The sequence below is a fragment of the Salvia splendens genome, chromosome 20, assembly GCF_004379255.2.
Source record: "Salvia splendens isolate huo1 chromosome 20, SspV2, whole genome shotgun sequence".
Taxonomy (NCBI): domain Eukaryota; kingdom Viridiplantae; phylum Streptophyta; class Magnoliopsida; order Lamiales; family Lamiaceae; genus Salvia; species Salvia splendens.
Genome location: NC_056051.1, coordinates 18990363 through 19047008, shown reverse-complemented (window position 1 = coordinate 19047008; position 56646 = coordinate 18990363). Strand labels below are relative to the sequence as shown.

The 56646-nt window shown below is 39.8% G+C and overlaps 3 protein-coding genes across 4 annotated transcripts; 2 read left to right on the top strand and 1 right to left on the bottom strand.

Annotated features, from left to right (window-relative positions):
* Positions 1 to 5622: 5622 nt before the first annotated feature.
* On the bottom strand, positions 5623 to 8756 carry LOC121781087 (uncharacterized protein At2g39795, mitochondrial-like). Of its 2 annotated transcripts, none has more exons than XM_042178781.1 (4): positions 8489 to 8756; positions 7563 to 7891; positions 7260 to 7423; positions 5623 to 6953 (listed from the first exon to the last, which is right to left on the bottom strand). In XM_042178781.1, the coding sequence occupies exons 1-3, from the start codon at positions 8708 to 8710 to the stop codon at positions 7264 to 7266; spliced, it is 711 nt and encodes a 236-aa protein (XP_042034715.1). In that variant the 5' UTR covers positions 8711 to 8756; the 3' UTR covers positions 5623 to 6953; positions 7260 to 7263. The 2 variants fall into 2 exon arrangements, with proteins under 2 accessions (XP_042034715.1, XP_042034716.1); XM_042178782.1 differs by having other exon boundaries at positions 7264 to 7423.
* A 12078-nt stretch (positions 8757 to 20834) lies between these two features.
* Positions 20835 to 21671, top strand: LOC121781606 (RING-H2 finger protein ATL38-like). Its single transcript, XM_042179333.1, has one exon. The coding sequence runs from the start codon at positions 20835 to 20837 to the stop codon at positions 21669 to 21671; it is 837 nt and encodes a 278-aa protein (XP_042035267.1).
* A 6653-nt stretch (positions 21672 to 28324) lies between these two features.
* Positions 28325 to 29362, top strand: LOC121781605 (RING-H2 finger protein ATL38-like). The gene has a single exon (XM_042179332.1). It carries the CDS (start codon positions 28325 to 28327, stop codon positions 29360 to 29362), a length of 1038 nt encoding a protein of 345 aa, XP_042035266.1.
* The last annotated feature ends 27284 nt before the right edge of the window (positions 29363 to 56646 follow it).

The following is a 56646-nucleotide window of genomic DNA, read 5'->3' as shown; positions in this document are numbered from 1 at the left end:
AAAAAACGAGTTTTGAGGGCATTTTAGGTAGATCAGATATGTTTTTTAGGGATATTTGGGTAGCTAAAAAATGTTAATGCCATTAAGAAAATAGTGTTAACATTCATGCAAATCTCATAATCCTCATAATAGCTAGAGATGTTAATGCCATTAAAAAAAATATAACAGTAGTATTACAAAAACCGAAACAAACCTCATATAATTGAAATTATTCTCCACTAATTAAATACTCCCTTCGTCCCTAAAAAATATACACTTTGGATTCAGCATGTGTTTTAATACAAAATGGGTAAAATAAGAGAGGTAGAGAGAAAAAGTAATAAAAATATTGTTAGTGGAAAATGAGTCTCGCCTCATTTGAGAAAAAAAAGAGTTTCCAAAATTAGAAAATGCATATTCTTGTGGGATGGACTAAAAAGGAAAGAGTGCATATTCTTGTGGGGCGGAGAGAGTATTAAACTACAATATTTAAAGTTAATCAAAATGCCATTGAACATTTTTAACAAAAAAAACGTTACATGATGATGGATCAAAAGTAACAATTGGGCAAAATGAAACTCATAAGGTGGTTCACGTTCTACAAATTTAAGTCAATTTACATTGATATTTATTGATATTTATGGAGTGCAATAAATTGGTATACAATATAACAGCTACAATCTTCTATAAATATCACACTACTTTGTGAAGGTTATGAAAAAACCAACTCTCGACATAAAAAAAAATATTATTCAGGCATTGATATTGCTCATCGAGAAGCGAGGGACGAGAAGGTCAAGAGGGTCAGAGCGAATATAGTTAGCACCGTTCTAACTAGGCGCCTCCACACCGTCAAGAAGAAAAAGATGCACTATTAGTGAAGAACCGACATGTGATGGCTCAGAACGAGTGTGGTTGATTGGTTGTTTAGCCCATAAATTTTGACTACCGAAAAAAAATTAGAGAAAGAGACCGTAAGTGATGAAATTAAGGTACATACTGTTAAAAATATAGTATTATGTTTGTTATTTCTTTTTGCATGTAGTAGTATTATTGAGTTAAAGTCTAAAGTTGAAAGCCCACCTAAACGTTTTGATGCCAAATTAATTTGTTGTAATAGTAATATGTTTTGCATTATTATTATTATTATTATTATTATTATTATTATTATTATTATTATTATTATTATTATTATTATTATTTTTAAATTATTTGTCTACATTTATTGTATATCCATATCATTATTTACGTAATTATATTATTATCAATATTAATATAGTATAATTAACTACTTGCAAACTATAGCCGCATATAAGATTCGTGCATTGTACGGGTACTAGTTAAATTAAAATGCAAAAATAATATAATGTACAAATCTTCGTTGTATTACAATATTGAAAAAAAAAGATACAATGAGATGTGGTATCTATAGGAGAAAATATGGAAAAAAAGAAATTTTAAAAAAATAAAAAAGTAAGGGTCGATGATCAACCCTATCCCTGCAATGAAGGGCCTATCATAGGCCAAGGCCATGATATCGGGCATATGGCGTGAGGAGGGAGGGGCTGCTCATCGGCCCTTCTCTTGCAATGGTAAGCCGATGAGGGCCGATTCCATTGTGAGTGCTCTTAATGGATGAAATCCATCAGAAATTTGATAAACTTCATCCTTCTATCTATCTCCCCAAACCATGAATCCTATTTATTTATTGTTATTGAAAATGTCAAATATTTTATAAAAAATATTAATATTTTAACTTAAATGGTGGTTATATATATGCATATTAGATTTCCAACACTGTTCGAATATTAGATGTTGTTAAAGTGTGATTGCTCTATGTTAAAGATCCAAAACTGTTCTAACTTATTTCATTTTAAGTTTTTAGTTGTCTAATAAGATGTTTATATGTTATAGAATATGAGTACCCCACATCGGTTGTGTTACATCTAGCATAGTCTCTTGTACTATATGTATGTGACCTATGTTGAGTAATGACATACACCTTCCACTATTTTCTACTATGTATATATACTTTTCCACATATATCTATATTTTATTGTTCTACAATATATATATTTTAATTTTTAAAGTCCACATAATAATATTATTTCTCATTTCTATGTGAAAATTATCTGGCCGTGCGATGCACAAATGGTGACACTAGTTATTCTTAATTTCAGGGAAGTTGAACATGGGAAAGAATATCTTGTGAAGTGGAAGGACATAGACTTAAAAAATAGGAGTCCAAATTGTTTTCTTCATTGAAGCAATACTCTACAAGACATTGTGTCCTGCTCACCGGTGCTCCTCTTCCGGGAGGGTGATAACATCATGACAGAGGTATTACGAACCTAATGTGATTTTTTAAAGAAACAGAAGTTTTTCTATTGTTTCACACACCTCCATCTAATCTAAAATACTCTACAACTCCGAGTAATGCTATAGTTGTGCTGGTGCAATAATGTAAAGAAAGTGAGTGTTGCTAAATCTGATTATGCTGTTATATACCTTTTTAGTGCTTGGTCAAATAAGCAGATACACAACTAGAGATAACAATGGAGTGTCTGAAAAGTTTTTTAGAACCTAACTGATTTAGTCCTAGGTTTTTCTGAAAAAAGAACCTGGTGTGTGTATATATATGATGCGTGCGCGTACTTTGAATTCTTTTGTGCAACAAGGGTGAAAAAAGATAGATTCAAAATTTCTTGAAAACCAAAACTTTCAAAACCTTAGATTCAAAAGAAGTTTATCCAATACCAACAATTTTAGCTTCAAAATTATGTAATTAAACAATTTGGGATATGTCTTGCACAAATGAGTAAGAACTTACTTCAAAATATGATTACATGTTGGAAAGAAATTGCCAATAAACTCGTCATTCAAGCTCAATTGTGATGTGAGCTATGTTTCTGTCCTGCTCTGTTATACAGATACGACTACAGAATGGAATGTATACAAACGAGGGCCTCGGGCAGTGTTCGGAAGAAATCAACTGCATGATATTTTCTTTTGTTTGAGTATATCTAGAAGATTTTGTTTGAGTATATCTCTTTTGTTTGAGCTTGATAAGGATTAAGGATATAAATACCCAACCCAATAAGGTCAATCTCTAACCCACCTTGAAATCATCAGGTTTTTATCAGGTCCCAATCAATTAACTTCTTGCCCGTTCGTGCGGTTATTGTGTCGTGCAAGAAAATATCAGTCATACCGTTAATGATAGTAAGTTACTAATATTTTATTTGACACGATATGATAACGATCAGAATATGATATTACATTATTAATTAACTTCGGCCCTTACCAACTACATTCGCCGTCTTCTCAACAATGGCCGTTTTTTGGGCCCAGCCAAGGCCTGGGTGGTAGCCGAAGCTTCGGCTCTCAAGCTGTCCCTATCGGAGGCGGCGGTACTGGCGGCTACGGCCCTCCCGGTGGGGGCCTTCGTATTGTAGCAGCCCCTCGGCGAGGAAGAGGGTGTATTTCATTAGCATAGACCACATATATTGTACAAGAGACTAAGCTAGACGTAACACAGCGATGTGGGATACTCATATTCTATATAACATATAAACATCTTATTGGACAACTAAAAAAAGATTATCCATGTACTGAAATTGCTCATCGAGAAGCGAGGGACAAGGAGTTTCAGAGCAAATATAGTTAGCACCGTTCCAACTAGGCGCCTCCACACTGTCAAGAAGAAAAAGATACACCATTGGTGAAAAACCGACGAGTGATGGCTCAGAACGAGTGTGGTTGATTGGTTGTTTAGCCCAGAAATTTTGACTACGTATATATTTTTAAAAATATACTCCCTTCGTTTCGGCTAAGATGACACATATAGAATATGAGTATCCCACATCGGCTGTGTTACATCTAGCTTAGTCTCTTGTACTATATATATGCGCCATATGTTGAGTAATGAAATACACCCTCTTCCTCGCCACGGGGCTGCCGCCAATACGGAGGGCCCCCACCGGGGGGCCGTAGCTACTAGCCGTCGCCTCTGACGGGGATAGCTTGAGAGCCGAAGCCTCGGCTCCCACCGAGGCCGTGGCTGGGCCCAAAAACGGCTATTGTTGAGGCGGCGGCGGCGGCTGGTAAGGGCCGAAAGCGGTGTGGCCGGTTGGCTGCGGCGAGGAAGAGGGTGCGTGATGGCGTCGCTGGAAGAAGCTCCGGCGCCGGCACTAGAAACCAAGACGGTGGATGAAATCAATCGGGCAGGGGATGGCTATCACTATTGTAGCGTGTGTCAGAAGGGAGTTAGTTCTATCAAACCCTAGTTCAGCCACATGCGGTCGCACCCGGACCTTCGGGTGGAAGGGCATGCATCCGCCGCTGGCGTGTAAGGCTTTTTTGAGGATAGGGGGAGTAAATAATATCCCGAACTTAAAGATTACTCGCTCCGTTCCATTTAAGATGACACGTTTTCCTATTAGTTTTTCTTAGATAAGATGACACATTTCTATTTTTGGAAATAATAAAGCAACTTTCTCTCTTCAATTAATTAACAAAACCATTTTGTTCTCTCCAATTGAACACACTAACTAATAACTCCTAAAATCTCGCACCGACCAAGAAATGTGTCATCATTGCTGAGATGGAGGGAGTATTTATTTGAACCCCAAACTATTGCTTTTGTACGGAAAATGTCATGCATCCATTTTTCCAGACCCCTAAGTCTTAATATAACTCGCCGGAAATGACTTCATTATTTGAGTAAGCACAAGTCGATGCCGATTTTATTATCTGCAAAAATGTTCGTTGTATCCCGCCAGCTATATGGTGTGCGTGTGTGTGCACGTGCATGTAGGGGAGGTATCCGCTACTGTACATTATTTTTTACCTATCATCATGTGGATTGGGCAACATCTTCCTTGGACTTGCATAAGTGAAGAGAGATGTCATGAAGGAGATTGCCCCCTAAAAGGAACTAATGCTTCATGTCGAATTGAGCAACATGCAAAAGAGTACTACTACAGATCAATCCTGACACGTATATACCAGATGCTAACTCGCAAAGGAGGTGCCCCGGTAAGATAAATCAATTCACTTATTAGTACTTCTTCATGTAAGTGATAACTTAACATGGTTAACACTTTTGCTTGCTACTCCATATAATGATATAATGGAGGCATTGATCTCTTTGTGGTTCCACTTCAATTGATGCTTGAAAGAAGTTATTTTATCATCACACGTTAATGACATGATATTTATTCTAGGCACAATTACCTATCTTGTTCATAAAAAATAAACTAGTTTTACTATTTTGGACCGTCAACCAAAATTAGACCTGTTAAGAATATTAGTATTTTGTCCCACATCGGTGATGTGACATAGCCTAGCTTAGTCTCTTGTACTATATATATGTGGCCTGTGTTGAGTAATAAAATACACCAAATACACTACTACTTTCTCTACTATGTCTATATACTTTTCGGCTTATATCTATATTTTACTGTTCTACAAGACCAATTCTAAATATGGAAAGTTTTGCTCTATATGGTCTGTTGTGTCATGTTTTCATGGTGGGAAATTCTGGCTACTATATTAAAAAGGTGGAGATTCCGTACATCATCCGGATTACTGATGACAATATCCTGGATATAATATTTTCTGATATGCTGATAATAGAATAGCTGTCGACTTCAAAGTTCTAATGAAGGGAAATGTTTAAATAGTCATGAGCTGCTGCCGAAAAACATGAAGATAGAGCCTGTAGAGTTTTCTTTGAGGGATATCAATTGTTTGCCACATGACAAGATGTAGAGAGCTATAAATATCTCATGCTATGTTGCTAGGCATGTCGTATGGGTAAATTATGGGTGGTCCTATGTACACCAAAGAATATAAGATGTAATCACACATCATATCTGGCAGCAAAAAAATAAGGAGAAGTCAGGTTTGGCATAGATGTTGAGGCATTGACAGAAGGGGTCTATCTAGGTTAGAAGTTAACTATTATCTACATGATAAGTACTTGCTAATGGAGAACTCTGTAGGTACTGAGAAGTGAGAGTATCATCTGATAGTGCATATGTTATTATGTCTTACAAACTCACTGCTTTGACTTACAATATTACTATAGTTGGGAATGACTTATTTTGTCAGGATCACCTAATAGCAGGGATCATCATGGTTGGCATGAGTAAAAATAACTTGATCAGTTGGCGGAACGAAAACTGGGCGTACATAATTCTCAAATTGCATTATTCTGATTCCAAATAGAGATTAGACATATGGTGTTAAATTATGTAAAAGATGCTCACCATCCAAATTCTGAAGCTGTAAGTTACACTATGGCCTTATCATATTCAAGAAGTTGTGAAAATTGTGTGTGTGTGAGAGAGAGAGAGAGATGTGTGACTTACATGGATTTGTGGAGTTCTGTATTCGTTTTCCTCAGGGTTAACTCTATGTTTTCCTGTAGGTGGACTCTGTGAAATCTCAAGCACAAGAAACATTGAAGTCCCTGGTCTTCCAGCGTTCCACATTTGGGGCATCGAGTCGAAGCTAAGTAATGTTGGCAGCCTCCTTCCAACGGTAGGTAATAAACAACTGAAAGCGTATAGCTAGCAAAAATCACCATGCACACTTGAAATGATCTAAACCCCAAGCTTGCTTGATATTGTGCAGGTGAATTACATTCTCTCAGTAATAAAGAAGAAAAAGTTCATGGACACAATCATACTCTCCTTAGTAGGTTTCGGCATTGACTTTGAGCGATTTTGGGATGATCTGGAGCTGTGAGTATTGTTTGTACATACCTTCTTGGCATGCTCTGGATCTGTTGTTGTTTGGTGAGATGCATTTTGTTCAAGAATCTTGATAAGATTTGTAACTCTGTTAAAAACTAGTTCACATCTGAAGATTATATAGCCTCATCCTCAAGGATTTGCCATTGCTTGGTAAATCAAAATTCTATCTTCTCTTGTTTAGCTCGTGATTCATTGTGGAGGTACTGGATCTATCTGAAAAGCGTGTACAATCAAAGCAAGCTCAGTAAAAGCACAGCTTTTTCAATAACTAATGTACTTGCAGAAGTTGAATGTTAATATAAATCTAATGGGAACGAGAATAAGATTAAGTATAGCTATCCAAAATGATATTCCACTGAAGTCTTGATATATTCCAAATTTCCCCATTATCTATTATTTTCCATAATGAAAGGAAACACATTCCACAAACCACTAAAGCAAACAGATGCCATAAACCCAAAAGAATCCAATTCCATATCCTAATTATTTTGGATGACCAACAGTAAGGATCAACAAGACCTTCCTATTTTTCGATATATGATTGGACTTTCCCCAACCAATGTAAAAGCTCAATTCTGTCTTTGTTCATCATATATTGATGCAGGAATCTTGAAAGATCACTGTTTATCCCTCTATAATTCAGGAACTCGTAGAATCCAGTTCGTAGCTTATTGCTCAAATTCCTGCAAATAACAGGTGAACAGTGAGAATTTGGTTACATAAATCCAACCAATTATGTATTAATAACGAGCAGTAACTAATTGGAAGGAAATTTGAGGAAAACTAATCCTTTAACATAGATGAAAAGAGCAAATCCCATACTTCATATCAGGACCCATGTAAGGTTGAGCTGGAGAGTTATCTTGCTTGAACATGTAAACCTTCTGAATCTCCAGAGAATAAGGCCATGCTGAGCAGACAAATTCCATGGAATCAGTTTCTTTTCCTTTCCATATATCAACTAGCATGCTAATGTGAAGCCGCACGACTTCCTCAGTGTCCTCATCGTCAGATTTTGGTTCAAGGATGGAACCATCGAACATGGTTGCTTCAATCTTAATATTCTCATCCTCAGCTGATTTGGCCCTCAGTGTAATCCACTGCTGACCAGGCTGATCTTCCACTGAAAATCTCTCGAACTCTGTAACAGGCTGCAATGGAGCATGAACGATAAATACAAGTCAGGAAGCAAATTCGAGAGCCTGGGATGGTGAACGTTAGCAAATTTAGTTGGTTTGAATTTGAAAATTATCCTTCATCCATCCCTGGAGTGCAGGGACGGAAAGAAGTCTGCCATAAACAAGAAAAATCCTTTTACTTTGAGTTCATAGGCAATCAATACATCTGATTAATAGGGAATTCAAACACATAGATGCAAACAATATGGAAGAGAAATGTCATAGTGTACATCCATCTTCGAAAGGTGCAGCCTTAGAGATTGAATCAACTTATCTTTGCGTATATCAGCTTAAATTCAATAAGATAATGCATCATGTTGCTATGTCTCACGGATAGAGCAATTCTGCTGAAGAGCTATCAGAACCTTAAGTGAGAGAAACACAACACCACCGGATCACAAATATACATGAATCGACACACCAAACACGGAAACCTAATTCAAATTGACGGAATTTTCTCTTGAGAAGCTGTTCCCCCTCATCTCACATACACAGAATCGGATTCATGAACAGATATGAAGAGCAAAGTGTGAAACATTGAGTAATTGATGTTGTTAAATAGTAAAGCACCTGATGAGGAGGAGCATAATCGTACTGGTATTGAATCTCATTGCGAAGAATGGTACGCAGTCTGGATTCGAATGGCGAAGAAGGAGACGGTGATGATGATGATTGAGATTGAGATTGAATAGCATCGGAATAGGAGAATTGACGAATTAAACTGCGATGGCGGATAATGGAAGGAGAAAATGAATTAAGCAGTGACCTCATCAAAGCTCCATTTCCTCCCATCGTATTCAGCAAGAAGGAGAAGAAGGGTTTTACGAAAGAAGAAGAAGGTTTTACACTTTCACTAATTTTACGGCCAAATTCCACGAATGGACCTCCTGGGAGGTAGTATCCGTCGTTTGTTCCCGCAAAAAAAATGTTTTCAGAGAGGGGAAAGACGTGAGAAGCTCACGTGTGTATCCATAGTAAACACGCGTTAGGCTCATGCATGTTTCAATTAAACACGCGTTCGGCTCATGCGTGTTTGAATTTATACACGCGAGAGGCTCAAGCGTGTTTCAATGTATACACGCAATAAGCTGATGCATGTCTCCCTTGGATACAAAATTCAGTCTAGGCTGCTGCTTCTGCTTTCTGCCTCTCACAGAACGCGAAAACTGCTCTGCTTCGTCCCCATTCATCCCAACCAGCAAAAATCGAACCCTAATCCGACATTTAGCTGCTCCCATTCCAATTTGAAGTGTTGTTAGGTAACTTTCTACCCTTTGTTTCAGTTATTTTTGGTATATTTTAGTTGGGTATAAGATTTAGGGTTCATGGTGTTTTAAATTTTTTTGTTGAATTTGGTTGAATTTAGAGTATATGATGTTTATCGTACTTATTTTGCAGGTGTGATGGTGTTTGTGAGTTTATATTGGGATGGGAAAATTATTCAGCTCCCAGGTTTGAGTGTTGCTTATGATCCCCCTCGTGCAAAATAATTTATTATATTGAATGAAAAGATATCTTATTATCAACTAGTTTCAATGATATGTGAAAAAATTGGAATTGATTTAGATGCACATACGATTAATTTAACATGGAGGCATCCTGTGGTTTTTAGTGGAGTGGTGAATTATATAGCTACACCAGTGGATGATAATTTGTTGGAGTATATATTTGCTGAAAATCCACGTCAAATTGAACTTTTTATTGAATATACTCCTGTGACTACTGCGTTGCAATTTGAACCACCTATCACTCAGCATGATGTTGGAACGTCTAGGAGAGATGATTATCATAGTTTTGATGTCGGGACATCTAGGAGGGATGATGAATATCATAGCACTGAATTCAACACATTTGGGAGGGAGGTTGATGAACAACTAGATGTACCAAATGTGACATGTGATGGTTATGATGGTTCAGATGGTTTAGATAATTGTGATGGTTCTGATAATTGTGATGGTTCAGATGGTTCTGATAATTGTGCTGGTTTAGATGGTTCTGATAATTGTGCTGGTTTAGATGGTTCTGATTGTGATGGTTCCGATGGTTCTCAACCAAGTGATCTTGATTATAGTGCAGAATCATGTGAAGATTCTACAGACGACGAGACACTTGAAATGATGATTGAGAATTATGTACAACCATCTGTTCGTGGGGAGCAACCTGTTCCCAACTATGTGCCTGAAGGGTTACCATTTTTTCGATCATTACCATGTGAAGGCAGCCGAGGTTACGTTTCAGAAGACCATGGAGTGGGTGAAGAAGATATGTGGTATTGAGATGAGGATAATCCGAGACATATAGAAGGATCTTCTGGTCCATATCGCGACATCCTAATATAATCAACAATTAACAACATTCGACACCAATTTCAATAATTAAACAAAAATTCAACCCCAATTTCAATAATTCACAAATTCATCACAATTCAACAAAACTTCATCACAAATTCATCCCAACACCCAATATTCGAAACCAATTTCAATAATTCGACAAAAATTCGACACCAATTTCAATAATTCCCAAATTCATCACAATTCCATCCAAAAATTCTTCACAAATTCATCACAATTCAACCAAAAATTTCAACTCTTGAACCCTAAATCTATAACCAACAAAAAATGAAATTAAGGGTAAAAACTTATCTAACAACACTTAAAAGAGATTTGGGAGCAGCTAGATGTCGGATTCACTTCGATTTTCGTCGATTTCTCGCGTGCAGAGGGGGAGCGCTGGAGTGAAGAAAGAGGGCAGAAGCTTCGGTTTTCATCCAAGGCAAACACGCGAGAGCGTGATGCGTGTTTAATTGAAACACGCTAGAGCGTGATGCGTGTTTACTAAACACGCGAGAGCCTCATGCGTGTTTAGTTTAAACACGCGATAGCCTGACGCGTCTTTCCCTTATCTGGAAACGTTTTTTTTCAGGTACAAATGGCGGATAAGTTCCTCCATAACGTCCATTCGTGGAATTCTGCCCTAATTTTACTCTTGTACTTTCACTGCACTTGATTTTTGCTCCTCCTCTTTCCTCAATCTTCCACTTCTACCACCATATTTTCTTTTTATTTAAAGTGAACTAATTATTGTCGGTACTTGAACTTTCAAATTCTAACATAAACAGTCCTTAGACTTTTCAAAATATCATGGAGATCTTTAAACTTTAGAGTATAATCACATTATTGATACTTTTCAATATTTAAACTAATTTTTTATATAAAATGCTCTGAAGGCACGAGTGCCTTTTTGGACTTTCATACGATTGGGGGTACTTGAGTATTCATTATGATATTTTCTTTCTCTAGTATTGAGTATGATATTTTCCTATAGTTTAGATATGATATACCTATGTCCCATTAATTATGAAATATTATTTTTGCACGTGTTTGAAGATAATAATAATAATAATAATAATAATAATAATAATAATAAATAGTTAAAGTGAAGAAAGAGTAAAGTAAAAGAATAATGTCAAGGACATATGGAGTATTAGGTAGTGTGTAGTGAGTGTGTGTCTGTGCAATGAGTGTAGTATTCGAATTTTCTTTTAATTATTAAAAATTTCAAAATTTTAGTTTCATTAATAAAATTTAAAAACTATGAAATTAAATTATACTGAATTGATAATACTAATATAATATAGTACTCTGTCTATATCTCTTCACTCAAAGATCATGAAGTTAAAATTAGGAATATTGGTCTCTAAAACAATAAATTTTACCTAAAATTTGGTATTTCCCATGAACTTTGAAATTGGTCTATAATATCATAAACTTTGCATTTTGTTTGGTATTTCTCAAACTTACTCAAATAAGATATTTTCATCAACATCTTATTTTACGTAGGCAACTTTAATACTTTTTATGATATTTTAAACCACTTTTAAGTTCAAACTGGATAAAAAAGTCACGTTGAAAATCACGTTGATTTGATTGTGTCAAGTATGATAAAAAAAAAGCTTAGTAAGTTAGTCAAATATAGTAATTGACATACACAAATACCAAACAAAGTGTCAAGTTTGTAATCTTATATACTCCCTCCGTTCCCTCATAGTTGAGGTGAAACTTTTTGGGCACGGAGTTTAAGAAATGGATGGTTAGCGTGTTAAGTAGATAGAGTAAAAGGTAAGAAAGAGAAAAATGTAGAGAGAATAAAGTAGAAAGTGAATAAAGTAGAGAAAATAAAGTAAGAGAAAGCAAAGTAAGAGCGATAGAAAAGTATTATATATATGGAAATGACTCAACTATGATGGAACTTCCCAAAATGGAAAAATGACTCAACTATGAGGGAACGAAGGGAGTACTAATTTTAAAATTCGTGGAAAATACCAAATTTTAGATAAAGTTTATGATTTTAGGGACCAATTTCCCTTAAAATTAAACATAATCTATAATATTTAAAAACAAGTTAAGATGATATTCCGTCCCTCCTTCAAAAATATGAACATTTGATTTAACATGAGTTTTAATGTATAATCGGTAAAGTAAGAGATATGGAAATAAAGGGTAGTGTAAGCAGTGTTAGTAGATAGAATTCATATTATTAAGTGTGTAGTGTAATGATATAAGTTGTAAATAAAATGTTGTATTAGATGTAATGTGTGGTTTAAATATTCCAAATATTAGAAAGTTTATACTTTTCAGGGACGGACTAATGTTATTCACACTTTTCTATTTTGGCTCATCCCAAACTATTTACACTATTTATATTTGAAGTAAGAATTAAAATATTTAATTTATACTATTATAGTTAATTAAGTGTTCCATTTTTAAGTGGTTTCTCGTTACACTTACAATATTAATTTAATTATACTAAAAAATCAATTTCAAATTTATGATCTAACATGAAAAGGGCGAGTAATATGGGATGGAGATAGTACTTTTCATGGACAGATAAAGTAATAGTTTTTTATGTTTAATTATTTTATTTTTAAATAAATACTAGGAAGATAAATTATAAAAATGACATTATCCAACTAATTGATCACCATTAAATAGATTTTCTAGCATACTCTAAATCTTCACACAAAAATCATGAAACAAATTAAATATAATAATATAATAATAAAAATAATTTAAATTGATAATTATTAAGTCGACTCTAATAATGTTAATTGTGAACGTTGCTTGAAGTGTTATAATACATGAGTTTGAAAATTTAAATGTTTTAAAAACGAATTAGCCATAAGAAATAAGTTAAAAATTCTAAACATATTATTTTAAAATCTGATAGCGTTTTATAGATTTGTTAAATAAAATTTTATATCTCAATTCAATTTGAACTTTCCTAAAGTAATAGCCGTTCCATAAGTAAAAGTTTATATAATTGGAAATAACCAAAAACGTTTATAGTGGTATGTTTACAAATATAAAAAGGGCAATTTAAGAGGAAATAGTAAGGAAATTATCGACACTTTATTTAAGTAAGTGACCTTTTATTTGTATCTCCTCCCCTCCTCTTTTAATACTACTTTCTTCTTTCAATCTGAAATCTCCCTCGCAAAACTGATCTTCCAATCCCCAAAATTCTAAACATGAAAACCCCCCTCGGATTTTGTTCCTCCAATCCCTAATCCTCCTTCTCAGCTTCGCCGGAGCTCAGCTGCAACAGGAATATGTTGGAATCGTATGCCCGGTCAAAGGACTTTGACCAATAATACTTCCAACGAGACATTTAATTTTATGAAATTAAATGATATAGCGTCGATCTACGTTCGGAGTAGATGACTGTGGTATATTCATTTTCTCAAATCCGATTCCCGGTGAGTGAGAAATAATGGATTAAAGTCGTATAAAATTGCGAGCTATTTAATTGAGCTATGAGAGAACTCATTGGATTAATTAAGTGAGTTAATTATCACACATTGAAAGTAACAAGCTTATTAAACAAGTATTTAATAAGTAGGATTATTACATGTAATAATTCTAGTGGACTAAGATGGGCTGTAGAGCCCACACGCGCGCACACGTGCGCGCCGCCGCCCGCCCCGCCGCGAGCAGCGAGCCCGAGCCCGTGCTCGTGCTCGTGTCTTTGGACTTGGACCTTGGCAATTGGTCTTTGGGTGGTCTTTGGGCCTGGTCGTGGGGCTCGGTGCTTGGGTTCGACCCGAGGCTGTTCTAGTTCTTTTTAGACCACCACCGCTTCCACGTCAGCGAGTCAAGCGGGATGACACCTCATCAGTATGACGCGGTAAAGCCAACGTGGCTGACACGTCGTGAATGAACCTAGACGCGCAGCGTGTCCCGATGCGTCCGTCCAGGACCAGCCTCTCTAGTTCCGTAACGCCTTGTAACGCTCGGCGGTTATTGACTCACCATGATGATAGCCATCATGGTTGTTGACCCCATGCAGTGGACTGAGCCTATAAATAGGCTAGCCATTCCACACCAATTCACAAGCATACATAGTATCATAAGCTCTCTCTCTGTGCATTGTTTTTCTGTCTAAAGCTCTGCTCTCTCCTCCATCCAGTTCGCCGGAGCTCTGCTGATAGTGGTGCTGCCTCACCAGAGACGTAGCCGTTTTATCTTTGGGGACGAAACGCCAATCCGAGAGCACTACCGGAGCGTATCTCGTCTTGCGGAAAGAGGACTCATCGACCCGGCTAGCTTCTGTTTACGGTTTACTGTTTCGATTTCCACTTTGTAATTTCGTTTTAGTTGTTCTTTTGTATTCCTTCTTTTGGGTTATATTACGCCCGACTAGTGTTTATCTCTTATAATCCCAGAAAACCAACAATCGCAAGACGAGATAAAACTTGCCTTTGAAGGAATTTGGACATAACTGAACTTAAAAACTTTCGAAACTTAACACCTTTGCTGGAGATGTCGACTGAATCAAACACGGTCGCTGCCACCACCACCGCTGCAACAACTCCACTCACCATGTCGACCACTGCACCGATCAACACGTCGTCGATTCTATCGATGATGCATACCTCCGGGTTCTGTCCATCTTCATCAACAACCCCTTGGGACTTTGTTAACCCCTTTGGGCCCACTGTTGGATCCACCTCGAGTGGGTCGGTTGGTTCCACTTTTAGTAGTTCCATCGGATCCTTTATTGGATCGAGTGTTGGGGCCTTCGGGTCTAACACGGGTGCCGGTTCCTTCGGGGCCGGTGTGACCATGGCGGGATCTATGCCCAACATGAATGGTGGGGGCTCTATGCCCAACCAAGTTGTTGGCTCCTTCGGGGGCATCAGGATTGGTTCCTTTCATGTACCAACTGCGTCACCTTTGGCACCAAGAATGATGTCTCCTGCCGAGAAGTCACAAAAATTTGGAGGATCTGACTTCAAAAGGTGGCACCAAAAGATGTTGTTTTATTTAACGACATTGGACATCGTGAATTTCCTCATGGAAGACGAGTCTCCTGTGCCAAGTAATCAAGAGACAAGGATCGAAGTCATGACGGACTATGAAGCTTGGCGAAAAAGATATTATCTTTGTAAAAATTTCATTCTAAGTAATTTAGATGATAGTTTGTACAATGTATACTCCATTGTAAACACATCAAAAGAGAAGTGGGAAAGCCTAGAAAAGAAGTATAGTATCGACGATGCAGCAGGTACTGAAAATGTTGTAGTAGCCAAATTTTTGGACTACAAAATGGTCGACTCCCGACCTGTCATGGAACAAGTTCAAGAGTTCCAAATGCTCATCCACGCACTTGTGGCTGAAGGGATGACCTTGCCCGACAAATTCACAAGGTGCACGATCATTGAGATGCTTTCTCCTAGTTGGAAGGACTTCAAGAGCTACCTCAAACACAAGCGAAAGAAGATGACTCTCGAAAACTTGATTGTGAAACTGAGCACTGAAGCTGATGTGCGCAAAAACGATCAAAAGGCTAAGGGCTTTAGCCCACTTGAAGCAAAAGCCAACCTGTTGGAGCGGGGCGGTCCCTCCAACAAACGCCATCGCCCAAGTCAAAAGGACAAATGGAAGGGAAAACAACATGCAAAGAAGTTTGAAGGCGATTGCTACAAATGTGGCAAATCTGGCCATTTTGCCAAAGACTGCCGCAGCAAGAAGAAGAAGCCGGTTGCCCTCGTCGTTGAGAAGGAGTTCAAGGACTGAGATGAGAATGACCTCGTTGTTGTGGTCACCAAAGAAGTGAACCTTGTTGATAACAAGTTTGGCTGGTACATTGACACCGGTGCTACTGCTCATGTCTGCTTCGACAAAAGCAAGTTTGCCTCCTACACTGCTGTTGAAGGGAAGAAGATCAACATGGGGAATCAAACATCGTCCGAGGTCCTCGGCATTGGAAATGTGATCCTCATGATGCCGTTCGACGTCACGATAACTTTGAAGGATGTGTTGCATGTCCTGGACATCCGCAAGAACCTAGTGTCAGGATCAATACTAGTTAATAAGGGGTTTAAACTTGTATTTGAGTATGATAGGTTTGCATTGTATAAGTTTGGGAAGTCCCTCGGAAAAGGTTTTGTAACCGATGGACTTTTCAAGCTTAGTGTGGCTACACGCCTTGTTCCAAAGCCATTGGCTAATAATAATAAAGCATCTACTTCCTCTTACTTGACTGAGTGTTCAAATTTGTGGTATTGTAGATTGGGACATGTAAATTCAAAAGCCATTAAAATATTAGTAAATTTAGATTTACTAAAGGCTAATGAAGTGGATACCCAAGAAAAATGTGAAATATGTCTTGAAGCTAAAATGACTAAGTTACCGTTTCACTCGGTTGAATGTAAAACAAAACCCCTTGAATTAATTCACACGGATGTATGTGATTTAAGGCTTGTGCAAACTAGAGGTGGTAAAAAGTACTTTATCACTTTCATAGATGATTGCACAAGGTATTGCTAAATTTATCTTTTAAGAAGTAAAAATGAAGCAATTGAAGCGTTCAAAAATTATAAGAACGAAGTTGAGAATCAACTCGGTTGTAAAATCAAAACGATTCGAAGTGATAGAGGAGGCGAATATATAGCTCCGTTTGAGGAGTTATGCAACGCAAGTGGTATAATTCATCAAACAACTGGTTCATACTCACCACAATCTAATGGTGTTGCATAATGCAAAAATCGAACTCTAAAAGAGATGATGACTGCGCTGCTACTTAGTTCAGGATTGCCCCATAACATGTGGGAGGAGGCTATCTTGACAGCCAACTATATCCTAAACAAAATCCCACCAAAAGGAAAGGACATCACTCCTTATAAGTTGTTGAAATGAAGAAAACCATCCTACAAATACCTCAAAGTGTGGGGGTGTTTGGCGAAGGTAATGGTTCCCCGGCCCAAAGAAGTTACAATTGGCCCTAAAACAGTTGATTGTATCTTCATTGGATATGCACTTAACAGTAGTGCATATCGATTCGTTGTTCACAAGTCTGAAATATCGACTATAACAGTAGGAACAACAATCGAGTGAAGGAATGCCGTATTTCTTGAAAATACATTTCCTTGCAAGGACAAAGAAGAGGTCGCAACCAATTCTGAGACAAGAATTGAAGAAGAAGCCACTAGTTCCAAATCAGTGGATAAAGAACCTGAATCGCACAAGCGTGCAAGGCCCGATCCAAATGATATAGTACTAAGACGTGGTAGTAGGGTCAGAACACCAAAACCATTTGGTCCTGACTATATTGCTTTTATGTTAGATGAAGAACCAACATCTATAAAAGTAGCCTTTGATGGCCCAGACGGGCTACATTGGAGAGAAGCTGTTCAAAGTGAAATTTAAGGCCGATGGAACAGTTGATAAATATAAAGCCCGACTAGTAGTAAAGGGTTTTAAACAAAAGGAAGGACACGACTTCTTCGATATCTATTCACCTCTAACAAGGATTACATCTATCCGAGTGCATCTCGCTATTGCTGCATTGCACAATCTTGAGATTCATCAAATGGATGTAAAGACTGTGTTTCTAAATGGTGAATTAGAAGATGAAATCTATATGGAACAACCGAAAGGTTTGTAGTACCTGGACAAGAGAGAAAGGTATGCAAACTCGTAAAGTCCTTATATGGATTGAAACAAGCGCCGTTGCAATGGCACTTGAAGTTTGATAATGTGATGTTATCAAATAGGTTTAAATCAACGAATGCGACACATGTGTCTACATTAAAAGCACTAATAATGGTCACGTTATACTGTGTCTATACGTTGATGATATGTTAATCTTGGGTAGTAACACTCAAGTGATTAACGATACAAAGGTCATGTTAAAGAGAAATTTTGACATGAAAGACACGAGTCTAGCCGATGTAATTCTTGGAATGAAGATTCTAAGAACTTCTGATGGAATCATCTTAACACAATCGCATTATGTTGAGAAAATATTGAAGAAATTCAATGCCTATGATGGCGCGCCGGTTAAGACTCCTATTGAACTCGACGTTCACTTGAGCAAGAACAAAGGTGAGCCCATTGCACAAGAAGAGTATGCACGGGTCATCGGGTGCATTATGTACTTGACTAATTGCACTCGACCTGACATTGCTTGTGCCGTGAACAAGTTGAATCGTTACACGATCAATCCAAGCTGAGAGCATTGGAGAGCTCTTGTAAGGGTTTTGAGATACTTAAAACATACTCAAAATCATAGGCTACACTTCTCGAGATACCCCCGGTACTTGTAGGGTACTGTGACACAAATTTGATATCCGACAATAAGGACTCACTTTCAATAAGTGGATACGTCTTTACAATAGGGGGTGTTGTATCGTGGAAATCCACGAAACAGACTTGTATAGCCCGATCAACAATGGAATCGGAATTCATAGCTTTAGATAAAGCCGGTGAGGAAGCTGAGTGGCTTAAGAACTTCCTTGAAGATATTCCATGTTGGTCTAAGCTAGTGCCACCAGTGATGATCCACTGTGATAGCCAAGCTGCTATTGGAAGGGCAAACAATGGCTTCTATAATGGTAAGTCTCGACATATACGTCGACGACATAATACCGTGAGACATTTGATTACAACAAAGGTGATTACAATTTACTATGTGAAGTCAATAGATAATCTAGCGGATCCGCTAACCAAAGGGTTAAACCGTGATCAAATGAATAAATTGCTAGAGATAATGGGTTTAAAATCCACAAACTAAAGAATTGTCATAGTGGTAACCCAACCATGATGACTGGAGATCCCAAAAACTTGGTTCAATGGGACAACTAAGCTATGAGAGTTCGTGTGAAACACTCATCTATATCTATTCCCTAGAGAGCAATAGAGTGTTGAAAAACTTGCCTAGTGGTGAGGCTAAGTCTATGACTTTTAATGACCCCTAAGGATATCGAGGAGATTGAGTTCTCAAGGAGACCGAGTAGGGCAAGATACTCGATTAGGAATCACTTATGTAAGTGTGAAGTGTGACCGCTTCAAATGACACACTTATGAATCCAAAGTGGTGTCCAAGGCCGCAAAGGACACAAAATGTGAGAACGGATGAGGTTGAGGTGTTTAAGTGTTAACACCATTGTCTCGGTGCACGCCGTGGAGGAATAGTTCAAAGCATCGCGCTACTAGGCCGCCTGTGTATCCGATGGTGTTGACTATGGATGGTTCAAAGCCAACAAACACATATCCTTATATACCTCTCGAGGGTTGAGCTTGTGTCTGCATGCATATGCATTTGGCTATTTCCACTCACGTGGGGGATAGTTGGAATCGTATGCTCGGTCAAAGGACTTTGACCAATAATACTTCCGACGAGACATTTAATTTTATGAAATTAAATGATATAGCGTCGATCTACGTTCGGAGTAGATGACCGTGGTATATTCATTTTCTCAAATCCGATTCCCGATGAGTGAGAAATAATGGATTAAAGTCGTGCAAAATTGCGAGCTATTTAATTAAGCTATGAGAGAACTCATGTGATTAATTAAGTGAGTTAATTATCCCACATTGAAAGTAATAAGCTCATTAAACAAGTATTTAATAAGTAGGATTATTACATGTAATAATTCTAGTGGACTAAGATGGCTGTAGCGCCGACACGCGTGTGCCGCCGCCCACCCCGCCGCGAGCTTCGAGCCTGAGCCCGTGCTCGTGTCCATATCCGTGTCCTTGCACTTGGACTTGGACATGAATCTTGGCAATTGATCTTTGGGTGGTCTTTGGACTGTTCTTTGGGCCTGGTCGTGGGGCTCGGTGCTTGGGTTCGACCCGAGGCTGGTCTAGCTCCTTTAAAACCACCACCGCTTCCACGTCAGCGAGCCAAGGGGGATGACACCTCATCAGTATGGCGCGGTAAAGCCAACGTGACTGACACGTGATGAAGTCCACGTCGTGAACGTCTGTTCAGGATCAGCCTCTCCAGTTCCGTAACGGTTTGTAACGCCTTGTAATGCTCGGCGGTTACTGACTCACCATGATGACAACCATCATGGCTGTTGACCCCCTGCAGTGGACTGGACCTATAAATAGGCTAGCCATTCCATGCATTCCACACCAATTCACAAGCATACATATCATCATAAGCTCTCTCTCTCTGTGCATTGATTTTATGTCGAAAGCTCTGCCCTCTCCTCCATCCAGTTCACCGGAGCTCTGCTGATAGCGGTGCTGCTTCACCAGAGACGTAGCCATTTTATCTTTGGGGATGGAACACCAATCCGAGAGCACTATCGGGGTGTATCTCATCTTGCGGAAAGATGACTCCTCGACTCGGCTAGCTTCTGTTTACGGTTTACTGTTTCGATTTCCACTTTGTAATTTCATTTCAGTTGTTCTTTTGTATTCCTTCTTTTGGGTTGTATTACGCCCGACTAGTGTTTATCTCTTGTAATCCCAGAAAACCAACAGATTCCACCAACGACAGCAACTACTACGTTGGCGCCAGGATCAGCTCCGTGGCGGCGATCATCACCGTCGTTTTAATCTCCATGGCCTTCCTCGCGTGGCTCTTCTGACACTACAGCCACCACTACACCCCCGCCCCCACAATGCGCTTCCGTCACCTCACCTCCGCCTCAATGCGCGTCCACCGCGGCCTCGACGCGGCGGTGGTCGACGCATTCCCAACGTTCACCTACGCGGAGGTGAAAGAGCACAAGATCGGGAATAACGCGCTCGAGTGCGCCGTCTGCCTCAGCGAATTCAAGGACCACGAAACGCTGCATTTGATCCCCAAGTGCGACCACGTCTTCCACCCCGAGTGCATCGACACCTGGCTCGAGTCAAACGTCACCTGCCCGGTCTGCCTGGCCGATCTCGCCCCACAGTCCGGAGACAAACCAGTTCAGCCGCTTGAACCGGGGCCCGCCGTTATGGAGGAGACTAACTCAAGCACCGGCGAAATGGTGATTCCAATAGAAGGGGATGATGCGAACCCCAACCCAGGCTTTGATTTATTGCTCCGGCACCTTAGGTCGCGGCCGGTCCAAGTAGCACCCGCGAGAGTGGTTGCTTTGGATAAGTTTAGGTCGCACTCGACCGGGCACTTGTTGGTGAAACCGGTGGAAAATCTAGACCGGTTCACATTGAGGCTGCCAAACACGGTTAGGAATGAGATGATGGACCGGACCGGTTCAAACCGGCCCGGGAGATACGTGGCTACTATATTATCTAGGACGAGGAGCTTGCGGAGAGGTTTCAGAAGCGAGGAGTGGAGTGGCCAATGCGGTTTTTTCTCTAGAGGTGAGAGGGTTGTCGACGAAGGTCAACAAAAGCGGGGAAACAGTTGGTCGCTGCTGAGGATACCTTCTTTCGTGTCGTTGGAGCCGACGACAGACATTGAAACCTGTTTAATGTCAGAAAATTGGAGTATGTCTCCAGTTTAATATGCTGACTTAAGAGGATTTACAATAACATTCAAGCAAAGATGGTTCACATTATGGAACAAGTGGATTGATTATGAGCATATGTCTAAGGGCATATGATCCTGCGTTGTCTTTTTTTTTGTTGGTGTTGAATATTTTTGGTGGACATTTATTTGGGTTGTGAATTAATTTGGCCTGATGCCAATTTATTAGGCTAGGCCCAAGGAGCCAAGCCCTTGAGCCCGGTGACCTTTGGTCTCCACCGTCTGATGACTGCCACATCTTACCTTCACTTGGATCTTGAACCTGCGCCGTTGGATGGAGGGTTGTGTTTGTTATGTGTGAAGTGTATGACGGTTTGTGTTTCACTTTACACTTTACTCTCTCTCTCTAGTCACTCGATTCAGTGACTTCTCTCTTCTCTCTCACTTCTCTCTTCTTCTCCGATGACTTCTCCGGCGGTTTCTCTTGAGTCTTTCATTGTTTCCTTGTGTGATTGATGGTGGTGTAGCCGGTGAGGGCAACTACTTCGGTTGCTGGTGTGTTCGGGAGACCTAGGGTTTTAGTGTGTGAGAGATATGGTGCGAGATTGTGTTATGTGGTTCTTGATCCGGTATGAAGGAGTTGTGTGGTGTTGATATCAACGGTGAGAGGTGAATCTCTGGTTGGATTCGACGGTGCTCCCTTGGATCTAGTGTCTGGTTGAATAGATCTGAACTGTTGGCGGGGGCTGAGCCAAATACTGTGATCTATTCGGTTTTCTCTGTGTTTCTTGTTCGTTCTAGTTGTAATATCTTAGATCTGAGAGGATCTTACCGGTTATTACTAACTTGTTTCTTTAAGTGTGCAGGCTGTGATTAATCAAGGAGCTAGCTAGGGTTTCTGTCAAGAACTTGTAATAGCTAGGGTTTCTGTCAAGATCTGAGAGTTTGGCTGAGCTCTCTTGTACAAGAGTAAAGAGGTCTCGGTAATTAGTAAATCCGGACTGGTCTGATCCCTACCATTAGTTCTCTTTGTCAATTACTATTAGTAGTAAATAGTTAGTCCAAGGCTGGTTAGCCTTCGTTCTAGTAGATAAACTGTAGCTGCGCCGTATTTCATTTGATTATTGATACCAATTTATTTATTTCTATGACTGACTGAAACAGTTTGTGTTCCTTATTAAATTATCCTTATTCTATCGATCTATCTCATTTTTGCGTCGAGATTAATGATTACAGTCAATCTGCCAAAAATACTTACTAGAAACTTGTCATTCTTGTCCACAAGATATGATAGTATTTATTTAGTTTTATCCATAAAATTTCATAGGAAAAGGAAACTAGGTTTAACCGTACGTTTGGTTTGATATTACTGTGTATATATACCTTATTTCTGCATTTTCTTTTGAATTTCTTTACTATAATCGCCTAGCTTTTTATATATTCCATAATTATGAATCATATATATATATAGATGTGATCATATAATAACCCTTAAATCATGTAATAACCCTATAACTAAATATGAACCACACATATTTTCTAATCTTGTTGTTGAGATTTAAACTTAGATTTAATTCATAAAAAAAGGCGCAGGGGTAAATATGTCATTTCTCCTATTATGTCGTTTCAACTCTGTAAGCAGAGTCACTCATCCTAGAGAAAGCGAGTGCGGCTGTGATCTCATGGAAACACTCGAAGATCCCTTCCAGAAACTGATCTCCGTGCTTTCTCAGATTGCCGATTCTCTCTCTTCTTCGTATATTTTCTTCTCGAATTCAACACAAAACTCTCTCTCTATTTTGTGAAGTCTCCCGCCAGAGTGATTTTTTTTAGGGGAGAGAGAGAGATTGGATTTGAGTTGTTTTGTTTGCTTAAACATCACTTCGATGGGTTATTTATTTATTAACAATGAGAGTATACTTTTGTGAAAGGTTTTTCCTTAATTTTACTCTTAGAATGGAATACATTTTTTCTTTCGTTCATCCTTCCAAGAAAAAAATGATAGTTTTACCGGATAGAATGATACTCTGAGTTGATAAAATGATACTTTTGGCTTGTAAATGTTAGGTTTACTGTATAAAATGATAGTTTTACCGGATAGAATGATACTCTGAGTTGATAAAATGATAATTTTAGCTTATAAAGAGATGACTGAATTTAATGAAATTTTTCATAATTATACTCCAAAAAAAATTATTATATCTTGGTAAAGCATGACGTTGGAGCTTTGATATATCATGAAGCCTTGGAAACTTGAACAAGTACTGTGTGATTGAGGAAATTCATGCGTCACTTTGAGGAACCAATAACAAATGTTTCCTTCCTAAAATCATTAAAATGTTTTCTATTATTTGTTTGTATCTGATTTATATCAAATTAAAATAGAAATATAGTAAAGGCTGGTGCCTGGAATTTTTTTATGTGTCGTGACAAGAGAGGGAACATCTTTAATAAGAGGGAACATCTATCTTTTTTTAGTGAGAAGATGAACTAACACAGAAGGTTACAAAAGTATATATAGGAGTTACAAAAAGTATGTATAACAAATCAATTTTAATAAGAGGGAACATCTTTTTTAGTCCATGAACTTTGTATAAGAGTGAAGTGAAATCATAATAAGAGTGATGTGTTTTGTGAACAAGAGTGAAGTGTTTTGTGAACAAGAGTGATGTGTTTTGTGAACAAGAGTGAAGTAAAATCAGAATAAGAGTGATGTGTTTTCTGAACAAGAGTGATGTGTTTTGTGAACAAGAGTGAAGTAAAATCAGAGCAAGAGTGATGTGTTTTCTGAACAAAAGTGAAGTGTTCAAGTGAAGTAAAATCAGAACAAGAGTGATGTGTTTTCTGAATAAAAGTGAAGTGTTTTCTGAATAAGAGTGAAGTAAAATCAGAATAAGAGTGATGTGTTTTGTGAACAAGAGTATCATTTCAAACTATCATTTTATCCACTGAAACTATCATTTGAAACTATCATTTTATCATTTTATGCAAAAGTATCATTTTATCATTTGAAACTATCATTTTATCCACTGAAACTATCATTTTATCCCCGGAAACTATCATTTTATCCCCTGAAACCATCATTTTATTAAGTGCAACTATCATTTTACCGGATAGAATGATACCCTGAGTTGATAAAATGATAGTTTTGCCGGATAGAATGATACCCTGAGTTGATAAAATGATAGTTTTGTCGGATTGAATACTTTGAATATGATGGCATGAGTGATGGAATTCTGAGCATGTTGGGTCAACTTGCTGTTTAAGTTGTTGATTGTTTATGTTTGAGCAGATCCTTTATTCACGGACCCCTAGCATCGATATCTTATTTTTGTTCAACAATCCACAATGTTTTATAATAGTACTACGACTGATGATTTAACTAAGTTTCGTGAGAAACTATGGAATTGAGGGTGATTATTGAAATTTGATGCAAATTAATTCCTTTGAAATTGTGACTTTTGCTTATAGCCGGTGAGTATATGACAGTTTTCAGACTATGTCTACTAAAATTATTTCTTACTTTTAATATCTGCTCAAGAATTCGAGCGTGTGGTGACAGTATTTATCTTTCATGATAGTTTTGTCGGATAGAATGATACTCAGAGTTGATAAAATGATAGTTTTGTCGGATAGAATGATACTCTGAGTTGATAAAATGATAATTTTGCTGGATAGAATGATACTCTGAGTTGATAAAATGATAGTTTTGGGGGACGAAACAAATAAAACAGCCAGAACAAACACTGGTTTTGGCTCTCTACGCATATATTGATCGATGTTCCACGTGCACTACCTCCTATATTTTTAGGGAGATAAAGATTTCTATAAGAATTATGTGGCGCAAGAGCACATGCATGGTGGAGATGTGAGCAAATAATTAGCTAGAGAAAGATACTAACATGCAAAGGCAATAACAAACTGCAAACAAAAAAAAACTCTGGGGCCAAAAGAAAGTATACTTACACTGTCACACACCACAGATTTCCAAATAAATTACAACACATCTGCCACACAGCCATTTTGTACACGGTGAGAAGAAAATAGAAGGATAGTGGAACGCGGCATGATACTTTGTTGTATGATCACAATTGCAAAGCAGCTCCGCTTAAATTGCATATCTAGCTTCACCAGCCGTAAATATTTTTATCCCCTGAAACTATCATTTTATCCCCTGAAATTATCATTTTATCAAGTGCAACTATCATTTTACCTTCTGAAACTACCATTTTATCCCCTGAAACTATCATTTATCAAGTGCAACTATCATTTTACCTTCTGAAACTATCATTTTATCCTCTAAAACCATCATTTTATCAAGTGCAACTATCATTTTATCTTCTGAAACTATCATTTTATCAAGTGCAACTATCATTTTACCTTCTGAAGCTATCATTTTATCCTCTGAAACTATCAATTTATCCCCTAAAACTATCATTTTATCCTCTCAAACTATCATTTTGCACATAAATTAACACATTTATTAAATATTTAAATCAAGAATTTTGTTACTTAGCAACGGCAATGGTGATTAATGCAAAGTACAAGCAGATAAAATTGTAAAATTATATAATTGCAAGAGGGAGTGGAATTTGGTGGGACAAGATCAGACTCTTGGTTAATTTCCATGCCCTTATAAATCCAAACTATTTTCAATGTTTCATCAAATCGACAAATTAAGTATAAACCCCAGACACCACGTACACATTTCATCTTCTCTCTCAACACAATGTCTTTTGTCTCTGAAAGTTATGATCAACAAAGAGAAAACAAAAGTGGTATTTGCAGAAGTCAACAGCGATTTCGTCAACGTACTGCTATGCTTCCTCACGATTCCATTAGGAAAACTCGTCACAGTTCTCCAAAAACACACCGGATCAGAAGAGGCAGCCGCTATTGGAAGCTTAACCACTCTCTACAAAGCTTAACACACCGGATCAGGAGTGTGAGAGAAATTGAATGCAGCGTCTAGTTCAATTTTATAACGAAATGACAATTTTGCCCTTATATAACCGAAATATGATAGTTTTATTTGATAATATGATAGTTTTGTTAGATTAAATCTAGACCACATATTTTAAAAATGTGTGGTGGAGATTTAGTTATAGGGTTATCATACAAATTGGGGTTATCATTATAATGCACTCATATATATATATATATATATATATATATAGAGGTATGATCAAATACAAACTCTCTAAAATACAAACTATACAAACTATGTCACCGGAGTGTACAAATTCTGTTACCGGAGTGTGCAAATTATGTCAACGGACTGTACAAATTCTGTCACCGGGGGTCGATGTCAACGGAATGTACAAATTATGTCACCGGGGGATGTACAGAGTGTACAAATTCTGTCGACGGGGGTGTCCAAATTCTGATTTTTCGATGTCAAAATGTTGACATTAGAAAAATCTCTTATATTAACCGTTGATTAATTGTATTAAGTGAGTATGATTAAAGTTTGTATAGTTTGTATTTTAGAGAGTTTGTATTTTATCACACCCCTATATATATATATATATTGGCATAATTACTTCCTTCTCACAATAAAAAAATATCGTTGGTGACAGCTAGAGCTAGAGACTCCTCTCCCATGCATACATCATACATGTCAGTATAGTTATGAGTATGGTCGTTAAAGAACAAATATATCTAGTCAGAGAGAAGATTTTGAAATAGCTGAAACAATTATAATTATAATCTAGAGTCTCGTAAAAATTGTAAACACATTATATATAAAAGTAAAATTGAATATTTTAATATCACTAGTTTTTTTTTTATAGAATCTACAACTGCTTCTTTTAATTTCTAGTATAACTCATTAAATATAATCTAATGGGCTTAAAGCCCTAACATAACAATACAAAAGAATCCGTCCCTTGACGAGTCGATAAGGATCACAAATTAACACATGGGGATGTGTTAACTACTGTATTTGTTAATTGCTCTAGCTACTAAGGGCTTGTTTGGTAACGATGATGATATATGGGAAGATATGTAAAGCAAGATAAGTAATGTGAGTTTCCTATCAAGATATGCGCAAATAAGGTTTTTTCCGGTGTTTTAAAAACCGGTCGGACCAGTTCGGTCGTGAGCCGGTGTCCAATCCGGTCTGGTTCACCATATAAAACCGCCAGCACGAAATCGATTTCCTAGTATTAGTATCACCCAATTAATTTGATGTCGATTTTATTGTATACTCTGCATCTTCATGCAAAAATTGTGAAACAAATTAAAATAAATATGATAATACAATAATGAAAATAATTTAATTTGATAATATTAAGTCAATTCCAATAATGTTAACTATGGACGTTGATCGAAGTCCAAAGGGTAAAATACTTAATATTTTATAAGTGAATTAGCTATAAGAAATAAGTTAAAATTCTTAAAATATTTTATTTTAACTTTATCGGACTTAATATTGTTTTTAGTAGATTTGTTAAAATTTTACTCCATATCAATTCAATTTGAACTTTCCTAAAGTAAGGATTCCATAAGTAAAAGATTATATAAATGGAAATAACCAAAATCTTAGTGGTATAATTTAAAGACACTTTATTTAAGTTAAGTTTCCTTTTATTAGTATCTCATCCCCTCCTCTTTTAATACGTCGTTTTTTTCCTTTAAGTTTCACCTAATCTGAAATCTCCCTCAGCAAAATTCATCAAAATTCTCAACATGAAATCCCCTCGGATTTTGTTCCTCCAATCCCTAATCCTCCTTCTCAGCTTCGCCGGAGCTCAGCTGCAGCCGGAATCCACAAACGGTAGCCCTTACTACGTTGGCGCCAGGATCAGCCCCGTGGCCAGGACCATCATCGCCGGGTTCATCGCCGTGGCCTTACTCTTATGGCTCTTCTCGATCTGCATCGAGAACTGCACCGACGCCGCAATGCGCGTCCGCCACCGCACCGCCGCCCCCGCAATGCGCCGCGGCCTCTCCGCGGCGGTGGTCGACGCATTCCCGACGTTCACCTACACGGAGGTGAAGGAGCACAAGATCGGCAAGAGCGTGCTCGAGTGCGCCGTCTGCCTCAGCGAATTCGAGGACCACGAAACGCTGCGTTTGATCCCCAAGTGCGACCACGTCTTCCACCCCGAGTGCATCGACACCTGGCTCGAGTCGCACGTCACCTGCCCGGTCTGCCGGGCCAATCTCACCCCGCAGACCGGCGACGAACCGGTTCAGCCGCTTGAACCGGCGCCCGCAGCTGTGGAGGGGACTAGCTCGAGAACCGGCGAAATCGTGATTCAAATAGAAGGGGATGATGCGAACCCCAGCCCAGGCTTTGATTTACCGCTCCGGTCCCTTAGGTTGCGGCCGGTCCAGACCGCGTCCGCGAGGGTGGTCGCTCTGGATAAGTTTAGGTCGCACTCGACCGGGCACTTGTTGGTCAAACCGGTGGAAAATCTCGACCGGTTCACATTGAGGCTGCCAAACACGGTTAGGAAGGAGATGATGGACCGGACCAGTTCAAACCGGCCAGGGAGATGCGTGGCTACTATATTGTCTAGGACGAGGAGCTTGCGGAGAGGTTTCCGAAGCGAGGAGTGGAGTGGCCAATGGGGTTTTTTCTCGAAAGGTGAGAGGGTTGCCGACGAAGGTGAACAAAAGTGGGGAAGCAGTTGGTCGCTGCTGAGGATACCTTCTTTCGTGTCGTTAGAGCCGAAGACAGACATTGAAGCCGGTTTATTGTCAGAAGATGGAGGAGCTTAAGAGGATTTACAATAACATTCAAGCAAAGATGCTCCACATTATGGAACAAGTGATTGATTATAACTCATAAGCATATGTTTAAGGGCATGATCCTGCGCTGTCTCTTTTTTTTGGGTTGGTTCTCTTTGTCAATTAGTTATTAGCAGTAAATAGTTAGTCCAAGGTTCTAGTAGATAAACTGTAGCTGCGCCATATTATTTATTTATTTCTATGGCTAACTGAAAATACTACAAGTATTTTGCTCGTTTGTTTTCCTTATATATTTACCCTTATTCTATCTTATTCTTGCGTCGAGATTGATGTTTACAATAAATCTGTCAAAAATACTTATCAGAAACTTGTCATTCTACTCCGCAAGATAGTATTTATTTAGTTTTATCCATCAAATTTCATAGGAAAAGGAAACTAGGTTTAACCGTACGTTTGGTTTGATATTACTGTCTATATATACTTTGTTTCTGCATTTTCTTTTGAATTTATTTATTATCAGATTTTTTAGCCGCCTAATTGAGAATTGAGACGCATATAAGAATTTGCCATATAAGAAATATTTTTAGATTAATTAATTATGAAATGGCAGAATGGTGATTTCATGTTTTAGCAGAAGCGGAGCATTCCTCGTCTCGCGATTCTTCTCCCGCGTATGGACTCTGCTGTCGCTGCTCACCTTCAACCCTTTCTCGAAGCTCGCCGCCGCCAATTTCTCCGGCGACACGGCGCCATGGATTGTGGCTTTCTTCGGCTCCTCCGAATCGTACTTGTTCCCGTCCTCTCGCTCTCAGGCGCGCCTCCGTGTCCACGAGAACGTCAAGCGGTTCGCTCGCAACTACACCACACTCTTCTTCCTCTTCTTCGCTTGCACTCTTTGAGTAATTCGTCTCTTTCGTTGTGTAATTTCTGGATTTGTTTAGCAAAAATTTTGCACATTTTGGATTGAATTGGGGGAATTTTGTGCAATACCGTTTCCCCCCAAATTGAAGCCGAAGAATTTGAGCAATTGAAACATGAATATAGGTTAGAGAGAGTTAAACCACAAATTGCACTCATAGTGTTTGATATAATGCAGGTATCAGCTGCCCTCTTTTTGGTCTTCTTTCGGCGAGTTAGAGTTAAACATCAATATAGGTTAGAGAGAGTTAAACCACTCTTTGCACTCACTCTAACCTATATTCATGTTAGAGTTAAACAACTTTTGCCATTTGCTTCTCCTCACACGTTAGTCTCTCCAAACAAAAAAATGGTTTCCCTCTTACATTTCTTGGTTGTGCTAATCTCCACATCTGTCTTCCTCTTCTTCCTCCACAAATGGCACCGTAGCAACTCTCCAAAGTCCCGGAGTAGGCTGCCTCCGTCTCCACCAAAGCTTCGGATAAAAATTACATTTTTCTATAAGTTATTGACATTTGATGTGTAGGCTATTGACATGTATGGTATAATCATGATTCCAGAACTTGTGTCAAATAAAAAAAATAAGAAAAAATAGTTTTTTAATTACAATAATTGTTTTTGAGTTGTTGACACTTTATACAAGTCGTTGACAAACTGTTGACATTTTATTGACATGTTGTTGACATTCTATAAGTTGTTGACATTTAATGTGCAGGCTATTGACAAGCTGTTGACTTTTATATAAGTTGTTGACATTTGAAATGACGATAATACCCCCTAGTCGACATCAAGATTGCTTTCATCTTCAGCCTCCATAGGCCAAAATCATTTCGGCCTGTGAACTTTTCAACATCAAACCTTGCTGCAGCCATTATTCAAACAGGTTGAGCGCCTTCTTGAGAAAAAAAAAACAAAGAAAGAACTCCCAAAACTTTATGCCTTCTCGATCAATTCAGTGGACGAATTTCCCACAGACGGCGCCACGTTGTGAAGAACGAACCTACGGTTGTGATGATCGAAATGCAAATTAATGAAATGACAACATGCAAGGAAGAACACAAGCGAATTACGTGGTTCGGCGTAAGCCTACATCCACGGGCAGAATCTGGTGTGTTTCTTTATTGATCACTCGAGAAATTACAAACATAAGAGCACTCAAAACTCTCAAGAATTTACAAGATGGAAAACCCTCAACTCGCCCGAAAACTTCTTGCTTCGAGAGCTAAAAACGCACAGCTGAAAGATAACACTTCCTCTCTTGAATTCTCTCTCTATCACTTTTGATTTCTGTTGTTGTTGGTTCTGGAATGAATCGCAACTCCCTTAAGAAGTATCGATCAAGAAAACCGCCGAACAGCTTCCTTTGCCGAACAGCTTCCTTTGCCGAACAGCTTCCTTTTGCCGAACAGCTTCCTTTGCCGAACAGCTTCCTTTTGCCGAACAGCTTCCTTTTTGCCGAACAACTTCCTTTTGCCGAACAGCTTCCTTTTGCCGAACAGCTTCCTTTTGCCGAACACGGTTATAACCGTTTCCAACGGCTAGTTCCTGTTTTGGTTCCCAACGGCTATTTCCTGACTTGATTCTTCCACCAGCTCAATCCGATCTTGATGAGCTCAAACACTAACAAATCCTCCACCTTTGAGCAATCTAAGATCCATCACCACCAGTTCCACCTTCCTTCCCATACTTACAAATTTCGGACCACCCCAACCAAATCCAAGCAATGTCGGAACTTGGATCTTGGTAGGGCTTTAGTAAGTGCATCAGCCGCATTGTGCTCGGTGCTGACCTTCTCAATCTTCACCGCACCCTTCTCAACCTCATCTCGAATGAAATGCAGCCTCACGTCTATATGTTTGCTGCGTTCATGATATGTCTGATGTTTCGAGAGACAAATCGCGCTATTGCTGTCGCACTTGATCACAACATTCTCTTGCTTCACCCCAAAATCACCAACTATACCCCTAAGCCAGAAGCTTTCCTTTACTGCCTCAGCAAGAGCTATATACTCTGCCTCCGTCGTCGATAGAGCCACCACGGATTGGAGATTAGACTTCCAGCTCACCGCGGAGCCGAACAAGGTAAATATGTACCCAGATTGTGAGCGCCTATTATCAAGGTTAGCTGCATAATCTGAATCGTAAAACCCAATAATGCTATCCTTATCTCCTTCATTCTCTGATTTGAACATTATTCCCAGATCACTACTTCCTTTGAGATACTTGAGAATCCCTTTCAAAGCCAACCAGTGCTCTCTTCCCGGACAGGACATGTATCTGCTCACCACGCTTACCGCATGAGAAATATCAGGCCTTGTGCATATCATCATATACATCACACTCCCAACTATGTTGGAATAAGGTATCTGGCTCATCTCTCTTTCTTCTTGCTGATTTCTGGGACATTGTGATTTGGACAGCTTAGTCTGTTGTGATAGTGGAACTGAGGTTGTTCTACTCTTGTCAATCTGATATTTGTGCAGTACTTTCTGAATGTAGCCTTCTTGGGACAACCACAACACCCTCTTATCTGCATTTCTGAATATATCCATTCCCAAAATCTTGCTAGCACTCCCCAGATCCTTGATTTCAAATCCCTTTTTCAATAAGGCTTTCACCCTATCTAGCTCCTGTCTATCTGGTCCAGCAAGCAAGATGTCGTCTACATATAATAGCAAATACACAGCAGGTCCCTCAGACTTTGATTTGAAGTAGACACAACTATCATATCTGGAATTTATAAATCCCATACTCTGCATATGTTCATCAAACTTGATATGCCATTGTCTACTTGCTTGCTTCAAACCGTATAGACTTTTCTTTAGTAGACAAACCTTATCTTCACTCCCATGTATCACAAATCCCTCTGGCTGATTCATGTATATAGTTTCCTCAAGCTCTCCATGAAGAAAGGCTGTCTTCACATCAAGTTGGTCCAAAAACCAACTTCTTTGAGCAACTATAGCTAGCAAAATTCTGATTGAGGCATGCTTTACCACTGGAGAAAATACTTCATTATAGTCTATTCCCTCCTCTTGTGTGAACCCCCGAGCTACAAGCCTAGCCTTGAACCTAATCTTGTTCCCAACCTCCAACTTTTTCTTGTATATCCACTTACAACTCACTGGTTTTTGTGTGGAAGGTCTCTTCACAAGCACCCATGTCTTGTTCTTGATCAGGGACTGTATTTCATCTATCATAGCCTCCATCCACTGCTTGCTCTCCTTAGAACTCATAGCTTCCTTGAAGCTTGAAGGCTCTGCATACTCTATGTTTTCTGCAACACATAGTGCATATAGCAAGTATTCTTCTTCACTGTATCTTGTAGATGGTTTAGGGATTCTTCTGACCCTATCTCTGGCTAGAACATAGTCACCCAAATCCTGCTGCTCTTCTTCAGGGTTCAAGACATCAGCATCTGCTTCTTCTTGTTCACTATGATTTCCCATCTGCTGTTCAGGCTCAGCAATTCTATCTGCTCCAGAAACCTCCACCTGAACTGATTCCTCAGCCTCCTCAGGTTCTGGAACACCCATCTCCACCATCCTCTCAGGCTCTGGTTCTTTCTCAGAATGAGATGGCCTCTGGCTCTCTTGAGCCTTTTCCAGAAATGGCATCCTACTTTCTTCAAATTGCACATCTCTAGAGATAATAACTTTCTGATTTCCTGGCTCTATGCACCACAGTCTGTAGCCCTTCACTCCCTTTTGGTATCCAATCATCACACATCTCAAGGCCCTTGGCTCCAACTTACTTTGCCTGATGTGTGCATAAGCCATACAACCAAAAATCTTCATATTCGAATAATCCATGGCCTTTCCATACCATCTCTGATCAGGAGTGTCAAAAGCTATAGCTGAAGAAGGACTTCTATTGATGAGAACTGCTGCCATACTCACAGCCTCACCCCAGAATCTCTTAGCCATTCCAGAGCCAAAGAGCATACATCTAACTCGCTCTAGGATGGTTCTATTCATGCGCTCAGCAACTCCATTATGTTGGGGATTAGATGGAGATGTCCTATGCCTCTTCATACCTTTCTGCTTGCAGAAAGAATCAAACTCCCCACTCAGAAATTCCAGCCCATTATCAGTTCTTAAACACTTCAAAGAACACCCTTTCTCCACCTCCACTTCCCTACACCACTCCTTGAATTTCATGAATGTCTCTGACTTTTCCTTCAAGATAAACACCCATAATTTTCTAGAAAAATCATCAATAATGGATAGAAAGTATCTACCTCCACCCAATGAAGCTGGTGTAGCTGGGCCCCACAAGTCACTGTGGGCATAGTCTAGTGGTGACTTTGAGCTGTGAATTCCTCTTCCATAGGGCAGTTTCTTACTCTTTCCGAGCACACATTGCTCACACAAACCCAACTGCTCATTGGGATTTTCCAGCTTAATCAGCTCCTTCTTGGCCAATTCTTTAATTCCAGTTTCTCCCAAGTGTCCGAGTCTGAGATGCCACATTCTTAAGTCTAATACCTGCACCAGATTCACAGATCCAGTAACCACACTTGCCTTTAGATAGTAAAGGCTTCTCTTTCTCTCAGCCATCATAACAACATCACCATTCTTGACGATGTTCATAATCCCATCAGATAATATGCAATTATATCCTGCTGCATCCAACACTCCAATAGAGATCAAATTCCTCTTAATCTCTGGAATAAACCTCACACCAGTGAGTAACCTGATGGAGCCATCATGAAGTCTAAGCCTGATGGACCCAACTCCTCTGATTCTGCATATCTGGTCATTTCCTAACAAAACTGATCCAGCTGCATTCTTGATTTCCTCAAAGTGACTTCTAGTTGGACACATGTGGAAGCTACATCCAGAATCCATGATCCATGGAAGTTCTTCCATGTCCTCAGCCACACACAGAGCCTCCGGGACCACCAACTCTTCTGCAATATCAGCATTGTTCTTGCCATTCTCTTCCTCGGCCTGCTTCTTCTTCCAAACCCAACAATTCTTCTTTATGTGGCCTGGTTTCTTGCAGTGATGGCATGATCTGGTCTCTTTCCAGTCAGCTGTCTTGTTTTTCCATGGCTTCTTCTGTGACTTTCTTTTTACATTCTTCTTGTGATCAGTAACACTCAGACTCTCAGACACCATTTCAGTGGACTTTGGATTAGATTTCTGGATTTCCTTGAGCTTTAGAGCAGAGTACACCTCTTCATATCCAATCTTGGACTCTCTACCAAGAAGTATAGCATCCTTGAAATGCTCATAACTTGGTGGCAAGGAATTCAACAACATCAGAGCCTTGTCCTCATCTTTAATCTCTTCATCAATGTTCTCAAGATCATCGATGCATTTCCCAAATTCTTCGAGCTGTTCCAACACACCTTTTCCATCAGCAATCTTGAAAGTGAGAAGTTTCTGCTTCAGGTGCAGCCGATTTGCCAAGGATTTGGCCATGTATAATGACTCCAACTTGGACCAAACTCCAGCCGCTGTCTCCTCCTTTGAAACTTCTCTGAGGACTCTGTCATTGAGGTTGAGTATCAAGGTACTATATGCCTTGTACTCTCTGTCTTGAGCCTTTGCCTTCTCCTTTTCATCAGGCTCGGGCTTCTCCTCCTCATTACTGCCTCCACCATTTAGGGTTTCCCATAAACCCTGTTGCATCAAGATTGCTTTCATCTTCAGCCTCCATAGGCCAAAATCATTTCGGCCTGTGAACTTTTCAACATCAAACCTTGCTGCAGCCATTATTCAAACAGGTTGAGCGCCTTCTTGAGAAAAAAAAAACAAAGAAAGAACTCCCAAAACTTTATGCCTTCTCGATCAATTCAGTGGACGAATTTCCCACAGACGGCGCCACGTTGTGAAGAACGAACCTACGGTTGTGATGATCGAAATGCAAATTAATGAAATGACAACATGCAAGGAAGAACACAAGCGAATTACGTGGTTCGGCGTAAGCCTACATCCACGGGCAGAATCTGGTGTGTTTCTTTATTGATCACTCGAGAAATTACAAACATAAGAGCACTCAAAACTCTCAAGAATTTACAAGATGGAAAACCCTCAACTCGCCCGAAAACTTCTTGCTTCGAGAGCTAAAAACGCACAGCTGAAAGATAACACTTCCTCTCTTGAATTCTCTCTCTATCACTTTTGATTTCTGTTGTTGTTGGTTCTGGAATGAATCGCAACTCCCTTAAGAAGTATCGATCAAGAAAACCGCCGAACAGCTTCCTTTGCCGAACAGCTTCCTTTGCCGAACAGCTTCCTTTTGCCGAACAGCTTCCTTTGCCGAACAGCTTCCTTTTGCCGAACAGCTTCCTTTTTGCCGAACAGCTTCCTTTTGCCGAACAGCTTCCTTTTGCCGAACAGCTTCCTTTTGCCGAACACGGTTATAACCGTTTCCAACGGCTAGTTCCTGTTTTGGTTCCCAACGGCTATTTCCTGACTTGATTCTTCCACCAGCTCAATCCGATCTTGATGAGCTCAAACACTAACAATACATGTCACTCTAAATAGGAGTAGTACGTAGTATTTCAATTATGAGTATGGTCGTTAGCTAAATTACTAAAGAAATAATACTGCTAGTGAGAGATAAAATATTGAAATAACTGACAGTAAGACTATTCTTTGATGATTTTATTTAAGACATTATGACTCGTCGAAACAATTATAATGCAGGGTCTCGTAAACACCCTAAGATATTATATATTACTTCCTCCGTTCCCTCATAATTGAGGTAAAGCTTTTCAGCACGGAGTTTAAGAAATTAATGTTTAGTTTGTTAAATAAATAGATAAAAAAATAAAAAAGAATAAAGTAAGAGTGAGAAAAAGTGTTACCATATATAGAAATGTGACTCAGATATGAGAGAACTTCCAAAATAGAAAAATAACTCAAATATAAGAGAACGATGGGATAGTATAAAAGTAAAATTGAATATTTTAATATCACTAATCTTTTTTATGAAATCTGCAACAGCTTATTTTAATTTCTAGTTGTATAACTTATTATACACATAATTTAATGGGCTTAAAGCCCTAACATAATTAATACATAGGGATGTGATCAGTTATTAACTACTGTATTTATTAATTGCTAATATGTCAACAACCTATGTTATAATAGATGTCAAAATAAAAGCATTTGTATATCAACTAAATTTTGTGCACATTCGCAATCTTTGCTCAACACCACCCATCATTGTTGCCTCTCAAATTTATATTTTTAAAACATACGCAGGGCTGGGTACTTAATATATTCCATATACACATGTCATACTTTGTGAATGTTACTGCATAATTGTATATCAACTAAATTTTGTGCACATTCGCAATCTTTGCTCAACACCACCCATCATTGTTGCCTCTCAAATTTATATTTTTGAAACATACGCAGGGCTGAGTACTTAATATATTCCATATACACATGTCATACTTTGTGAATGTTACTGCATAATTGTATATCAACTAAATTTTGTGCACATTCACAATCTTTGCTCAACACCACCCATCATTGTTGTCTCTCAAATTTATATTTTTAAAATATGCTCAGGGCTGAGTGCTTAATATATTCCATATACACATGTCATACGTTGTGAATGTTACTGCATAATTGCGTCACGCATCCTTCTGTAATACTCTCTCAATTCCATAATAGAGTCATTTTGCCATTTTTGTACATGTCATAGTAGTTGAGTCGAGTAACGTTAACACATTTCCTTTCACTTACTTTACCATCTCTTACTTTATTCTCTCTTCATCTCTCTACCTTTTTCATTTCCTACTTTATTCTTCATTTACTTAACTCACTTAGCACAAATATTTTTAAATTGCGTGTCGAAAAGAAACGTCTTCACTACCGCAGATGGAGGGAGTAGTAGTGAATAGTGATCATATTTTCCCTGAAAGAGGTTAGGCTTGAATGACATTCAACAATTTGAGGAGCTTTCATGCATAGGTTAACAAGAATCATCCATATTAATTTGAAGTATTTGCCTGAGTTGTACTCCCTCCATTCGTGAAATAATCTCCTATTTTGCTATTTTGGAACGTCCGTGATTTAAAATCCCTTTTGCTTTTTTTCTATTATAGGTACGGTGACCAACCGTTCACCTAACTGATTACATTCACGTTCTATTATAAAACCAATATATAAAAGTGGAGTCTACTTTTCACTAACTCATTCTCCCATTTTTATTCACAAGATCAAACAATTTTTTAAAATCCGTGTCGAGTTAAAATGAGACTATAAATGGTGGACGAATCCCGATTTCACTGATCCGATAGCAGTGGAATCTTTATTCTGATCGTTGGTCCCTTCCCCATCATCCCGGGCCGCCTGCTCAAAAAAAGAGAAGACAATTTAACGATTCATGGGATAAATACTCAAGCATGGAAAATAAAACATTGCAGCCATGGAATCATGAAATCAGAGTTTTGATATTGCAACTAGTCTTCATGTTGTTGTGTATTTTTGGGAAGGGGGAGCTAACCTATATGCATTAAATTTGAACAAGAGTAGTCCTCGTTAAGAGTAGTCCTCGTTCCGTCCCACTCAAAATGTCCATATTTTTAAGTGGCACAAGATTTTAGGAGAAGTTGTTAAGTGGAATAAGTAGAAAGAAAAAATATAATTGGTTTTTTTAATGAGGAAAGATGAGAGAGGGATTTATTTTTAAATATAGAAAGTGGATATTTTGGGATGACAAACTAAAAAGAAAAAGTGGACATCTTGAATAGACAAGTAAACTTTTAGACCATAACATAAACATACATATCATCCAAGCCCCTTAGCTCAAGTGGTTGAGAAGGGAGGCAAGGATACTGCGACATCCTAGAGGTCACGAGTTCGACCCCTGAGAGGCCCATCTTGGGGATTAGTTTCCTCTGGGGGGTTCTTGAGTCCTGGCCTGGGGGAGATAGGTTAACGACGTCCCCTTGATTGGGTTGATAGGGGGGGTTCTTGAGTCTTGGCATGGGGGAGATAGGTTAACGACGTCCCCTTGATTGGGTTTATAGGTTAACTGGTCTGGACCCGTGCTTGGGGAAAGGTTGGCTGACTCCTTCCTTCCCATCCCGACAACGAAGCGCAGCTCGGTGGTAAGACGCTTCACCTCCGACCGTTGGGCTGGTGTTTTGAATTTTGAATTTTGAATTTTGAATTTCAAAATTTGAAACCTCCCCCCCCCCCATTTTGCCCGAAAAATTCTCCCCTCACTAAGCTGGTGTTTTCAAGCTCCCTCTCACAATACAACACATAGGAAAATATTTTAACTAAAAAGATGAGACACCGAACCACCAGGTCAAGGGGATATGAATCCAAAATATTTTCAATCTCAAACTGCTTTTCCAGGTATGCTCGGTGTTTCAAAAATATTTTTGGGTAAATGATTTTTTTCTTTGTTTAGATTTTTAATATCAAGATTCAGGAAACCTATTCACATTATTTACAATTCGTGCGTAAGTATTATTGAGAATATGCTGGTTCAGTCCACAGGTTTTAAAACTTCATTCCTATCTACCCGACCCAGAATTCCCGAAGAATACTTAGCAATCTGACCAGTTAGGCAATAGTGCAGAGCATGCGTAGTGGAATTTCTTCCACTACACACATCTCTGAACTATCCCTAAATATCTTGACCTTTTGGCCGTTAACAAGAAAAGGTATAGAGTTAGAAGCGCTTCCCTGAATTTCCACAGCTCCATTTACTCTGAGGCCAACGATCATGTAGGGCCCTATCCACTTGGACTTTAGCTTTCCAGGCATCAGTTTCAACCGTGATTGGAACAAGAGCACTTTCTGACCAACCTGCAACTCCTTGACCCAGAGGTTTTTGTCGTGCCATAACTTGGTTTTCTCTTTGTACCACATCGCAGCATCGTATGACTCAAGCCTCAATTCCTCCAACTCTTACAGTTGGAGCTTTCTCTCCTCCTCACAGGCCTGTGGATTCAAATTCATCTCCTTGACCGCCTAGTAAGCTCTATGTTCAACGCCCACGGGGAGATGGCACATCTTGCTGAAAATGAGCCTGTAAGGCGACATTCCAATGGGGGTCTTGAACGTTGTACGGTAGGCCCTGAGAGCATCATCCAACCGTTTGCTCCAGTATTTCCTCGACAGGTTAACTGTTTTTTTCCAGAATTCCTTTTATCTCCCGGTTAGAGATCTCTGCCTGCCCGTTACTCTGTGGATGATATGGAGTGGACAACCTGTGATGTACTCCGTATTTCTTCATCAGGGCCTCCATGGTTCGGTTGCAGAAATGCGTTCCTTGATCTGCAATCACCGCCCTGGGCACTCCGTAGCGGCTGAAAATATTGGCCTTTAGGAATTTCATGACCTCCTTTGCTTCACACGTGGAAGTCGCCTTAGCCTCTATCCATTTTGATACTTAATCTATTGCCACCAGTATATAAGAATTTCCGTAGGAAGACGGGAATGGACCCATGAAGTCCATCCCCCAGACATCGAACACTTCACAGACGATTACTGGGACCTGGGGCATTTCGTCGCGAGCGGAGATTCCCTCGGTCTGTTGGCATCGACCACAACTCTGGAAATACTCAGAGAAAATGCTCATCATACACCTTTGGAAAGTTCCAGAGGCATTGCATAGACCGAAGGGCATCCTCCTATAAGTATACGTGCCAAAAGGGCAAGTGAATGTTGTCTTGTCTTGATCCTCTAGGTCGACGTAAATCTGAAAGTAGCCACTGTAACCATCAAGAAAACAAAAGTACTTTTTCCCGGGTAGCCTCTTCAGCATCTGGTTGATGAAAGGCTGGGGAAATGGTCTTTTCGAGTGGCTGTATTTAACTTCCGGTAGTCGATACACATTCTCCACCCCGTGATTAATCGCGTGGGTACGAGCTCATTCTTTTCATTCTACACCACATGTATACCCGACTTCTTCGGCACCATGTGAACCAGAGTAACCCACTCGCTATCTGGGATCGAGTAGATGATTCCCAAAGACAGTAACTTCAGCACCTCCTTCAAGACCTCTTCTCTCATGTTCAGGTTCAGTTTCCTCTGTGTATCCAGGTAGGCCTTCGCGCCTTCTTCCAAGCAAATATTATGCATGCAGAGATCGGGACTGATTCCCACCAGATCTGATAGAGTCCACCCTATGGCTCTCTTATTCTTTCTGAGCACTTCCAGTAAGTTACCCTCCTGCTCCTGGGTCAGGTTGCTGTTGACGATCACATGGAACGTCTCATTCGCTTCTAGGTAAACATACTTCAGGCCTGGTGGAAATGTCTTCAACTCCTTCTTTGGTGAACTAGTCTCTTGGGGCAGGGGGTTTTTATCCGTTTCACTTGTGGTTGACTCCTCTGGGTCTGGTAACTTTTCCATGCTGGCTATATGGGCTTATCCCCTTGACCTGGCAGACGTCGGACACTTACAGAATTCTACAATCGCCTTTGCTAGCTCTTCATCTGTCAATTTCAGTGTGTTCATTGCTTCGCACCAACCTGATACCTCTTTATCAATGGAAGGGCTCAATTCTGAATTACCAATTTGTTCCTGCATTAATTCAGTCTCAATATATTCTTAGACCAAAGGGTTAATAATATCTACAGCATGAAGATTCTCCACATCTAAAGGTTTTTTCATAGCCTCATCAATGTTAAATGTGAATTTCTCCCCATCATAATCTAGACAAATTGTTCCATCAAAAACATCAATTATAGTCTTAGCGGTGCGTAGGAATGGTCTACCTAAAAGCACTCTGCTAGACTAAACAGATTCATTTTAACCCATCCTAATCACATGGAAATCGGCTGGATACAAGAAATCATGCACCTTAACTATCACATTTTCTAACACACCCTCTGGACTAATGCATGACCTATCCGCTAACTGGATCACCACTTTCGTGTCAACCATTCGTACTCCTACCAACTTCTTGTAGATGGAAAGCGGTAAAACATTTATCGAAGCTCCTAGATCACACATAGCATGCTCAATTCTAATGTCTCCAATTGAAATGTGCAAAGTGAACATACTCGGGTCAGTGCATTTTGATGGCATCCTCAGCTTCTTAATCACTGCTGAAACACTTTCTCCGATCACTATCTTGTCATTGGGTTTAGTCTTCCCGACAATGAATTCCTTGATGAACTTGCTGAAAAGGGGCAGCTTCAGAGCCTGTAAGAATGGCATGTTGATTTCCAGCTTGCCGAAGATTTCCATGAAGTCTACTGGATCATCTTTCTTTTTTCTGACTTCCCCTCGGTAGGGAAAAGGTTTCACTTGTTTGACCGTGTTGCTGGAATCTCCCTTGGAAGACTCTCCAGTTTCTTTCCTTACTTCTTCTTTCTCCACTTCAGTTCCTGGGTCTAGGAAAAATGGGTCAGCCATTCGGGGTACTGGTTTTCTCAAGTCACTGATCTGGATATCACCCTCTGTTCAGACTTCCCTTGTTTCCGTTTCCTTTAACCCAATGTCTTTTTTCTGATGGATCAAATCATCTCCTTCTTTGCTCACCTCAGTAGGTGTCCCTTCATCAATCCTCATTGTCGGACCCTTGTACTCTCGTCCGGACCTAAGGGTGATTTGACTGATGTTAGCCCTATCCGGTGGCTTAACTGCGGCAGGGATTCTTTCTTCATTCCCGCGCATTTCACTTAAGGAAGTGGCAATCTGGGATAATTGCTTCGCCAGCATATCCATGGCTGCCTTGTGTTCCACCTGAGCGTCTTGAAGTTTGTGTACCACATCATTGTTGGACTACATATTATTCTGAATGTGCTGCTGCGAACTGACCAATTCATTTACCATCTCATCGAGGCTCTTCGGTTGTCTGGAGATCGGCTGACTAGCACTCGATCCTTGATGGTGACTAGGTCCATGTCCCTGATTTGAATGGAAATTCCCTTGAGGTCCTTGGTTGTTGTTGTATTAATTACCTGATCCTTGATTCCCTTCGTAATTGGGTTGAGGGTTTGAGTTATTGCCTTGGTAATTCCTCTGATGGGGTGGCACATAGGAATTAGTTGGATTTTTCTGATTCCTGTTTGCCCAGTTGGACTGGTTGCCCTGATTCCAGTTGCCCCAATTGTTCTGCCCCTCCTGATTTCTTCTAGACCAGTTAGACTGATGTTCCGGTGGATTCGAATAGTTGGTATTCTGCTGCTGGGTGGTGGATTCGAGTTACCTTCAGTCCATCTAAAGTTAGGGTGATCCCTCCATGGGGCATCCTTTTGTTTCCCTGGGTTCCAGTTTCCATTCGGATTCCAGCTTCCTATTGAATTTGCATGGGCTTGGAAATCTCCTTCCACTGGCGGACTGAAAGAGCAGGTTCGTGCAGGCTCGTTTAATCAACTGGTCAGGAGGGTGATTTTCAATCTAGTTGTGTCATTGGCACGACGACCTAAAAACCTAGTATCAACAATTTCCTCAACCCACATGTACTGGCTAGTATAGTGAGAGCAAGGGTCGAATCCCACAGAGATGGATGTTTGCTTCTTGTGATTGTGGTGATAATCTGGAAAGGGTTTGATTACCTACCACTCTTGGGTTGAGGTTCTATCTAGAAATAAGCTAAAGGTTGGACCTCTACTCTACTGACTGGTGAGAAGTTCTCATGTCGGGATCAGGTTGGGCACGTGAAAGGTAGGTTGGTACGACTCTGGTGCATGTGAAAAGTATAAGTTTACTAAAAATAGGTAGACAGAGACAAAAATGGATCTCCGATCGAACTGGCTGATGAACTGCCAGATCCGCCAAAAGTCTAACAAAAGGTGAATGACAAAAGGTAAAAGCAACTGTAAAGTAAAAGTGGTCTACAAATTAGATGTGGATATTGTCTTCTCCAACAAGTATGTACAAAAATCAGATAAACATAGATCCCATTGATAACAACTCAGATTAACAACTTCACAAACCAAGATCCACAATTAAAAAGCTAAAACTCGAAGATTAACAACCGATAATCCCAGATTACGCATACTGACTAACATGCAAGGTGGCGACAGTCACATAAACTCGGAATCCATGCATTAAACTTCAGATCGAACGATTAAACACTTAGAATCCTAACTAGCAAACTCAGATCTACCCTACTCAACGAATTCATGCTTCAACACTTTGAAAACTCATGTAAACAACTGGATCTAACTAATCTAGGCAGAATGAAACACGATGGCAACGCAAAGATGAAATAAAACCAACTTCCATATCATAGCTTTTGGATCTCAACAAAATATTTCAAAAACATCAAGAGATTTAAGTTCCAACGGTGGATCCAACGAGATAAAACGAAATATGAAGTTAAACTAAGAAAGCATGTAAAGGTTGTTTTGCCACTCCGGCGATGAAATAGTATTCTGGCGACTACTACGGCTGGTGGAGCTGACGATGAATGATTACGGTGGAACTCCGTGATCTTCAAGTGATTCTGACTGGTCGGCGAGGAACGAAAGGTGTGGAGCTATCCTCTGCTCCGGAACTAAGACTTCCGAGAGCGGTTTCTAAGTGTGCCTTCTAAATATGAGTAGTCTGTCTTCATTCTTCATGTGACCTTCTATTTATAGGGAGGCTTGCCCTAGGATTAGGGTTGTTCTTCTTTGTAATTTGTCGCTTTTTCCCCCCGTTAAATAGTTGGTCGTCTACTAGCAGTCCTCTCCTCTCCATCTCGGGCCTTTGGGCATGCATCCTGGTCAGTATTGCACCCTTCTGGCGTCCTTTATCACTTGAAACCTCCGATTCCTTCCCTGCTGACTTGTACCATTTCCTGCACACTTACGCAACTTTTCTTGCAGAATATGCATGTTAAGCTCATCATACTGACCAGTAACCAAGGCCTAGAATACGACTTATCACGGACCATAGTATGGTTGAGGTTGCAATTCCTCTGGACCCGGCGCTTTCACCTTTTCTGGTGGGGCTGGCTGGTTGTTCTTCTCGATAGCACTCAAAAGGGCCTTCTCTAATCTGTCAATTCGGGCCTCCACCTTTTTGCCGCCTTGCTCTATGACTGAATTAGTTGATCCCCTTCTAAGAATGGAGCGAGGCTGATCATACGCCTTCTTTGCATCAATGAATCTTCCTAGAATCTCTCTGGCCTCGCTCACACGCTTCTTCGTGAAATTTTTCCCGCTCGAGGAATTCAACAAATCCTTAGACTCTAGATTCGCCCATTCGTAGAAGATGTTGTAGACCTCTGCTTCGATCGTTCGGTTGTTGGGGCAGGAATCGAGCAATCCCTTGAAGCGTGACCAATACTGGCTCAATGACTCATCATAGTCCTGTCTGCATGCTTGAATTTTCTTCTTGAGCGCATTAGTCTTGTTAGCGGGAAAGAAGTACTCTAAGAAATCTAGTCTGAAATCTACCCACGTACGGATAGAATTGGCCGGTAACCTTAATAACCATGTGTTGGCCTCACCCTTCAGCGCAAATGGAAGCGCTCTCAATCTGTAATCCTCATCACTCGAGTTGAGAGGTCTCTTCTAAATACTGCACAGTTTGCAAATCATGGAGGAATTCATATGGGCACTCAATCTTCCGCCCGTCGAAATGCGGCATCACAGCTAGCACGTTCGTTTTGATATCGATCGCCTGTTGGGCCTGGGTAATGACAATGGCTTGTGATGGTTCTCCATTCAGATGAGCATTGAGCGAGCCTATATCCGGATCGTTATCAATCACGTCCGCCATACTTTCCTTACTTTCTTCTCGGTTTCTGAAAACGACTCTGACTCCTTCTTGAGTGGCGAGGTCGAGTCCTCTTCACTTCCTGAACTCAATTGGAGTGGGTCAGCTGTTGTGAACCCTGATCTGGTGGTTACAGGGGCAAGTACTTCTTTAGGTTGCCAGCTGAACTGAGCGTCTCTCCAATTGGGCGTATAATTCCAGCTCTCGAACTTTGAGCCTATGTTCATAAACTGAAAACAAAAGGAAAAGTAACAATTCAAAGCTATATACACCAAACCACTCTAAACACAAACATAAATAACGCCATCCATCCCCGTCAATGGCGCCATTTGAAGTAGCTAGAAAGTGTGTGTGTACTAGGTGTTTCTCAATCCAACAGGTCCAGAGGATTCACTAGATCACAGGGTCTAGGAGATCATGAATCTATCAGAAATGGGCGTTGGATACACTTTTCACTGCTTCAAAACCTTAACTCATCATACTATTGACTAGTATATGGAAGTAAGGATCGATCTCACAGAGACGGAGGTGTTAGCAAGTATTTAGAGGACTTGGAACAGGTCGGCTGCTGCCACGCAACTCATGGGTTAAGATTTCTTTAAACTACTGGACTCGAGGGAATTAAAAGCACTTAACTAACTACTGGACCTAGGAAACGAGAAAAACATGAACGCATGCAGGACTCAACAAATCGTAAAATTAACTAAGAACGAATTAAGCAAACTACCAGGTCAAGTAAAATAATTTCCCAAAACAGTCCGACAAGTACGCAAGAAAAGCAATGGGAATAATTTCTCGAATTAGCTACGGTGATAGAAAAAAGCTGCAAAAGCAAATAAACAATAGATTTGACTCTAACTACCAACGATCTTCATATTCTTCAGCAAGCAAGTATGGAACAAACTCAAACGAAACAGAGCATCAAACACAGAGAAACAAAGCAAACTCAGATCGGCCTTCTAACAATACGATTAAGCAGAAAACTACCAGATCTACACTACCAGGTCAAGTAAATTGAAAGCAACAGTAAAACAGCAAAATGTTGGATTCACTTCGATTTTCGCCGGCTAGAGACGTTGGGAGTGAGGGGCGTCGCTGAGAGTGAGAGAGTGAGCGAGGTGGAAGTAAAGGCTCTGCATTCTGGACTGGAATGTAACCAAGGCATACACGCATGTGCCTGATGCGTGTTTCAAGCAAACACGCGAGCTCCTGATGCGTGTTTCAGTTAAACACGCGAGCTCGTCTCGCGTCTATATTGAGGCATACACGCATGAGCCTGCTGCATGTATAAGGCAAACACGCATTAGCGCGATGCGTGTTTTAAGTAAACATACGAATTGCTCTCGCGTCTTAAAACACGTGAATTGCTCTCGCGTCTTTCCCCTCCCTGGAATTTTTTTTTCTGCGTACAAACGGCGGATACAAGCTCCCAGGAGGTAGTTTTGTGGAAAAGGGCCTTGATATGATATTGGAATAAACAACAATTCGTAATTAATTCAGCGAGGAAAAGGAAAATTATGGTGACATACCTGCGAAGAGGCGGCGGAGGAGTAAGAGCGGATGCATGATGACGAGATTGAAGGAGAGGAAATTGAGTTTAGATTGTGGTTAGGAGTGAGCGGGCGAGCGTAGAAAGGAGTGGCGGAGGCAGAGCGGAGAGCGGGGGAGGAAGGTGGTGGGGTTGGAGGAGCCCTGGCGGTTGGCCTAAGCGCTGCGACGGCCAACCTGCTGAGGCGGTTGCCGGGGAGCTTCTAGAAATTGGCATCGTCGCTGATTGAAACTAAAACAAATTTTGAAGTGTGTAATGAGTGATGGAGTTTTATGAATTAACGGCCAAAGCTTGGGGAAAGGGAAATGCACTGCTACTAGTACACTCTAGAATCACGTAGACATTTCATTTTAATCTATAATAATTTACTACTAATACTCCCCATAAATATAATTATATTAGTAATTATAAATATATATGTCTATCATAATCTACATTAATGATACCTTTTTTGGAGGGAAAATAGAGAGATGAAGTGGCTTTTATTTCTTTATTTTATTTTGTGTATTGTTCAATAAAATTCTAGCTTCTTGAGAAAGTTTTGAAACACTTTTAAATAGAGTCTGCAATTAGTTGAATCTACATTTATGTATCATGGACTAATTTTCTAATTTTCTGATTGCAAAATAGGGGGTGGTTCTGCTTGGAATCCGATGATGGCTCCGGCGAGAACTCCGGCAATGGCTTTGGCAAAGGAACAAACATATCAAATTAGCAAAAATCTATGTAGAGTCTTTCAATTTATACATTTCTTAAACTTTGAATAACTTAATATTGGTTTTAAATTTTATATTCTGAAACATGAAAAAGATACTTCATCGGGGATGAGGCCAGCGCAGGAGATGCATGGCCGGAAAGTAAAGGCAGCGGCGGCAGAAGGGACGGAGGCAGCGGCGACCGTGGAAGGGACGTAGGTAGCAGCGGCGGCTGGAAGAGAACCATCCGGCGGAAGAGACGGAGGCAGCGACGGCGGTGTAGGCACTGCAACTCTGCAAGAGCCATCCGGCGACACCGTGGCCGACCAAACAGACAGTTAAGCAGGATGGAAGGAAACCCGGCGAGTACGGCGGTGGGCGTGGCTGCATCGATTGGCAGAGAGAGGGAGGTAGCGAGGCAAGGCAACGAGAAGGACGTGGCGAGGCCGATTGAGAGAGAGTGTGGAAGCGCAGGAGAGGAAGAGAGAGGCGTGATTGGGAGAGAGATGGAGAATAGGGAGGCAAAACTTTTATCGTAGGGTTGGTAGGGTTTATTTAGGTTTTTATTGAGTTGGATTTTTGAAAAATTTTATACTCCATTGATTGATTTTCTTTTTAATTGAATATAGTCCTAAATTAGGTATTATTGTGTCTTAAAAGTTAGATTTAATTTGGACTATTAATTTATTAGATTTAGTATATACTTCATATATATTTTTCATTTTTTTTACAATTTAGTTATAAAAGTAGTAGTATATGTTAATTAGCCTTATATTTGGATTAAAATTGGAATTGTGCTATAGAGTTTAGTATGCCTTCCATTTATTTAGGTTAAAATTGCAATTTAATCCTTTATTGTAATATTTTTTTCTGAATTAATTCACAAGCTAAACGACAACACAAATATGTAATGTTTACAATTTTCATCCTATAATTACTCAATTAAAGTTTTCAGTTCATATATTTTAATTTGTCTCTAATTAATTAAATAATACTACTAAAGAGTTGTATAAATTACGGAATAAGATGAAATTATATATATGTGTAAAATTAAATCTAACTTATAAAGTTTGTATAACTTCTAAATATAAGAGTAGTGTAAATTTCATATTATTCAAAACATATAAGATGCATAAAATATTATCGTTATTTTAAGTGGCAATTTACTTTTTATACGTGTATGTGGTGGGAAGTAAGAAATTTATTCTTTCCAATATTAACAACTCATTTAGTCTTTGGCCATATATATCAAGTTATGCTACGGTCTGAAATTAAACGGAAGAAATAAATAGTCAACTAAAATGTGATTATGGGATAATACAAAATTTAGTATACATAATTCTACAGTTAAATTTAGTATACATAATTCTAATTGAGTTGATTTTATTTTATCTATTAAAAATAATTACTATGTATTTAGTCTTTGGCCATACATCATAAGTTATGCTAAGTCATTAAAACCTATAGTGTTAAAGATCCATTTGGTACTTACTATTATAATATTTGTTGCGATTTAAGTATTTTTTTTATTGAGACATTTAGTTTTTTTATAAGTTATTATTAAGATAGTATAACTATATAAAATTTTATTATAATTTTACTTTGGATGAAAGAAAAACAAATTCTCTAAACTTGCATAGTGCATATATTCAAGAAATGTTAAAATATTAATTAAGTAAAATGATAGTGTTTGGGTGATGATATTCATAGGATGAGATTGTGACAAAATAATTTGCGTCATGAGATAAGATTGTGGACACTAAAGGTAGTATGAAAAGGTACAATTTATTAGATTTTGATTTCTTTTATGAGATAAGATTTTGTTCTTTATTACTTTGATTCATATTTCTCTTTTATGCTTCTTAAAATATTATAGACAATATGCTATGGAAATTAAGATAAAATTTGTAAAGTATGAGAGGGGGAAGAGTAGTTGAAGTACTGTTTTAATAGTGGTATTAGTTATAAATAACTTGGTGTATATGGGTAAGAAATTGGGATAACTTTCCATAAATGAAAATGACCATATTTTTGTGCGTATTAATGTAATAGTTAGGTGAAAGATATAGCCATACATGGTTTATGGTTTTATATATTCATTTATTTTGTATTTATAATTTGAAACTTTTATGTCCCGTGCATAGCACGGGTGTTAATACTAGTATATATATAAATGAAAAGACCATTAAACTTGCAATAGTCACGTCAAATTTCTATTTTAGTCAATTCAGAATTTGGATTATGGTAAATCAAATCGTAAAGTTTGGAGTAGTATTTTCGCATATAAATTTTAGAGTGAACTTCGAAAACTGTTCATGGACTATGAGTTTATCTCGTCCATAGTCCCTGCACTTTAAAAATATCCCTAGACAACCCTGAACTAAGGGTTTATCTCGAAAATGGTCATTTTGACCTTTTTTCGACCGAAAATACTCTTTTAGAGGTTTGGACAATTCGGTCATTTCAAAAATTTAATTTTTCAGGGTGTAGCTCATTAATGGGAGTGCGTAATAGATGTGTGACTTTTTATATTTCTCTGTCACCTTCTCTCCTCTATTAATACACATTCTCTCTCTCACCTTCTCTCCTCTATTAATACACATTCTCTCTCTCACCTTCTCTCCTATGTCTCTCTTCCTCTCTTCATCTCACCTTCTCTCCTCTATCTCACCTCCTTCTGTACAGAACGGGCAGTTATTGATGGGTGAATTTAGTGGTGTAAATGTTAAAGGGAATGCCATTAGTCCTACTGAAAAACAGAATGGTGCATCTGTGAAGCAAAAGATGTAGGCAGGAAGCCTGAGAGAAAGCGGGGTAAGGCAGAGAAAACAATTAGCTTAGAAGTTCTGCAGCAATATTTTGCTGGTAGTCTTAAGGATGCAGCGAAGAGTCTTGGTTTCTATATGTGATGTGTATATACCTTGTGTGTTTGTACTGGCTGAAATTCAATGAACCTTTTTCACTTATACATTGTTCTGTTTGGGGTGGTTGCGGCCCTGGGCGGTGACCGTGTTTTGTTGTTTTGGGTTGGGGCTGGCTACGATGTCACATTTCTGGAGGACGACAGCGACATTGCCGAAGATGAAGTCGACGGTTCCGGAGATGTAGCAATCTTTGTAGAACTGGCGGAAGGAGTGAACGTAGAGGGTGTTCTGGTGGCCTACAATGCTGCAGCAGTAGAAGGCGGAGGAGTCCGCATTCACGCGGAGGGCCACGGCGTGTAGCTTCGATGCCCCCGCCATGTTTGCGAATGTGATGTCAAGGGCAAGAAAACCGTCTCTGGCAACTAGTGTTGCCCACGGTTCACGAACCGGCGGTTCCGGTTCGGTCGATGGCGGAACCAGAACCGAACCGTGAGGCTATTTCACGGTTCCGGTTCCGGTTAAAAAACCGGCGGTTTCGGTTCCGGTTCGGAACCGCCGGTTTTCCGGCGGTTTTGGCGGTTCCAGTTTTCGAACCGGCGGTTTTGCCGGTTCAATTATTTTTTATTTTTTTTTTAAATTTGAAATTTGGCTTTATACAATAAATCGGAACAAGACAATGCATAATTCAAGCACAAATAAGACGAATAAGGAGAAAATGAAATAAATTTTATTGATTTTGAGTTGTAACGGACAACGATACATTACAATTTACAATACATAAGTATACAATACAACAACATACAACAATATAAATGGAAGCACAATAGCACAAATGAGAAATTGGAGACAAAGAGAGAGAATTGAGAGATTGAAGAGAGAAACTCTTATTAACACAAGAGTGAGGTGAATGTAAATGAGGATAGAGGGGGGTATTTATAGATAAAAATGGGGGGGGGAATGGAAGAATTCGAATTTGAAATTTGAAAAAAAAAATTTTGAATTTTCGGCAAAACCGGCGGTTTTTGGCGGAAAACCGCCGGAACCGCCGGTTTTCGGGCAAAACCGCCGGTTTCCGGGACCCCCTGAACCGGCGGTTAACCGCCTCGTTTCTCGCGCCGCAACCGGAACCCCCTGAACCGGCGGTTAACCGCCGGTTTTCACGGTTAACCGCCGGTTCACGACCCAAAAACCGCCGGAACCGATCGGTTTTTCAGCTGAAAAGCTGCCGCCGGTCTGCCCCATCCACACGCCTTGAAATACGCGCCCGAACCGGCGGTTCCGCCGGTTAACCGCCGATTCTGAACCGTCCGGAACCGCCGGTTCGGTGACGGTTCCGGTTCGAAATATCTTGAATCGGAACCGGACCGCGACCCGAATTCCGACGGTTCCGGTTCGGGAAAATGGCCACGGTTCCGGTTCGGAACCGGAACCGGTGGGCATGTCTACTGGCAACCCCCCTGTGTTCACCGAAAATAGTCATTTTATGTGGCACGGTGGGGAGTATTAATTAATTTTACCAATCTAAGTTGATATGCAGATTTCGATTTATTAATCAATAATTTTGATTGAATAATGAGAAACGATTTGGTAAAATATTGTAATAGCGTTTGTTTCTCACTTTTTTAGATAAAACTAATCACCATTAAAACTAAAAAGTGGCTACAGGATTTGGTAATATATTAAAAGTGGTGTTAAAATCTTCATGACAAAATCCATAAATCAATTAAATGAGAAGAAGGGAAGAGAGAGAGAGATAAATGAGAGAGAGTAAAGATGAGAGGCAAGAGAGAGAAATGTAAACCCCCTACACACCCTCCTGCCACACTCAAAAGAATAAATAATGAAATGATCGAATTGCCCAAACCCTCAAAAGGATATTTTCGGCTGAAAAAAAGGCTAAAATGACTATTTTCGAGATAAACCCTTAGTCCATGGTTGTCTGGGAATATTTTTAAAATTCAGGGACTATGGGCAAGATAAACCCATAGTCCATGGACTATTTTTGAAGTTCACTCTAAATTTTAATAGTTAGATATTTGCATATCGATCCAAATATAATATTTTCTGCAAAAAATTATTTTACTTGAGCAACTGTAAAACATTTATGATATTTTAGACCATTTTTTAAGTTCGTGACAAGTATGATAAAAAGTCACGTACAAAGCCATGTAGATTTAGTTGTACTAAGTAGGATAACAAAAAGTTATGTACTTTAGTCGGATATAGTAATTGACATGTCGTAGAAACTAACAAATGAAATGTAAAATTTGTGATATTTTAGAACAATTTAAAAATTCGTGTGAAATACCAAAATTTAGCTAAAATTTAGTGCATCGGTATGTCAACGTCATCTACCCGCTTAAATGAACTTATAATATTGTAAAAAAATTACACAAACTTTAATTAATCTGAAAATTACTAGTATAATTAAAGTTAGTGTATCTTTGACCATAATTATCGTAATCCCTCCGTCCGTAATTAAATGTCTCATATTTGATCAGCACGGGTTTTAAGTAATTGTTTGACTTTATGTAGGAAAGTGAGTAGAAAAGTGAGTGGAGTGTGGGTCCTACTTTTATATATTGGTTTTATACTTAATAAAATGTGAGTGGAATGTAGGGTCCACTTACCAAATAAAGTAAAAGTAAAATGAGACATTTGATGGCGGACGAACGAAAAAAAAATGAGACATTTAACGGCGGACGGATGGAGTATATGGTAAAAATTGGCAAATTTTGGTGTATTTTTTAGCTATTAGCCCTTTAAAATGAAAAACTATTTCATATTACTTGATAATAGAAAAATATAATTAAAAAAAGATATTGACCTCTAAAAGTATCACTAATCCAACAACTAGAATTGAAAAACTGCTCCATCCGTCCCACATAATTTGACTCATTTTTGGCAGTGGACTCCACATTCCACTAACTCATTCCTACTCACATTTAATTATAAAACTAATATATAAAAGTAGACTCACATTCCACTAACTTTTTCAATTCACTTTTCATTATATTTCTTAAAATCCGTGCCTGGTCAAAGTGTCCCAAATTATGTGGGACGGAGGGAGTACAATATAAGAGCATCTCCAGTGGTCGGATGTCCCACTCGGACATCCACTAGGACATCCCAAAAACACCTCCTGCCACGTCACTAGGACTTCTCATCCCACTGCCACGTCACTAGGACATCCCCTTCACAATCCGCCCTTCCCATCGCCCTTTCCACTAGGACTTCCCGCAATAAAAAAAATCACAAATTCACAAATATACGTAACGGAATTACAATTTTGACACGGAATACGAGAAAATTGCAAATGCTTCATTAAAAAAAATTACATAAAAAAAAGAAAAAAATTACATAATAAAAAAGAAAAAATTACATAATAAAATTTTTGACTCGGCTCACTCCTCGTCGTCCGTGCCGCCCTCGCCGTCGCCCGTGCCGCCCCCGCCGTTAATCTCGGCGCCATCATCTCCAATGGGTGGCATGCCCAAATCGCGCCGACATCCATCGATGACATCCTTCAACATCCTTTTGTACACAGGATCTGTCATGCTATGCCACCTATGCATGGTCCGGACCAAGCTAGTCGTTAACTGCGCGCGGGCGAGTCGGTCGATATCTTCTGGGGGAGCAGGGGCCTCCGATTGGACCTCGAACGACCCGCTGCTGCTTCCCCTAGCCCTCCGCTGCGCAGCCTTTTGCCCAACCGGGCGACGACGACGGCGAGAGTCTGATTGAGGTAGCGGGGACACTTCGTCGGCTTCTGGGAGCTCGTGCGAACCAGCACTGCTGCTGTATTCACCAGAAGCGTTGATCTTCGTCCGCTTCGCCCAGCCCGATTCGACTCCCCCACAAAACTTTGGGGAATCCTTCACCACGAGAAAGGCCTCCCACTGATCGAATTGTTTGAACTTCAAGGCTCTGTCGGGGTACTGAGCAAAGGCACGGTTCCGGACATCCTCCTCGGACATACCGCTGCTTGCCTGGCGGAGATTGTTTTGGTAGAGGCCCACAAATCGACTAAGCTTAGGCCTCAACCGCAAATCCCCGCCATCATCCCCGGCATCATCCCACCCATCCCCATCATATTTGGGGTCATGCCCCCATCCCCATCCTCGCCATCATCCCCGGCATCATCATATTTGGGGTCATGCCCCCCATCCCCGCAGCCCTGGGCATCATACCACCCATCCCACCCATCCAATTGTACATATAAGGGGACATCATCCCACCCATTCCACCCATCCTCGACATTGTCGGAACTGTTGTCGCATTTCCGCTAACGTTTCCCTCCAGGTCGATGGGAAACGCCGGAGTCTGCGACTCGCTCGTGGTAGGGGAGTTCCTATCGTTCTCCATTAAGTAGAAATGAAATATGTAGTAAAAGAAGAGAGAAACTTGTTAACACAAGTGGTGCGAATGAAATGAAGTTCAACGAGCCGTATATATAGAGTTTAAAAAAAAAATTAATTACCGGACGTCCGACCCAGTCCACAGTGGCGGACGTCCGCCCGCCCGTCGCCCGCACGTCCGAGGACACGCGACGTCCTCACGGGACGTCCGTATCCGACCTTCGACGCCACAATGGCATACGTCCCGGTCACCCGTCGCGGACGTCCGACCGGACGTCCGCCATTGGAGATGCTCTAACCAAATCTCAATTTTTTCTTGAGCTCCTTGGTCATCTTAATGTGACGCCGGCCTCGGGCAACGTGGAAGGCCCATAAAAATGGTCAATGTGTATGTCTGAAACACCATCGCTTCTCCAACAAATCCCATGATCAGGTCCAGCTCGGATTCATTTTGTGCGGGGGAAGGTGTCGTTGCCAATGATGTAGACATTGTCGTGTTTGAAATATTTTTAATCTTTTAAGTTTTGAACATTGGACGACTTTAATATTTATGAAATTGAATTTTATAAGTTAGTAAAAATAAATCAAATTAAGTAACATGACCAATTCTCATGGAACAAGAGTCTGGCCATCATTGATTCATGAAAGACAATACTTACAAATTTGCAATTTTTAGTAAGATACGAAAGCATAAGGCCACCCGCAACGCGTCCCGCGGGTGGCTCGTATCTCGTCCTGCCGAGACGCCCGTCCCGGTCTCACCGAGACGCCCGTCCCACCGAGACGGATCGCGGGCTGTCTCGCCACGCGCTCGCGCGACGTGGCGCGCACCTGCCCGCGAGTGAGCTTCGTCACGCTGACGCAATAAATCATTTTTTTAAAATTCGAATTTAATAAAAATATAAAAAATAAAAATCGAAAACAGTAATATTACCGTTTTTCGACCTTTTCCTTTTTTTATTTTATTTTATTTTTTACTCTACAAATGCTCATATTTCATCCTCGTTTCACACACAAATACACATCTATTCTTCCCAAATTATCTCCATTTTCTCTCCAATTTTCATCTAACCTCTCCGATTGTCATCACAAAATGTCCGGCGACGGCAACTATGGCGGTGGCGGCTCCGACGGGTTTGACATCAACGATTTTGGCGACTGGGGGCATGTACAATGTCTTGGGTGGTTCCGGCTCCGGTTCGTCGACGCCGAGCACCCAGGGCTCGTCGACGCCGGTGGGGTACCAACCACCCCATTTTTTAGGATTTTAATTATGTGTTTTTTTTT

Bases quoted from the DNA above. Each gene is read 5' to 3' on its own strand.
- LOC121781605 (XM_042179332.1), top strand. From the start codon at position 28,325: ATGAAATCCCCTCGGATTTTGTTCCTCCAATCCCTAATCCTCCTTCTC.
- LOC121781087 (XM_042178781.1), bottom strand. From the start codon at position 8,710: ATGGGAGGAAATGGAGCTTTGATGAGGTCACTGCTTAATTCATTTTCT. The intron at 7,892-8,488 runs GTGCTTTACTAT...GCTCCATTGCAG, and splicing joins ATTATGCTCCTCCTCATCAG to CCTGTTACAGAGTTCGAGAG. The intron at 7,424-7,562 runs GTATGGGATTTG...TGTTATTTGCAG, and splicing joins TACATGGGTCCTGATATGAA to GAATTTGAGCAATAAGCTAC.
- LOC121781606 (XM_042179333.1), top strand. From the start codon at position 20,835: ATGCGCTTCCGTCACCTCACCTCCGCCTCAATGCGCGTCCACCGCGGC.